Genomic DNA, 72,089 nt, shown 5'->3' with positions numbered 1-72,089 from the left:
TAGGATAGCTGCTCGGGCCGCTCCGTGAGCGTCTCTCTAGCGTGCGGGACCCACTACCAGTCGCTGTGCGTTCTGTTTCTCCATTCTGCCGTGAAATCCGGCTGCGCAGCCGCTTCGCCGTGAAGCTCGCGGCCGTGAGTTGACCTGGCCGCCATCCCGGGCTGGGTACAAATGAGCCGTGCACCTTTCCTTCCTCCTCTCTTCTCGTCCTCGCTCGCATATGCTCAGATTTCCCCGCATCGCCAGACGCCATGACCACCCGCGCGCGGGTCGGGTGTGTGGGGGCTGTCCTCCGCCGTAACCCAGCACCGCTCCTCTCTGGTTCATAGCCGTCCCACTGCCGCTTCCGCGGGGCTCTGCTGGCGGCCATCGTCACCTATACCCGACCGCTATGGGAGGAAGCTGTGTGTGAGATGTCCGCCGTGGGGTGACTCTGGCTCACCGATGGAGATCCCTCGAGGGCGGGCCAGGCGGATGACTATGGCCACTGGGACGTCAATCATGGCCTCGCCTGGTGGGATTGTGGACCCGAGGCTACGCAATTTCTCACCGGTGGGACTTCGATGCCAGCGTTCCGCCACACACCGTGTCCGGCCTCGTCCCCACCTTCACTCCCGGTGAGACCCTCTCCCCTAGCGTTGCCATGTTCCTCTGGTCGCCTAGTATCGTGCTTCGTAGGGAATAGAGCCCCAGGTAGCCACAGGTTACTCGCCGGAGTTGTCCATTGCCGTGGCACCGCCGGGCATACGCGTGCCACCGCGGTCGTCGGTGTCGGTGTTGGGGAGATATGGGGTGGCCGTGAATCTGGGTATGGGCGGTGGTGATTAGGCGTGTGATTAGAGATCATGTTGATCATTAGATCCGCGATGAGTGGACTGGATTTGAGGCTCGTACCGATTCGACTCAGCCTGATCTCGACCGTAGATCGATGTGTGAGCGGGCACGGTTGGTTGGGGCTATTTTAAATCCCAAGCGTCGATCTGTGATCGCAGGGCCAACGACGCGTACCGGTTCAAACCCTAGAGATTTAATCTGGCGCGTCCGGTGTTGATCGGACAGCCAGTATTTGTCCTTACCCTTTCGCAGTGGCGATTTGCACATGAGCCCTCCTGAAATTTAGGAATCAACCCGCCGTCCGTGACAGGGGCGCCCTGTGTCTTGGAATCTTTCACACCGAGACCCCTCATTTCTGTCTAATACACGCGCAGTTCAGAGACCATTTAAAGTGGATAAATGATTTAGAAAACGAATTTTTAATATAAAAACAATCCATAGAACTTGTTTAATTTATAGAAAATGCATACTTGATCCAAATTAGTCCATTCCAGTTTCTATAATTTTTTTTATATTATGGTTTATCATCTAATGCCTCTGTCTTGACATGAAAGCCACTTTAAAAAATCTATTTCCTAATTAATCTTATATCAAGTACATGAAACCTTAGGAAAATCGTAACTCCTTCGTTTTAACTTCGATTTGACTCGTTCTAGTTGCTTTAGTCTCGTAGCAACACGTAGATTATTATTATTCAGTTTGTTCTTATGTTTGGTGTGATGTTAATTTTATCTATACCATGTTTGTTTGTATTGCTACGACTAGCGCGAGGACGCGTGTCATCTGAAAAGCAAGTGGGTACCTGGAATCTCAAGTGCCAGGCAAGTTGTGCCCTTGACCACTTTTTACCCAATAATGTTCTTAAATATCACTTATCCATGCATAGGTTAATTTTGATGGGACCCAATAGGTCACCCTAGATTGTTTATCTCATTACCTTGTTTACCCCTAAATCACTTGGGTAGTTTGCTATTGCTTTATATGGTTTTGGGATAATCATTTATTACCTCTATGTTCCAATTCTTTTTGTTATTCTATTTATGTTCATGTTGAGATCATTAATGTTAATTGGAACATAGAGCTTAACTTGAGTAACACGTGCCACCACAAGGGTTTAATGGGACGCCCTTGGCTGACTAATTAGGAAAGCTAGTGGAAGACTACCTTACCCGAAAGGGGCAAGGGCAGTAGGGGAGTGGTCAGTGTAGGGAGGTCCTTGGTTGATTTTGCTGCGATGCCGGTCAGGCAAGAACCCTGCATTGGAGCTTCCTATAAACTGTAGCGGGTTTTCGGAAGCTAGTGGAACTTTGTAAAGGCCTCGTAGTGTTGCCCTGCCGCGCTTCCTAGGTAGAGGTGTATGGGATTCGCGACCCCTTGGCAGATGGGTAACATGACTTGTGGGTAAAGGGTACAACCTCTGCAGAGTGTAAAACTGGTATACTAGCCGAGCTCACGGTCATGAGCAGCTCAGGACTCTCTGATGATTAAATTATGGAACTTAAATTCAATTTTGTCATTTGCATATGCATGGGTTTATTATTAATTTGTTCTATTACTTTATTTAAGGTTTGGTATTTACTTACACTTAGTAATTGCTAATAAAATTTTGACCAACTAATTAAAAGCAATGCTCAGCTTTAACCATTCTCTTTGATAAGCCTTACAGTCCATGAGCTCCCACCTTTGGTGAGTTCATGTCACATTATTCCCCACAACTTGTTGAGCGATGAACGTATGTGAGCTCACTCTTGCTGTCTCACACCCCCCCCACAGGAGAAGAGCAGGTGGTTCAGGAGGAGCCACAAGGCGAGGAGTTTGATCAGATCTAGGTGGCGTTTCTCAGTTGACATTGGCGTCGACGATCCTTAGTTCGTTTTATGTTTATTCTTTTATTTTGTAATAAGTCTTCCGCTATGTAATAAGTACTCTGATGTTTTGTGACATTTATCTCTATACACTCTGTTATTATATATGTTGTCTTCTTGGCGCATGTATGAGATGCACCTGGCTTTGTTCCTTAAAGCCGGGTGTGACAGAAGTGGTATCAGAGGAAATGTTACCTACCTACCTTACTCTAATTCATTCTATACTTATCTTACCTTCATCCTGTCTCACCTTTTGTTGTCATACTCTGATTATTCTTACCTTTTCTACTCTGAGACAAGATGATTTCACACCTGGGAATCCTACATTTGTGATCTTTTTAAGAGATAGGAGACCTACGACAAAACTAAAACTATTTTCTCTATTTTTAAAAAAATGTTGGTTGATTGTTTTGATGATAAATGCTTGATTTGCTTCTTTGATTGATTGAAACATTATAGTTGGGCATCTTAGCATGTACCACTATAAGGTAATGAATTAGCTTTAGTAGGCAACACACTTAGCTAATGAATCCCCCAAAGTAACATAATTCGTAATCACCTGCGTTGTCTACAATCCTTTCTTTCGTACCCTACGTTTCTAACGCAGATGGGCTACCCCTATAGTGTTAGAAGAGAGCACTATAGATGTGATCCTTGGTATTTCATGGTTAAGAAAGGCAAAGGCAGTTTATACACTGTGCTAAAGGAACCATAGAACTCACTACCACTAAAGGAGAAAGATTTCAAGTTAATATTGCAGTAACCTCCTCATCCATGCGTGCAATGTTCTTTATACCTGAGGAGTTTGTTGGTGACAACATCCGGGTGGTTAGGGATTTTCCAGATGTCTTTCCAGAGGAGTTACCAGGGATGCCACCTGATAGAGAAGTTGAGTTTGTTATTGATCTCTTACCTGGAACCGCCCCTATTTCTAAACGGCCATATAGGATGTCCGTAGAAGAGTTGAAGGAACTTAAGAAGCAGTTAACTGAGTTACAAGAGGCTGGGTACATTCGACCGAGTTCCTCACCTTGGGGAGCACCGGTTTTGTTTGTACAGAAGAAGGATGGATCACAAAGAATGTGTGTGGATTATAGATCTCTTAATGATGTTACTGTGAAGAACAAGTATCTGTTACCCCGTATCAAGGATTTATTTGATCAGATGAGAGGTGCTAGAGTATTCTCGAAGATTGATCTCCGATCTGGTTACCATCAGATGAGGATTAGACCATCGGATATTCCCAAGACGGCTTTCTCGACTCGATATGGATTATATGAGTTTACTGTTATGTCATTTGGATTAACCAATGCACCAGCTTATTTTATGAATTTGATGAACAAGGTGTTTATGGAGTATTTGGACAGATTCGTCGTGGTATTCATCGACGATATTCTTATCTATTCCAAGAGTGATAGTGATCACGAGGAACATCTGAGGTTGGTGCTACAGAAGCTACAAGATAACCAGCTATATGCCAAGTTCAGCAAGTGCGAGTTTTGGATTGGCAAGGTGCCATTTCTTGGTCATATTATTTCTAATGGAGGAATTTCAGTGGATCCTGCTAAGGTCAAGGAGATAATGGAGTGGAGAGTACCCACTACAGTTACTGAGATTCGGAGTTTCTTGGGACTTGCTGGCTATTATCGGAGATTTATTGAAGGATTTTCTAAGATTGCTAAACCTATGACTTCGCTTTTGGAGAAAGGAAGAGAATTTAAGTGGGACGAGAAGTGCCAAGACAGCTTTGATCAATTAAAGAAGAGGTTGATGTCACCACCAGTGTTGGTTATGCCAGATCTACAGAAGAGATTTGACATTTATTGTGATGCATGTGGCTAAGGCTTTGGATGTGTGCTTATGCAAGAAGGACATATGATTGCCTACGCGTATTGTCAATTGCGGAAATATGAGTTGAACTACCCCACTCATGATTTAGAATTGGCAGCTGTTGTGCATGCGCTTAAGATTTGGAGACATTATATCATGGGGGCCAAATGCCAAGTGTATACGGATCATAAGAGTTTTAAGTATATATTCACTCAGAAGGATCTCAACCTTAGGCAACACCGTTGGTTGGAGCTTATTAAGGATTATGATTTGGAGACTCACTATCACCCGTGCAAGGCAAATTTGGTTGCAGATGCCTTGAGTCGAAAGGAGCACGTTCATTCAGCTGTTGTTGCCCAGCTACCCGATGAGATTGTTGAGGATTTCAGAAGACTTAACCTGGGGATAGTTGCTCACACTGAAGGAATTACTATTGATGTGGAATCTAACTTGGAACAAGAAATCCGCAAAGGCCAAATTGGTGATGCTAAAATGCAAGAGATTAAGGATCTGATTACTGAAGGTCGAGGTCCAGAATTCACGGAAGATGAGCAAGGCACCGTATGGTTCAAGGACATGATGTGTGTTCCTGATATTGAAAGCCTTCGAGAGACTATTTTAAAGGAGGCCCATGACTCGGACTATTCCATTCATCTAGGTAGTACTAAGATGTATCAGGATTTGAAGCGGAAATATTGGTGGTATGGATTGAAAAGAGATGTAGCTGCACATGTGGCTATGTGCGATGTATGTCAAAGAGTTAAGGCTGAACATCAGAGGCCAGCTGGACTATTGCACCCACTGAAGATACCCGAGTGGAAGTGGGAAGAGATTGGTATGGATTTCATTACTGGATTGCCTCGCACCCAGAAAGGATATGATGCTATATGGGTGATTGTGGATAGATTGACTAAAGTGGCTCACTTTATTCCTGTCAAGACTACTTATAAAGGTTCTCAGCTAGCAGAGTTATATATGACTCGGATTGTGTGTTTACATGGAGTACCGAAGAAGATCGTGTCTGATCGAGGTTCACAGTTTACCTCAAGATTTTGGAGAAGCTTTCATGAGAACATGAGTACGAAGTTGAATTTAAGTACAACTTATCACCCTTAGACTGATGGACAGACTGAAAGGACCAATTAAGTATTGGAAGATATGTTGAGAGCTTGTGCCCTTCAGCATGGAGGAAGTTGGGATAAAAGTCTACCATATGCTGAGTTCTCATATAACAATAGTTATCAGGCTAGTCTAAAGATGTCACCTTTTGAAGCTTTATATGGGAGGAAGTGCAGGACTCCTCTATATTGGGATCAGACTGGAGAAAGACAGTTCTTTGGGCCTGAATTGATTCAAGAAGCAGAAGAACAAGTCCGTATAATTCGAGAGAATTTGAGGGTGGCTCAAACCAGGCAAAAGAGCTATGCTGATAATAGAAGAAGACCACTGGAATTTGAGGAAGGAGATTATGTGTACCTCAAGGTGTCACCACTTCGTGGAATGAGGAGATTCAAAGTTAAGGGCAAATTGTCCCCTCGCTATATTGGACCATTCTTGATCTTTAGGCGAGTTGGGGAGATGGCATACCAACTCGAGCTACCTGATAGTCTATCGGATGTGCATAATGTGTTCCACGTATCTCAGTTGAAGAAGTGTCTCCGTGTCCCTGAGGAACAGTTACCAATGGAAGAGCTCAGTGTTCAAGGTGAGTTGACTTATACGGAGTACCCGATCAAGATTTTGGATACTTTAACTCGAGTTACAAGAAATAAGGTGATAAAAATGTGTAAAGTTTAATGGAGTCACCTCGGAGAAGTCGAAGCTACATGGGAAAGAGAAGAAGAGCTTCACATAGATTTTCCCCACTTTTTCCCTAGATCTTCTTAAATCTCGAGGACGAGATTATTTTTAAGGGGGGTAGGATTTGTAATACCCAATTTGTAATTTGTTAGGAATAATATAAATAGAGAAACAATTTCTCCTTATGTGAGTTTGACCTTTAGACATCATCACATGTGAACACCATATTCAAAAACAAATAATTAATAAAAGACATGCCACTAAATCGTGCATCAGGCTGGATTTTATTTTGTGTGCATTTTGTGTGATAGTACAAAAATAATGTAATGCTCAAATTAGAATTTAAGTTCCAAAGGAAACTCTAGAAATTAAGGAAAGAGAAAGAAAATATTATGAGGATAAAAAAAATAAGTATAAAACATATACATAAAAAATATATTATTTCTATACTAGGATTTGAATGTGTACATTTGACTCAAAGGTGAAACCTATTCAAATTCAAATTTGGATTCGAATAATTATGAATAAAGAAAAACAGAAAATAAAATCAAAAGAAAAGATAAAAGAAAAGAGAAAACGCGCCTGGGCCGCTTCTACCCAATTCGGCCCACTCTATCTTCTCTACTGGTCGGCCCATGTCTGTGCTCTACTCGCGGCGACAGCCGGGCAGGGCCCACTTGCCTGTTGCTGCTGCACCGCGCCTGCTCTTTACCGCGCGGGGGCACTGCCATGGAGAACCCACCTGTCAGCCGTGTAGGATAGCTGCTCGGGCCGCTCCGTGAGCGTCTCTCTAGCGTGCGGGACCCACTACCAGTCGCTGTGCGTTCTGTTTCTCCATTCTGCCGTGAAATCCGGCTGCGCAGCCGCTTCGCCGTGAAGCTCGCGGCCGTGAGTTGACCTGGCCGCCATCCCGGGCTGGGTACAAATGAGTCGTGCACCTTTCCTTCCTCCTCTCTTCTCGTCCTCGCTCGCATATGCTCAGATTTCCCCGCATCGCCAGACGCCATGACCACTCGCGCGCGGGTCGGGTGTGTGGGGACTGTCCTCCGCCGTAACCCAGCACCGCTCCTCTCTGGTTCATAGCCGTCCCACTGCCGTTGCCGCGGGGCTCTGCTGGCGGCCATCGTCACCTATACCCGACCGCTATGGGAGGAAGCTGTGTGTGAGATGTCCGCCGTGGGGTGACTCTGGCTCACCGATGGAGATCCCTCGAGGGCGGGCCAGGCGGATGACTATGGCCACCGGGACGTCAATCATGGCCTCGCCTGGTGGGATTGTGGACCCGAGGCTACGCAATTTCTCACCGGTGGGACTTCGATGCCAGCGTTCCGCCACACACCGTGTCCGGCCTCGTCCCCACCTTCACTCCCGGTGAGACCCTCTCCCCTAGCGTTGCCATGTTCCTCTGGTCGCCTAGTATCGTGCTTCGTAGGGAATAGAGCCCCAGGTAGCCACAGGTTACTCGCCGGAGTTGTCCATTGCCGTGGCGCCGCCGGGCATACGCGTGCCACCGCGGTCGTCGGTGTCAGTGTTGGGGAGATATGGGGTGGCCGTGAATCTGGGTATGGGCGGTGGTGATTAGGCGTGTGATTAGAGATCGTGTCGATCGTTAGATCCGCGATGAGTGGACAGGATTTGAGGCTCGTACTGATTCGACTCAGCCTGATCTCGACCGTAGATCGATGTGTGAGCGGGCACGGTTGGTTGGGGCTATTTTAAATCCCGAGCGTCGATCTGTGATCGCAGGGCCAACGACGCGTACCGGTTCAAACCCTAGAGATTTAATCTGGCGCGTCCGGTGTTGATCGGATGGCCAGTATTTGTCCTTACCCTTTCGCCGTGGCGATTTGCACATGAGCCCTCCTGAAATTTAGGAATCAACCCGCCGTCCGTGACAGGGGCGCCCTGTGTCTTGGAATCTTTCACACCGAGACCCCTCATTTCTGTCTAATACACGCGCAGTTCAGAGACCATTTAAAGTGGATAAATGATTTAGAAAACGAATTTTTAATATAAAAACAATCCATAGAACTTGTTTAATTTATAGAAAATGCATACTTGATCCAAATTAGTCCATTCTAGTTTCTATAATTTTTTTTATATTATGGTTTATCATCTAATGCCTCTGTCTTGACATGAAAGCCACTTTAAAAAATCTATTTCCTAATTAATCTTATATCAAGTACATGAAACCTTAGGAAAATCGTAACTCCTTCGTTTTAACTTCGATTTGACTCGTTCTAGTTGCTTTAGTCTCGTAGCAACACGTAGATTATTATTATTCAGTTTGTTCTTATGTTTGGTGTGATGTTAATTTTATCTATACCATGTTTGTTTGTATTGCTACGACTAGCGCGAGGACGCGTGTCATCTGAAAAGCAAGTGGGTACCTGGAATCTCAAGTGCCAGGCAAGTTGTGCCCTTGACCACTTTTTACCCAATAATGTTCTTAAATATCACTTATCCATGCATAGGTTAATTTTGATGGGACCCAATAGGTCACCCTAGATTGTTTATCTCATTACCTTGTTTACCCCTAAATCACTTGGGTAGTTTGCTATTGCTTTATATGGTTTTGGGATAATCATTTATTACCTCTATGTTCCAATTCTTTTTGTTATTCTATTTATGTTCATGTTGAGATCATTAATGTTAATTGGAACATAGAGCTTAACTTGAGTAACACGTGCCACCACAAGGGTTTAATGGGACGCCCTTGGCTGACTAATTAGGAAAGCTAGTGGAAGACTACCTTACCCGAAAGGGGCAAGGGCAGTAGGGGAGTGGTCAGTGTAGGGAGGTCCTTGGTTGATTTTGCTGCGATGCCGGTCAGGCAAGAACCCTGCATTGGAGCTTCCTATAAACTGTAGCGGGTTTTCGGAAGCTAGTGGAACTTTGTAAAGGCCTCGTAGTGTTGCCCTGCCGCGCTTCCTAGGTAGAGGTGTATGGGATTCGCGACCCCTTGGCAGATGGGTAACATGACTTGTGGGTAAAGGGTACAACCTCTGCAGAGTGTAAAACTGGTATACTAGCCGAGCTCACGGTCATGAGCAGCTCAGGACTCTCTGATGATTAAATTATGGAACTTAAATTCAATTTTGTCATTTGCATATGCATGGGTTTATTATTAATTTGTTCTATTACTTTATTTAAGGTTTGGTATTTACTTACACTTAGTAATTGCTAATAAAATTTTGACCAACTAATTAAAAGCAATGCTCAGCTTTAACCATTCTCTTTGATAAGCCTTACAGTCCATGAGCTCCCACCTTTGGTGAGTTCATGTCACATTATTCCCCACAACTTGTTGAGCGATGAACGTATGTGAGCTCACTCTTGCTGTCTCACACCCCCCCCCCACAGGAGAAGAGCAGGTGGTTCAGGAGGAGCCACAAGGCGAGGAGTTTGATCTGATCTAGGTGGCGTTTCTCAGTTGACATTGGCGCCGACGATCCTTAGTTCGTTTTATGTTTATTCTTTTATTTTGTAATAAGTCTTCTGCTATGTAATAAGTACTCTGATGTTTTGTGACATTTATCTCTATACACTCTGTTATTATATATGTTGTCTTCTTGGCGCATGTATGAGATGCACCTGGCTTTGTTCCTTAAAGCCGGGTGTGACAAACATTCATTTAGACATACATAGGATCATCATCATCATAACATAGACAGTTGCTTCGGCTCTAAATAGAAGGCTTCAGAAAAAAGAAAAAGAAGCAGTTTTATGCTTCGCTGTGTATGAAAAGAAGGGAAGGTGTTTTTCGCCTTCGGCTCAAAAATGCTAATTTCGTTCACACCAAAGCACTTTATACATTGATGGAAAGGTAAGAATATATTACAAGGTATGGACAAAGTCCACGAAGTAAAATTTAATTACATCATTCTTTACACAAGTTATTACAAGAGTTTTTTCTACAGACTATTCAAGCTTCGTCAGTATCCAGGGAGCTTCGTCTTTTTACTCCTCAGCTTCGGCCTCGGCTTCGTCATCCTGTATGTATTAAAGTATTATGAGCAAAATTCAAGTTCGAAGGAAAAGGTAAGCACAAGGTATGATTTTGTTACCGGCTTAAGATGACTCCGAGCTTCATCACTAGCTTTGCTTCGTCCACCCTTTGTCCATACCAGTTTTACAAATCTATTTGCTATGCTTCGGGCAAGGTTGGGGATATTATCCAAATCTGCTGGTGATAGGCGGAAGTTGGGTCTATTGACAACCTTTCCATGGTCACAGCCAGATTTCAGGAAGGCAACAGCTGTGCCCCGAGAAGCTACCAGGGCACAAAAGTCACCATGTCCAGCAATAACTTCATCAAGGTCATCAATTTCACCTTCGATATGTTCGAAGGCACCTGGCAGGTCTTCAGCCGAAGGAGTAAATTTTTCGCTGCTGGCTCCAACTGAATAGAAGATCTGCTTCAGTCGTTGAACGCATCGATTACTAAACTCCAGACATTTATCGTGAAGGCTTGTCAATGATTTTTTGAAATCTGAATTTTTTTGGACTTCGGCCTCAAATTTTGCATTAAGCTTCTGCTTTTCTTCTTCGAAGTTTTCTGATTGAGAGAGAAGCTTCGTATTTAATTCTGTTATTTTAGCTTCAGCTGCCGCCAGTAAGCCTTCGGTTGTCTGAAGCTCGAAGTCTTTCTTTTCAATAGCAGCTAATTGCTCTTTTATTTTGCTCTCTAAATTTTCAATTATAACCTCGTGTTTTTTATCTTCCAAGCCCTGCTGCATTTTCAAAGCTTTGCTCAGCAGCATACTCTGCACACAAACAACCTTCGTTAGAAAACATCTTCGTTATCAAAAACAATAAAAGTCAGAGAAAAGTTGTTTACCTTGAAATTGGAACAAAATAAACTACCAACGATGTGCTGTCATCGGTAGCGGCTGATATCTGTTTCGAGCTTCGGGAAACCGATACTCTTTGATAGAGTACCGATAACCTTCGCACCGGTCTGATCCCGGACGCAGCCCAACCTTTCGTCATCAATGCCACCGAAGAGAAGTGCTCCCGGCCGACATCCGCAAGATATAGCATATTCTTTTAGCTCTCCTTTTTCAGCCTTTGTCAGCTCTTGACCAACTAAGTTTTGAAAGTTAAAAGCTTCATCTTCCAAAGTATCTTCGGCCATTTCTTTATCCTTCTCGGGCTTTAGGGCTGTAGTCTCTTCGGTGGCTGTGACAGCTTCTTCTGCGGCAGCCTCTTCCGCAGCCATGTTTAGTAGTATTTTATCTATATCAGCAACCATACTTTCCAAATGAATATCTTTGGCTCTGGTAGCTTCGACATTTGTGGCTTCCAAAGGTGCAGCTTTAGTAGCCGTCGTGCTCTCAACAGCCGGCGCCTTCGGAGGTGAAGCTCCTGGTGGTGTTCCTTCGATGACTTCTATCACTGTAATGATCCTTTGCTTTTTCGGCTTAGCTGCCTTCTTCGTTTTCGCGGGCTCCTTTTCCTTCTGAAAAAGCTTCGTCGGATGTGGCCCCAGTGGACTTAGCTTGACAGGTAAAGATCCAGTCATTACCTTTAAGATTTCCTCTACTTCGGTAACAGAGGGTGTTGTAGAAATTCCTTCTCCTTCATCAATTGCTTTTTGCTTCGGAGACGAAGCTTTTCTCTTCTTCGAAATACCTGTTTTCGGCTCAGACTCTAGTTTTTTCTTCTTCGGTTGATCTTCATTGTCTTTATTCAAAGCACCAGCTACTCTTTTTTCTTTTGGCCTTCGGCATCCTTGTCTAGCCACTCGTAGTCGGGGTACTCAAAATCCAGAGCATCCATTACTCGATTTAACCTCCGCTTCGGACGGGTGCCGAAGGCCGCAGTCATCAATTGGTCTTCTTTTTTAGAATAATTTCCGAGTATTTCATTGCACATTACTTCAATTGTGTCCAGCCACTCTTGGCAAGGCACTTTGAAATGTTTCTTGAATTTGTAATAGTAAGGTAACCGAACAAATTCCCCCTTCTTCTTTTCCCTCTCCAGCTTCGTCATTTCGCACTCCTTCAAAGTTGGGAACACTCTGAAGGCCAAAAATTCTTGCACTAAGTCCCTAGTGCCAATATGATCTGCAATAACTCGAAATTCAGCCAGGGCAATTTCGCTCGGACTCCCTGGTGTCATATTGCACTAGGGTCTGGTCTCTCCGAAGGTCAATTCTAACGGACTCTGGACTAGCTTCTCCTTCTCTTCATCAATTTTGACATAGAACCACTCAGATTTCCAGCCAGCTGGCCACTTGCTTCGGTAGCTAATCACTGGAAATTTTGTAGTCTTGTGATAGGCAAAGTTGTAGCAGCCAAAATTTTCATGTAGCCCATCTCCTCTAGCTTTCGTCTGGTAATGGAGCTCGCACTCGGCAGAAGCCTTCACCAAATGGTTCTACCCCTTGGCTTCGGAGAGCCCGGATATAAACACTAAGCCTAACGATAGCGTTAGGAGTTAGCTGATGAAGGCAGATCCCAAACTTATTCAATACATCAACTATCATCTTGTTCAAAGGAAATCTCAAACCAGCCTTGAAAAAGCTTTTGAAGACCACTACTTCATCCTTTCCTGGCTTCGGAGTAGTCTCTTCCCCAACGGAACGAACCAGCTCTTTTTTCGCTTCACTGAAATAACCCAATTTCAACATCTTAGGCAGATCATCTTCGGAGATAGTGGATTTCCCAAAATCCAGGTGGCTGGGTTTACTTGGCGCTGTGCTATAATCATCTTCAGACTCAGTCTCCTCAACATCAGCTTGCTCTATTTCAGTGGCAGGTGCTTACTCCGATGCTACCAGCCCTGAGCGCTTCATTACTTCGGAGATTGGGGCAGTCTCTGTATCTTTGGCTTCCTCTCCGTCGCGTGTAACCCTAGCTGTGGAACGCACTCTGGCCATCTGATGATTGAATTTTTTGTTTTTTTGAATGAAGTTGAAAATTTTTCTTTACTTTGCCGAAGCTCTTTCTTGTTACGAAGCTTGAGCAAAGTAAATAGCTTCGGTTGAGGATGCAGCAAACGAGCTTCGGCTTTGGTCAATTTTTTGGCAGCAAAACAGTGCAATAGCAATGAATGCTGTGGTAACTTCACACCTACCCGTCTGTTTATATAGTGCCGCAGGTGGGAAGGTGGATCGTCAAGGTCTTCCGCACCGAACAAACAGTCACCCGCACTCACTGAACGGTGGGCCACAGGGTCCGAGAAGGTGAATTGCTAGGGCACGCGTAACTGCTGCAAGATGGGGCCACCTCGCGCGCGGATTATTTTAATCGTTTCTCGCCAACGAGCTCAGGGAAGGTGTTTTTCGGATCTTTGGCATCCCAAAGCCTAGAAGACTTTTTCATAGATCAAGCTCGTTACGAAAAATGATCTAGCACCGCGAAGGGGCTACTGTTGGGGGTATGCTTCGTAGCCAAAGATCCTAAAGAAAGAGAACACCTTCGGCAGATCCTATCAGGAGCAGCACCGAAGCTATCACCTATAAAGCTTCGGCATAGTGACAGATCTCAAGACGAAGGGGTGAACCGACTTAATGGTGAAATGACTTAAAGACCCCTGATGTTTTGTGTCATTATTGTAATCGTTTGTAAAGGGCATAAATGTAATTTTACACAGGCTGCGCTCTGTGCCTATAAATAGGTGAACAGTACCCCTGTACTGTTCACGCAATCTTGTAATCGCCAACGCATTACGCTGGAATTATTTCTTTCTGCCAAGGCGAAGGTATAAATGTACCTAAATATTAAAATATGTGAATAATGTTATTTATTCTTGGTATATCTTTCTCTAATGTTTTATATTTTATATTTCATTTCGCATTGTTTTATGTCTGATCACGAAGGTGTGACCTTCGTGATATTTTGCCCGTGACCTTCGTCCGAAGTTCATTAAATCCTTGGGGAGATAATGCTTCAGCGGACGAAGGCCATTAACATTTAACATTCTATGTTGCCTTGTTCTTAATTCATAGCATTTGAGAACAAGTCCCCAACACTATAAAATTGAGAAAATAAAGCAAATGCCATAAGCAGCGTACCAAATGTGGTTGGTGCGAGTTCTTATTTATACGCTCGGCACGCTCCAAATTGGGGGCCCCGTCCGTCATTGACTGTTGCTATTCTAGCAAAGGGACCTTCGGCTTAAGGCCTTCGTCCATGTTGCAGCCTGAATTCGTTATCTTAAACAAATTAATACTGCGAGGGGCTACTGTTGGGGGCCTTCGTCCTTCGAAGGTCCTCAAAAACGTGATTTAACAATATCTTCCAAGTGTAACATATGTACAGGTACCTTCGGACTCTGAATAAAACTGTACACAATATGAAAAGCATGGTCGAGACAAAGGATGATGCAGCTCCGAAGCTACGCGCAAGGGAGCTTTGGCTCAGTGGCAGGAAAAGGAACTGACTTTCAGGGGAAAAGGCTATTTAGTCCTTGCTGGATTGTCCTTAAGTCAATGATAAATGTAAAGGGCATGAATGTAATTTTACACAGGCTACGTCCTGTGCCTATAAATAGATGAACAGTACCCCCGTACTGTTCACGCTGACTGGTATTCACTCGCACGTCACGCTTGTACTTTTTACCTTCTATCAAGCCAAAGGTAATCTTTGTAATTCAATATTATTTCTGTCTCTCTAAAATAATATAATGAGAATGAATTAATAATGCTCTATGATTGTTTATGTTGTTCATATACTTCTACTTATATTAACATATATAGCATTGATGATGGTATGTCCTTCTTGACCTTCGTCTGAAGATCATTATATCTCAAGGGAAATCATGCTTCAAAGGACGAAGGGCAATAACATTTAACATTCTATGTTGCCTTGTTCTTAATTCATAGCATTTGAGAACAAGTCCCCAACACCGGGCATTTGCATGTAGTGCTTCAACGTCTGCGAGAGCACCACCTTTATGCCAAATTGTCAAAATGTGAATTTTGGCTAAAGGAGATCAAATTCTTGGGTCACACTATCTCTCAGGAAGGTATAGCTGTTGATCCTAATAAGGTGCAAGAGGTAATGAACTAGAAGCCACCAACGACTGTCCATCAGATTCGGAGTTTTCTGGGATTAGCTGGTTATTACCGAAGATTCATTCCAGATTTCTCTCGAATTGCGAAGCCCATAACTAAGCTGTTGAAGAAAGAAGCCAAGTTTGTTTGGGGTCAGAAGTGCGAAGATGCCTTTCATGTATTGAGGCAACATTTGACCACAGCACCGGTGTTAGCGCAACCCGACAGCAGCAAGCCATTTGATGTGTACTATGATGCCTCTGGCACTGGACTGGGTTGTGTCTTGATGCAAGACAACAGAGTCATTGCTTACGCATCAAGAGCACTCAGGCCTAATGAGCAAAACTATCCCACTCATGACTTGGAGTTAGCAGCCGTGGTCCATGCATTGAAAATGTGGAGACACTATTTGATGGGAACCCACTGCATCATCTTCACTGATCATAAGAGCCTTAAGTATATATTTACTCAGGCTGATCTCAACATGAGGCAGAGAAGATGGCTAGAGCTGATCAAGGACTATGACATGGAGGTACATTATCACCCAGGAAAAGCCAATGTTGTAGCAGATGCCTTGAGTCGGAAATTGCAATGCAACTGTATTATGATGGATTCTCGCATTGACACCTTGTGTGATGAGTTGAGCAAAATGAAGATTGAAGTGATTCCTTCTGGTGCTTTGTCTCACATTTCTGTTGAGCCAGCTTTGCAAGACCAGATCATCATAGCCCAACTCAGTGACAAGGGAGTGCAAATAATTAAGGATAACCTCCATCAGAAGACCGAGAAGTATAAATGTTTCTGCCAAGATGGAAAGGGTATATTGTGGTTTGAAAGCAGATTGGTGGTTCCTAAAAACAACGATCTCAAGAAGAAAATATTGGATGAGGCCCATCTCTCCAAATTCTCCATGCATCCAGGGAGCACCAAAATGTACCATGATCTGAAGCCCTTGTATTGGTGGACCAGATGAAGAGGGAGATAGCCCAATATATATCGGAATGTGACACCTGTTAGAGGATAAAGGCAAGCCACTTGAAATCAGCTGGAGCCTTGCAACCTTCGTGGAAATGGGATGACATCAACATGGATTTCATTGTGGGTCTGCCCAGCACCTCTCATCATCATGATTCGATTTGGGTTATTATGGACCGACTGACGAAAGTGGCACATTTTCTCCCAGTGCACACCACTGATAAGGCTCAAAAGTATGCAGAATTGTACATTGACCGAATCATGTGTTTGCACATATTTCCCCGGACCATTGTTTCTGACTGAGGAGCCCAATTTGTTGCCCGATTTTGGGAACAACTGCAAGAGTCTCTGGGAACCAAGCTAATTAGAAGTTTAGCTTACCACCCACAGACTGATGGTCAGACCGAGAGGGTAAATCAAATTCTTGAAGATATGCTGAGAGCTTGTGCGATCGATTGTGGCAAGAACTGGGATAAGCACCTCTCCTTGGCAGAGTTTGCTTATAACAACAGTTATCAATCCAGCCTAAAGATGGCACCCTTCGAAGCTCTCTATGGAAGAAGGTGTAGAACACCCCTCAATTGGTCTCAGCCTGGAGAAAGAGAAGTTTTCAGACCTGACTTAGTGACTGAAGCCGAAAGGAAAGTCAAACTAATCAGGAAGAATCTAGAAGCTGCTCAGGCCAGGCAGAAGAGTTACCATGATAAGAGGAGGAAACCTCTCTAGTTCGAGGTGGGAGACTTCGTATATCTGAAGGTATCACCCACCAAGGGAGTGCAGAGATTCGGCATCAAAGGCAAGTTAGCCCCTCGTTACATTGGACCTTATGTGATCATAGAAGCATGTGGACCTGTGGCATACAAATTGAAGTTACCTCCAAAAATGTCTGCCATCGACAATGTGTTCCATGTATCCCAGCTCTAGAAGTGTGTTCGATTGCCGACTGAGATCATAGCAGAACCAAAATTGGAGATAGAGCCAGATCTATCGTACCAAGAGTACCCTTCCAAGGTTCTGGATTGCAAAGAAAGATCAACTCGGGCTAAATCAATCAAAATGTATAAGATCCAATGGAGTAATCACTCAGAGGAAGAGGCTACTTGGGAGACTGAGGAATTCCTGCGTTCCAACTTCCCCGATTGCCTACCTAAGGAACTTGGTACGTAATCATGCCCAACCCCTCCTCCTGCCCTTCGAATCTATATTTAAAAAAAATGATCTTAAATTAGAATGAGTTAATTATAGAACAAAAGTTAAAAGGACTTCCTTCTGAAGTTGCAAAGAGAATGACATTCGAAGAGCAGTTTGCCCTAATAAATAGAGCACCCACTTCATGTAAGTCTCACCCTTCGCTTCACCCCGGGAGGACTTCGACCCGAATCTTGGGACGAGATTCCTTTAAGGGGGGAAGGCTGTGACACCCCAGTGTCACCTAGGGTTTATTCCCAGTACTAACTCAAGAATCATCATTTCATGTAAGCCAAAGTGAGCATGAAGCACCAATTCAATGTAAGAATAAAAGATCCACTAAGTTTATATCTAAAGAATCATGTCTAAAACAATTGAGGTTTTCAAAAAGGGGAGAATGTTGAAACCCTAATACCAACTCTAATTAAGCTATTTAAGTAGAAAAGAAGAAAAGGGATGAAAGACCATGAAAAACATGAAATCATGGCTTAGGCCAATTATAAAAGTTGAAATACACTAAATAAGCTACAACAAAGATTATGAAAGCTTGGCCAAAATAGTTTATTAAAAACTCCAAACAAGCCATTCAAGTGGAGGTTCAATGGGGAATTCTAAAATTCAGATTTCTGAATTTTCAGCCTTTGAACCAAAACCGAGCGCGTTCACCTTGATCCTTGGCTCTAATCCTAATGCTCCCATGGACAAAAATGTGCCTAACTAACCTCTCTACCTCATACCAGAAGATGGCATCAGGACGCATGCTCTGGACACGTCAAACCCGAGATCTTCTCTCTATGCTCGGCAGTGAGACAAACCCAACTTCACCCCTCTATATCTCTTGATCTAGTCAGCGAAACCTGCAAGCCTCCACACACAAACGACAAAGGAATGTCAGAGGAAGAGATCTCTCAACGGGATCATGGCCATAATCTAAAAGATTTGGAGCCAATCCGCGCTTGAACACGACCTCTCTCTGCGCTGCCTCGTGCTCGACGCTGTGCCAGACGCCAGAGCGCGCACATGTGCTCGCCCGCGCACGCCCCGAGCGCTTGTCAGAGCCTCCCCTCTGCCGCGCTCGCCAGCGCCTTTAAAGCCACCCCTGAGTGTGCCTCACTTCAGCCCGTGCTCACCCTCGCTAGCCAGACGCCCCTCCTTAGCTCCTGCGAGCTTTCCTCCGCCCGCCATCACCACCCGAGCCTCGGCCACCGCGGCTAGCTCACTCCAGCCACGTCCAAGTTGCGCCTGCCCCTCAGTTAGCTTCGCCAGTGGCCTGTGGAGCCGACAGAACCTCACCGAAGACCCGAGATCATCTTCGCCGGACTTTGGTCGCCCGCGGTCGCGCGTGGACCGAGCAATCCGGTGAGCCATTCTCAAATTCCTCGCGCACACATCTTCCTTGATCTCTGGTGAAGCTTCCTGACCCATTTAATTGAATTGTATCGTCCTGGTTAGGCCGGACTCCTCGCCGCCGATGACCTCCCCCGCTTGCTCACGTGGACCGGTCGACTCCGGCCATCCCCGACGGCGACCCGCACATCGCCGTGACTCTCAGGACCTCCCCTACATCCTCGACCACCTCACCGGAGCAGTCTCGCCGCCGGTAAGCCCCTCCGTCCCTTTCTTCCTCCGCGGCCATTGTTCCATTAGGCAAGGATCGTGGGTTTGATTTTGCAAAACCCTAGGGGGTTTTCTGCAGAGCCATAGACTCATGTGAATAGTGCACCGGGGACTTGTCTGTAATTCACCTAAAATCTTTCGCCAGGGACCCCAGCGCAAAACCATTTTTTCCTTTATCCATTTCTATTTAACCTTTTTAAATTCAGCAGAGAACTTAGAGAATTTATATCTTGAGTTATATTCAACCAAATTTGACCAAACCAATTTTGCTGGATTCAAAATATTATGGACTATCAATTAAAAATACTAAACCCTATGCTTTTTGTTTTAAATTTTAGAGTTTGAAATTGATTAAGGAAAATGACCAAACCTTATTAAATTAAAGAAAATTAGTTATGCTTCTGTGCTGAACTTAAGAAAATTTGTAGAAGTTCAAACCCCATTTAGACACTGTTTAAAAATATTGAACACCCCAGTATGATAAACACTAAGATACCACTACAAAAATGATAAACACCCCAGTCCATCATTTTAAGTAGGGTAAACAATTAGAACTTGATTTTAAGCCATATTTCAATTAAATCATAAGCAAGCCAAAAAAGTGTGCAACAGTGGGCAAATAAATTTTTACCAGGTTAATAAAGAAATACGCCACCAGAGAAAAATGCAAAACCCACTTGAAAGTTACAAGTAATACCCATTGCCAATACTTCACGAAAAAGGCTCTTTAGTTCAAGAAATTCCTACCACCTTTCCTTTAAGCAAAAAGTTTCCCAATTTCAGAATGATTGCTCTTGCACAAAGATGAAGATAGGAAAAAATTAGAAATCTATTGTTTGACATTTTTCAAGTATAGTGGTAGTAGAAAGCAGCCCTTTGGCTAGAAACTTTAGAAAATCATAGCAAAATAACTAATAAGTATTAGTGGCTAGAAATTTGTACAAAGTTATGTTATAACATCTAAATGCCAGAAAAAATATGTCTTAGAGAATAACCCACTGTTAAAAAGGAGTTGTAGTTCAAGACACCCCCTCTGCCATAATAATTGATAATTTTATACAGAGAGAACTATTCACTTTTTAAACCCCAAATTTTGAGATAGAGAATTATACACCAGTGAGAAGCCACTGTAATTTTTGTAGAATTTTTGGAAATTTATTAACGTGTCTTGTATTTCAAACCCACCTTAAAAGCATAAAAGAATTAGAAAGAAAGAGAGGGAAAATAAATCTCACTCCAATAAGTTCAGCTAGAAATCTTAATAAACTCTCACTAAGACATTAAAGGGAAATCAGTAGAACACCAAAATAAACTTACCAATTAGCTTAACCAAGCGTGACCCTAATTTGCTAAGTGTACCTCAAAAATCTTCAGTAGAGAGAATAAGCCCTACCTTATTGAATTGATCATTTTTCCCCATCAAATCTTAATTATAATTGCATATCATGACATGCACATATCTTACTCATTGCATTCATTAGATTGCAATCTCGCTGACGAAGAGTACGTGCTCATCCCTGAGCAAGGAGCTGTCCACGAGGAAGACCAGGAGCAAGCTCTCGAGACTGTCATCGAGGATCTCCCCGCAGCCCCAGCTATTGAAGGCAAGCTCCGGTTCTATGCATAACCATTTATATATGCTACTTTACTACACTTAATGTTTGTAGGTTTGAATGTGCACTTAAGTGTAGGAGTTGCTTAAAACCTTTAGTTGCATGAACTTAGGATTCCTTTTTGAGATGGATACTAGTATGCTAGGTCGAGTAGCTGCTTTGCTAATCAGGATCTCGGTAGAAGTCGAATGATTTTTCTAGCACTCGCGCGAGGTTAGGAATTGATTGTATTCATCTTGATAACGGGAACTATGATGGTCTATGGACTTGGATCCAGGGAGGATGCCTTGTCCATGAGACGAGAAAAAGGAATTAAGGATTAATGTATGGATACCTGAGTCAAGCGTTTGAACGTACTAAACACATGTCGGGAAATATGGTAACCGGTAAACCTAGTACCTGAGTGAAGCCGGGCGCGGACTTTACCCCTCACGCGACCTGAGATTGGGTCTCCCATGCTAGCTATGGTGGGTACAAGTGCGGCCACTGCACGGCGGCAGCCGGGGTCAGTGGAGCATTGTATGCCAAGGCGGTGAGGCCTGGCCGCGAACGGGGAATCGATGGGGACGGTTGATGTGTGTGGGGACGGAGTGCCCTGACATGTCATGTGTTTAGGTTTACCTTGCAAGGATAAAACTCAATTCGAATTGTTGGCTTCTCGCAGCTAATGAGACTGCTTGACCCCTTGTACTACATTGAGTAAGAAGTGAAATGAGGTTTACTTGAGATAACTTGTTAATTGTGCTAAATTTTTGCTACCATGTATGCTTAGAAGGAGCAAACTTAGCTAAGATAATGATGCTAGAAATTGGAAAGCTAAAAATTGATTTTAGACGCAGCTAATGCTTTTGGCAAACCAAACCCCTCAGCCAAACAGTTGCATGGTCTAGAGGTAGAGGAATAGACTCCTCACACCGGGTAAGTCTAGCTGAGTATTAGTATACTCAGCCTTACTTGTGGCATAATTTTTGCAGGTACGCTTCAGGATATGGTTGATGGTGTGACTTGGCCTACCACCCTGCCACCGGGTTGGATGGTCGAGTGGGATGTTGCTCCGGCAGGAGAGGAGCAGGAGGAGTAGTGGGCTAGGCCTTGCCCAATTCCTCGCTATCGACGATATCGATTATCCGCTCCATTTTATTTTGTGAACTTATATCAGCTACTTGAAAAACTCCGATTTATGTAATAATTCAGTACCTTAATTTGAGGTTTTCCTGTTTTATTGTATTTCTTCTGTGACTCACCTTCGAGTGAGTATGTGATATTTGATCCTAGTTAAGTGGCTTTATTAGGCTAGATCTGAGGGACTGACGGGTTATTCCGATTTAAGTGTGTTACGGCCCCTGAGGCGTGACTCAGACACTTAAACTGGAATAATTCGAACGGTTCTGCCACATTTATTGAGTTACATCGATTGGGAACTTTAAGATTCCTGGTTGAGGTATTCTCTAGAAGATATTGAGATTTAACAGTTAAGTCAACTTGTTCAAGATCTATCACATGTTGAGCAAGGTATCCTCTCAAAACATAGCTACCAAACAACAACCTTTAAGCTAAACAAGTTGGTGGGGAACTATAAACAGTGCAAGATGACTGAATCATGACAGTAAGAACTTTGGAATATTTGAAGTAAATAGATTTTCATTCCTCAAATTACTAACACATGTTTACATAAGTTATACAACAATGTAAAACACATTTGCTTTAATGATTTTGCTAATTTGTGACCTCTTCTTTTTGTTGAACCAACTCAGCTTCTCTTTTGGAGAGCTGAACCGTGAGGATCTCCACCTAGAAAACATTACACCCCAATCAAATATCAAAATAAAAAAGGAGCACTACCTCAGCACGTTGCTGGAAGTTTCTTGACAAAAAGGACAGACCCAGTGTTGGAGGCTCCACATGATTGGAGTATGTGGAAGGGATAAACCGAGGCAAGTCTTCTCCCGCAAATGTGGAGAGGCTACTTCGAACCCATGACCTAGTGACTCAGTGCGACAACTCTCACCACTGCATCAGCCACCAAGTGTGTGCGGGTGCGCGTGTGTGGGTGTCAAGGGTAAAGTCGGAAAGGTAAGCCCGATAAATTGGCAAAAGAATATGAAGAAACCAACCATAGATATAGACTCCTCGATTTCATCCTTAGTTTTTCCTGTCACTTGACCTCTCAGTGACTCTAATACACTCTTTAGATTCTTCAAAAGGATATCCCGCTCCATCAAAACTACTTGTCTCCATTTAACCTGCCAGTTTGTGAAAGTCAAACAAAATACTCAGTGTTGTATGTTTGGCCAGGCTTACAATTATTGGAAAAAATACATTAATCAGGGACACATAAGCCAACACGCTAGTAAAGTGCACTACATGTTTGTGTAATCATAGAAGTATAAAAATTGGTATTATGTTATTGAATCAATTTAAATACAACTGACAAAAAATACACTGAAATGAACGGGTCTGAACCTCATTCGACAACAGTGTGGCAGTGCTGAGACCCTTCTCAAACTTCATCGCAAGTTCACGGACAGAGAGACGCTGACGACGATCAAGTAGATATGCAGTCTCCTTTGCAACTATCTCCTTGAGAGGTGGTATTTCGGGACCATCAGCCAGCTTGATTACTATACCATTTGAACCATTCTTGTATGTGGGAAATTTATTTCTGAAAATATTTTCTGGACGCAATGGCCCTGGCCGCAAAGCATCGCTCTGTGTCTTGCTCCCATAAATAGTTGCTGCCTTCGTCATCTATAAAATACCCTTGAATTCTGGTCCACAAAATAAAGAAATGTCATTGTGAAATTCAGAATTAGCATTTCTATATGCTATTTAGATAAAAAATATTACCATTCGCATTTTTCTTTTGTTAAAAAGCATGGCATAAAGAAAAGAATATTGACCAAACGGCAGAACTTGCACAATGGAATCCAAGAATATAAAGGTGGATATAGGCTGGATAGGCACTAAAATCTGAAGTCACGTGGGGATATTAAAAGTTAAACATTGTGCACTGTGGCAGCTTCAGTTGTAAGGACCTTTTGGCTTCGAAAGATATAGCAATATGTTACACTAGCAGAGCATAAGTAACTGCACTTAAAGAAACCAGAGCTATTGAGTTGCTTAGCCCGTCGATGTCGCATCCATTTTTTTTATTATCCACCCAAAATTACAAGAACCTCCGTTAGCAAGCGAAGCCAGTTCAACTATTTTTCGTCTCTAGTACGCTAGAACAATTATTGGCGTAGACCCGAAGATAAAATCATATCTTCTTAGACCAAACAGTGCTTCGGAACGAAACATACGGGAAGTTAGCCTACTCCTACACTACAAGCCCCAGAGTGTGCAAGTAGCCGAGTAGTATTTGCAAGCTCTACAGGATGGGACCCCATCAATGAAGAGTATAAACAATCAGGGTCCAGCTGTAGCATAGAACTAATTTGGACTCCACACGGCATCCCATTCCCGTCCCTAAACCACCCAACCGATCGATGGAAATGCGAGACCCAGGCTAGGGGTAAAACAAAGCATCTCGATGATGAGTAAACGCAGAACGCGAAGAACCTTAACGTTACTAGAACGGAACAAAGCGGAGAGATCCAAGCTCTCCGCTCCCCGGGCGAGGAGTTCATAGACGCGACAAACAATTCATCAAGGCGAAGAAAAAAATTCGAGGGGATGATGATCGATACCGAGAGGTAGCAAAACCCTCGCAATGTGCGCACCTTGGCCTTGGCCGCCTCCACGGCAGCAGAGCTCGAGTCGAGTCGCGGGACTTAAGGCAGCTCCAGCAGCAGGGAGGAGGGGGACTGCTGGCCGCGGAATCGGCAGCTGGAAGAATCGGAGCGAGAAAGGAAAGTGAGGAGAAGATAAGGTTGATTCGCGGGTTAAGATAAAAAATTATAACTTTTTAGAGTAAAGTCGTAGGAAGTTACTTAATTTTTTAGAGTTTGTACATGTACTCCTAGAGTAGGCCGTAGAAAGTTAGCTTTTCGTTTGACTGGTCAAAAGCTAAAAGCTAACTTACTAGAGGAGGCCGCAGAAAGTTAGCTTCTGGTTTGACCGCTCAAAAGCTAAAAGCTAACTTCCTAAAAAAGGCTGTAGAAAGTTAGCATGTACAGCTAACTTCCTAGAGGCGGCCGTAGGAAGTTAGCGGCTCATTTGATCGCACCAGCGGATCAGCAACTGAAAGCCAACTTTCTAGAGGCGGCCGTAGGTAGTAAGCTGCCCATGCTTACTTCCTAGAGGCGGCCGTAGGAAGTTAGCGGCTCACTTGACCGCACACACGAGTCAGCATGTGAAAGCAAACTTCCTACAGCTTTTATAAAAATACCGTAGGAAGTTATGTTTATTTCCTAGAGCTACTGGTTGCCTCTCGGAAGTTATTTATTTCCTACGGTTTGTTATAAAAGCTGTAGGAAGTTAAAAAACCGAAGGAAGTGTATGTTTTTGGTGTAGTGATAAATAGATGAACAATGACACCGTACTGTTCACGTTGTCTTGTATTCACTCGCGCGTCACACTTGGACTTTTTCCTTCTGTCAAACCGAATGTACAAATATAATTCAATATTGTTCACGTTCATTCAGGAGGATACAACAAAGATATATTAATGATGTCATATGATTATTCATGTTATTTCTCATGTTTCATATGTTTCTATTTCCATTAATATACACTGTGATGATGAAGGTATATCCTTCATAACCTTCGTCTGAAGATCATTATATCCTAAGGGAGATAATGCTTTGTAGGACGAAGGACTTTTAACCACTAACGTTTTGTGTTGCCTTGTTTTTAACTCATAGCATTTGAGAACAAGTTCCCAACACATATGATCCTGCTTTTCATTGTATATTGAGATGATGAAGGTACGTCCTTCATGACCTTCGTCTGAAGATCATTATATCCTAAGGGAAATAATGCTTCGGAGGACGAAGGTCTTTAACCATTAACATTTGTGTTGCCTTTTTTTTAATTCATAGCATTTAAGAACAAGTCCCCAACAGGCAGCACTATTGTTTTTTCTAACTCTGGCTTCTTGGCCGCCCCATCTTCGGCTTTGACTGGCTCAACTATAGGCACCTTCGGCACTATAGTTGATTCCTCAGCGCTCCGAGCGGCGGGAGCAACTTGTTTCGCTTCGATAGCGGAAGATGTCTCTTCACCAAATTTTGGCACTATGGCCGTCTCAATGTACCTCGGCCGATGCGTCAGAACCTTGATCTTTTTGCCCTTCGGCACAATAGAGATGGCCGAAGCGACAGTCTTCATGTTTTTTCCCTGCCTTCGTGAGGGGTAGCAGTAATCAGGGTATATGAAGCCAATTGCATCGAAAACCCTGTTCAATCTTTTCTTGCCCCGACCACCAAAGGCTGAGGATAAAGCGTCATCTTTGGCTCTGGTATATGCCCCAAGTAACTTGTCGCTAGTAGCCTCAATATATTTTAGTCAGTCGTCATTTGGTTCGTCAAACCGGTCTCTGTATCTGAAGGTATATTTCAAACGAATTAATTCACCTTCACTGGACCCGGCAGCAGTCTTCTTCGGCATCTCCCAGTTATCCACAAGTGGCCATACCCTGTAGGCTATGTGCTCTTGGATCAGGTCTCTTGTGCCAATGAAAGCACAAACATTGTTGAAAGCCTTTTGGCACGCTTCGGCATCATTTTCAATCGCCACGGTCGGCCTTCGAAGGCCAAAGCGAGACCTGATGGGGCGTTGGATAATCCCCCTTATGTCTTCCCTTTTAACCAGATCATTTTTGACATAAAACCATTCCTCCGTCCAGGCCCTGGGCCACCTTTTCCGAAATGTTGGAACCGGGTAGCTTGCATTAGAGCGAGCAATGAATCCATAACAACCGAAGTTGTTGTGATACTGCTCTTTGTCAGTGGCCTTCGTCTCGTACAACAGTTCGTGCATATTGCAAAAGCACTTCACGCTCGGTTCTAGCCATTGGCTTCTCACAGCCCAAACAAACAACCCATTCTGATTATAGCTTCGGGAGTAAGTTGATGAAGAAAGATCTGAAATATCTTCAATACTTCAACCAAAAATCTGCTTATTGGGAACCGAAGACCCGCCTTCAAAAAGCTTCTATAGACAACAACCTCATTTTCTTCAGGAGCAGGGGCGGCGCTGTCTCCTCCAACCCTCACAATAGACATGTCACGAAAGTATCTTCCCTTCATGGAGTCAATATGACATTGCTTAATGGCGACTTTCCGAAGATGGTGTGGCTTAGCCGCCAGGGCCGGTCCTCAGAATCTTCATCCCCACTTTCCATGTCATAGTCATCGCTATCGTCAGAATCTTCAGACAGATCCGCCATTATTTCCTTTGTGATTTTCTCTATATTTGCTTTTGCCATAGATTCATAAAACCCAGCAATAAAAGGGTCCACAACTTTCTTCTCCTCAGATATCTTCTTCTCCTCAGACATCTTCTTCTCTTCGGACATGCAACAAGCACTTGTCTTTATCATGAAGCTCGAAAATCAAGCGAGAGTAGATACGCAATAGTTAAAAAATTGAGAAAATAACGCAAGCAACAGAAATGGCGTAGCAAATGATGCCGCTATGGGTTTCTATTTATATGCCTAGTGCATCGCAACTTGGCGGGGCCCATTTGTCATTGACTTTCGCTATTCTAGCGAAGGGAAGGTGTTTTTTCGGACCTTCGGCTAAAGGCCTTCGTTCACGTCACAGTCTGAATTTGTTAGATACAAGAACAAATTAATACTATGAGGGGCTACTGTTGGGGCCTTCGTCTTCTGAAGGTCCTCAAAAACATGACTAACATGTTTTCCAAGTGTAATATACTATTACAGGAACCTTCGGCTATGAGATGAAGGTGCGCACGGTATGAAAGGAGCGGTCTGGAAGAAGGATGAATCAGTTCCGAAGCTATGGATGATGAAGCTTCGGCTTAGCGCAAAGACAGTGATGGAGAATGAAACCAACCTAAAGGGGAAAAGACTGCTTAGTCCTTGACAGATTACTCCTTAGTCAATAAAAAATGTCAAGGATTTGGATGTAATCTTACCTAGGCTGCGTCCTGTGCCTATAAATAGATGAACAGTAACACCATACTGTTCATGTTGACTTGTATTCACTCACACATCATTCTTGGATTCTTAACTTCTGTCAAGTCGAAGGTATAAATGTAATTCGATATAGTTAATGTTTATTCATGATTATACAATGAGAATATAAATAATCTAATGATTTGATATGATTATTCATATTCTTTATATGGATCACATGTTCCTGCTTTTCATTACATATTGAGATGATGAAGGTATGCCCTTCATAACATTCGTCTGGAGATCATTATATCTTAAGGGAGATAATGCTTCGAAGGACGAAGGTCTTTAACCATTAACATTTGTGTTGCCTTGTTCTTAACTCGTAGCATTTGAGAACAAGTGACCAACACGATGCAGCTGTACGAGGAGCATCGGGTGCCACGTTGTCGAGTCTGGCTGACTCTAGAGGCACACCCCCTTCAGCCGGGTTGGCATTCCCTTGACTCCGAGACTATTGGATTCAGGACGTACGACACCATCGAGGCGGCAGCTATGAGGACCCTGATGACTTTCTGCAGCTACCATCCCTTGGAGATGGTGATGCACCCACTGGGACTCTTCCCCGCTGAGAAGAGGGATGACCCCATGTGGTGCAACCGTGTGAGCCATGTGAAGGACGTGTGGGCTATGTATCCCGACTTAGTTGGGAGGATCATTGTTTAGTGCATGGGCGCACTATACCGCCTACAGACCCTGTAGAGCGACGCTATGGCACACCTTGCTAACCTCGCTGAGACCACTAAGCTCACCCTCGACAGCTGAGAGGACTTCGTGGTCGACCTTTCTTCAGATTTGGTGGAGAAGGACCTATAGGTGGAACAGCTGAGCCAGTGCATCGCTACCCTGGAGCAGCAGGTGGAGATCCGGGATAACACTATTGATGTCCTAGAAAACCAACTCCACGATGTGCAGCAGGAGCTTGAGGAAGCTAACGACCACACGGACATGCACCACCTGGAGATGGAGGCAAAAGAGGCCGGAAGCGAGGGAGAGGAGGCTCCCAAGGAGTTAGGACCAACCCCTGGTACCAAAGCAACTCACTCCGCGATGCCCCTTCGCCCGTATCCAGTGTCGCTTCCACTACTTAGGGTTGATGGGTTAATTTGACGCATTAGGAGGATAGAAACCCACGCGAGCTTAGTTGGCATCAGATTTTGGACTAGGCTTATGGGTACTTTCCCCTAAATTGTTGTAACCTAGGAGAACTTTTGCGAGTAATGAAATGTAATCATGTTGTCCTTGTTCGAGTTGATGTTATGTTATGACATTTTCCTTCCGTATGATATAAAGCATATTGTTCGGAATTGTGAATTGGGATAACAATGGCAAAAATCTCTGTTTTTCAGATGGCAGCTAGGCAGCGTCACGGGTAGAACGAGCAAGTTCCCCCGCCACCTCCTCTAGCTAACACGGTGCAGGAGTTGATGGCTCAGCAGAATGAAATTCTGCGACAGCTTTTGCAGCGCCAGCCCCACCCTCAGCAATATGGTGGAGGCCAGCCAAAGGGACCTCCGGTTGCAGTGACCTATCAGGAGTTCCTAAGCACCGAGCCGCCCTTGTTCACCAAGGCTGAGGATCCGTTGGACGTCGACGTGTGACTACGCGTCGTGGAGTCCAAGTTTCCCCTCCTCACGGGAGATTGCCCTGATGACACCAAGGCTCGCTTCACCGCGCAGCAGCTTCGTGGACCTGCTCGGACATGGTGGGACCACTTCCGCGCCATGCTACCTGATGAACATGAAGTGACTTGGGAGGAGTTCAAGACTACCTTCAGGGGATATCACATTCCAGCAGGGATTCTGGACCACAAGCTGAATGAGTTCCTGGCACTAACTCAAGGGACCCGTACTGTGTTGCAGTATGCCCAGGCCTTCAATGACCTGTGCCAGTACGCGGGTTATCATGCTGACTCTGATGAAAAGAAGAGAGACCGCTTCCTCAGAGGTCTCAACACCAAGCTGCGTGAGCGTCTCAACACTGTTTGGGCTGATAGGTTCAATGAGTTTGTCAACCTGGCCATATCACAGAATGACTGTATGTAGCTCACCGGTCAGAGAAGAAGAGGAAGGCACCAACATCAGGACCCTCCGCTCCACCCTAGAGGTTCAGGATTGTTTCCAACATATAGAGCAGAGGATTTCAGCAGCAGACAGGCAGATGGGTGATCAGGCCACCTCAGCAGCAGCAAGCACCCAACCGCTTTCTAGCTCCCGCTTTAAGGAACAATCAACCCCAACAGCAGCAGCAGTTCCACCAGGGAAATGGGAACAAGTGCTTCACTTGTGGCAATGTGGGACATTATGCCAAGAATTGCCCAAGGAATCAGCAGAGGCAGATGCCAGCACCAAATCAAGATAAAAGAAGAAAGCAGAAGGTGCAAGTCAGGCAAGGAAAGCTCAACTTCACTACTCTGGAGGAGTTACCTAAAGGAGCCCCCATCATGACTGGTATCTTTTTAGATTTTAATCAACCTGCATTAATTCTATTTGATTCTGGTGCATCTCATAGCTTCATTAGCCAGAAGTTCAACGTTAAATGCCAACTACCTTTCGATCATACCAAAGGGTCTTTCATGATAGCAACACCTGGGGGCAAAATTGCAACGAACCAATTAAATCAAAATTGCCTATCTCGCTGGGAAGTAAAGTTTTCAAAACCACACTCCTGATTTTGGGATTAGAAGGTATGGATATCATTCTCAGAGCTGACTGGATGACTCAACAACGAGTGGTGTTGGATGTAGCTGCCAGAGCTCTGGAGATCCGTTCTCCTACCTTCGGAGACCTTACATTGTACCTACCCAACCAAGACTCTACCCGATCATACGCTTTTGCTATGATAGAGTTACCATTGAAGAAGATTCTAGTGGTCTGTGAGTACACAGATGTTTTCCTGATGAATTACCAGGAATGCCACCAGACCGGGATATTGAATTCACCATCGAGATGCAACCGGGAACGACACCTATTTCCAAGAGGCCTTACCGCATGCCACCCGCTGAATTGGCAGAATTGAAGGAACAATTGCAAGAATTGTTGGACAAGGGTTTCATCCGCCCAAGTACTTCGCCTTGGGGATGTCCAGCCTTGTTTGTGAAGAAGAAAGATGAAAGATTGAGGCTATGTGTAGATTACCGCCCACTCAATGCGGTGACTATCAAAAACAAGTATCCTTTGCCTCATATTGATGTTCTTTTCGACCAATTGGTCGAAGCTAAAGTGTTTTCCAAAATAGACCTTCGCTCCGGCTATCATCAAATCAAGATACAAGCAAGTGATATTCCGAAGACTGTCTTCTCAACTAGATATGGCATATATGAGTATTTGGTGATGTCATTTGGGCTGACTAATGCGCTAGCATACTTCATGTATCTGATGAATTCTGTCTTCATGCCTGAACTAGACAAGTTCGTGGTGGTTTTCATCGATGATATCTTGGTGTACTCAAAGAATGAAGAAGAGCATGTTGGTCACCTACATGTAGTGCTTCAACGTCTGCGAGAGCACCATCTTTATGCCAAACTGTCTAAATGTGATTTTTGGCTAAAAGAAATCAAATTCTTGGGTCACACTATCTCTCAGGATGGTATAGCTGTTGATCCAGATAAAGTGCAAGAAGTGATGAACTGGAAGTCGCCAACAACTGTATGTCAGATTCGAAGTTTTTTGGGATTGGCCGGTTATTATCGAAGATTCATTCTAGACTTCTCTCGAATTGCGAAGCCCATGACTGAATTGTTGAAGAAGGGAGCCAAGTTTTACTGGGGTTAGAAGTGCGAAGATGCTTTCCACACCTTGAGGCAGCATCTGACCACCGCACTAGTGTTAGCGCAACCCGACAACAGCAAGCCATTTGATGTGTATTGTGATGCCTCTGGCACTGGACTGGGTTGTGTTTTGATGCAAGACAACTGGGTCATTGCCTACGCATCAGGGGCACTCAGGCTTCATGAGCAGAATTATCCCACTCATGACTTGGAGTTAGCCGCTGTGGTTCATGCATTGAAGATGTGGAGACACTATTTAATGGGAACCCACTGCAATATCTTCACAGATCATAAGAGCCTCAAGTACATTTTTACTCAGGTTGATCTCAACATGAGGCGGAGAAGATGGCTAGAGCTGATCAAGGACTACGGCCTGGAGGTACACTACCACCCAGGAAAAGCCAATGTAGTGGCTGATGTCTTAAGTCGGAAGTCACAATGCAACTGTGTTATGATGGATTCTCGCATCAATACCCAGTGTGATGAGTTGAGCAATATGAAAATCGAAGTGATTCCTTGTGGTGCTTTGTCTCACCTTTCCATTGAGCCAACTTTGCAAGACCAGATAATCATGGCCCAACTCAGTGACAAGGGAGTGCAAATTATTAAGGAGAACCTCCATCAGAAGACAGAGAAGTATAAATGTTTTCGCCAAGACAGGAAGGGTATATTATGGTTTGAAGACAGACTGGTGGTTCCTAAAAGCAGGGATCTCAAGAAGAAAATCTTGGATGAGGCTCATCTCTACAAATTCTCCATGCATCCGGGAAGCACCAAGATGTACCATGATCTGAAACCTTTATATTGGTGGACCAGAATGAAGATGGAGATAGCCTAGTACGTGTTGGAATGTGCCACATGTCAGAGGATAAAGGCAAGCCACTTAAAATCAGCTGGTGCCTTGCAACCCCTATCAATACCTTCATGGAAATGGGATGACATCATCATCATGGATTTCATTGTGGGTCTGCCCGACACCTCTCGGCATCATGATTCGATTTGGGTCATTGTGGACCGATTGACAAAAGTGGCACATTTTCTTCCAGTGCACACCACCGATAAGGCTCACACTACATGAAACTGGTTAAAGAACGTGGGTGACAAACCGTCGAACTTAATGTAATAAGCCGTCAAACTTACCGTAAGAACGTGGGTTTACCGACGAATATAGCTGACATCGATTTTTGGACGAACTTAGAGAAGTAAGTTCGACGGCCCCGACGAACTTAATGTTAAGAACGTGGGTACCATCGAACTTAACATTAAGAACGTGAGTTTTTAAGTTCGACGGGGCCGTCGAAGTTGTTCCCATAAGTTCGACGGTACCCACGTTCTTAACGTTAAGTTCGACGGGGCCACGTGGCCGTCGAACTTATGTGGCCTGCGTCGGTCTGTGTGGGCTGCACATTAAGTTCGACGGTACCCACATTCTTAACATTAAGAATGTGGGTACCCACGTTCTTAACCCTTTTTCAGAAAAAGATAAAAATTATAGAAATGAAAAATTAGACAAACATAAAATCACATGCAACACAGAATATCACATACAATACAGATTTCAAACACATGGATATATATTCATATCACAAATTTACAGAAGTCCAAATACATAAGTTCACAAATTCACATAAGTCCAAATACATAAGTTCACAAATTCACATAAGTTCACATCCATAGTTCACATTTTAGTTCATAAGTTCAAACACACAAGTTCAAACATTAGCTCCATCGCTCTCGATCAGGACATCGGATTGTTGTTCGTAGCTCCACCACTAGAATTGAGACATCTGTCCGCAAAGTCATCGTGAGGGGGAGGAGTAACTTGATGAGAGTCGGAATCCTACAAAATAAACCAAAATTCTCATAAATATACAATTGGCATTAAATCACATGTACACAAATATATAGGAAACCATGATAAACACAAAATGTGGCTTCCAAGACGATCAAAAATGCTGGCATTAAATCACATGTACACGAAGATATAGGAAAGCATGACAAACACAAACTGTGGCTTCCAAGAAGATCACAAAATGACATGTACACCAAGATATAGGAAAGCATGATAAACATCTTTTATCTACTGTATCCATTGTTAATGTTAAACCGGCTATTTTTCCAGGTTCTTCGAATGGGTATTACCTAATTAGGTTGTTCACAGCATATCGTGTAAATAGGGGATTTGCACCGTAGATTACAGTATTACATTGTTTACAGAGTGAAGTTTAAAATAGGGATGAGATAGGGGATGTGATATAATAGCTGCTGGAGACATCCTTACCAAACTAGCAAGGTAGACCAAAATACTTGATTTTACGGGAAGGAAACAATTTGTTGATTAAGGTTTATAACTTCTCTACTTAATTTAAGAAGCATACTTACTTTATGTGGCTCTAGTTTTTTTTCAACTCGCAATTGCTTGGTTACCAACTTAACAATAGTACAACACAATGGTATACAAAAATAATTTCTTGAGTGAACAAAAGGATGCCTTTCTTTGCAACTATTCTGTTCTGTCCATAAAAACTGCTAGGGAGAAAATGTAGCAAGAAAAAATGGAATGTACCAGTTCTATGATATAAACTTTGATTACCTTCCAAAATAAGAAGCCCAATGAAGAGCAGTCCATCCATTTGAATCACGAAAATTTAGACCAACACCAACACTAAGAACTGAAGACAATGCCAACTCATAGCCTAGGGCAGAGATTAAGTGTATAATACCCTGGTCATGCTTGGATATAGAATCCGTTCCATTGAATCCTCTGAGCTTCACAGATAACCACTTTTGTAATTTACTTTTCAGCAGTTCCTCCAAAATCCAATCAACCGAGCTTAATGGACTTTCACACCCTACTTTGAGTTCTTCAATCAACCTATCCCAGAGCCCTTCATCCATCCTAAGTTTTGGACACTGTCTAGATTGGGGATCACCATCTGGAACTTCAAGGTTTCCATTCCCAGACAAAAGCATTCTAGCAAATTTTGCAAGAATTAGTAAATCTTCACTGGATTTCAGATGTCTAGAAGATGGTGCGATGTCTGTGAAACTAGAAGAGGATTTTGAGCGGAACTCAAAGTCTTTGAATTCACTGCAAACTTCTCTGTTTCCCGAAGTAATGTAGATTCTGAGATTTCCACTGTTGTGCAGTGGCGTGTGGCAGAGGAGAACACCTGGCTAGACTACTTTAGCAGGTACCTCACTATCACCAAACATCACAGCCCAACCCAAATTCGATGGATTACATAGAAAATCTCCAGTAATGATGACCTGAATAAATGAGATGGCGAGAAAAGCCTCGGTAAATTGGAACATTTGGTGTTATGGTGTAAAAAAAGCAAAAACTTCACGATTTACCTTGGTGATCTCATATGAAAATGCCCAGTCTGGAGAGATCTCACGAATGTTAAACTTGCTTGTCTGTCCTAAAGCAAATGTTGTATCTTCTCTGGAGTAGGGTTCAAAATGACCATGGTCAAACAACTCCGTTATTTCAGAGCCCTGAGAATTGCTTTGAAATGTTAATGCTGTTTTTGTTTGCCAATCTGGGTTCAGAGAGCTTCCAAATCTACTGTCATAAGCTGAGATGGTATGAGTTACACAGTTCACTCTATTTCTCAGCACAGAGTTCAAAGATGGTGAGTCAACGGTGGCTTCTGGTCCTAAAAGAAACTTTTTAGCAGCAGCAAGTTGTATGCGTAAATCACTGCTGTCCAGGCGTTCTGGTGGATGGTATTCTAAATTTTTCAGATACTCGACATCCGATTGCTGTGCAAAAACGCAAGTCATTGATACAGTTCAGTGAGAGTATAAGCATGCAAAGACATTTATGAAAAAATTGAACACAAGGGGTATAATCTAGATATGGAGAGAACAAGACATCTAAGTACATTTTGTTAAATGTACTTTAAAAGATTATCTTCAAACACCAAATGTTAAAAAAATACATATTGAATGAGGAACACTTCAAGACGTCCCACCTAAGAATCTTTGAAAAGACTATCATAGATTGTTTTCACTTTTCACAATTCCACATGCATCAGTTTTATGTGTTCTACAAGGAAGAAGAATCCCAAGTTACGATTTCCTCACCTGGTATATGGATGAAGTTGGTAAACCTGAACTGGACTGCAGTACATCTTCCCATGATGGCACTATATTCCTACGTACTTAAACCTTTCTGTGTTCCTTCTTGTCGAATTTGTTTTACTTGGTTGTCACCTGAATAAGGCCAGAAAACCAATTTGACTTTATTAACAAAAATTGAACTGTCAGCAAGTTCGACACCTAACGGGCTGATGCTTTGTATATAGGTGTGCTAGAAGGCCACAAGTAGGTGCATTACTTGTGCATCAAAAACGTTTTTCTTATAGTAGACGAATGCATTTAAATTTCTACCAAGGCATGTGTTCAAAACAAGAGCTCACACTGGTTTGATAAAAAAATGTATTGATGTAATCATAGAAATAATAGAAGCAAATTTGGCCCTACACATCATACTATCACAGGACAGGTTGCAATTGGCCTCACAGAGAAAAGAGGGAAAAAGGAAACTTTAACAAAAAAATTGACATCATCCTAATCCTGACAGATTTCACTCTAGTACAAAACACTAATCTTTTTTCCTTTCATCAAATTCAGCTATTATGAAGTTTTCCTAAGTTACACATATAACAAGCCTGTGAACTTGACAACCTTTTTTTTAAAAAAATCTCTTACATACAACTAGCATGCTCCTGCAAGAAAAATAAAACAACTAGCATCAAACACTATATTGCGTGCATAAAATATTTTTTTTAATTTTTCCTCCTATGGATCTAAAAAGAAATGCAGGAATAAACGATAACATTTTTTAGTTTTACCTCCCACGGAATGAGCTTGATTTGAGAAAATATAGTCATTATCATCTTCACCCAAACTTAACTGCTCAGCTATCTTCTTTAAAGCAATATTAAGCCCTGATTTATTTTTCGAGTTACCATTATCAGTCCGATTTTATTGCAGACAAGTGTGTCCAACCTCCGGTATGCTTAGAGGCCGTTTGGGAGGGCTCCCAAGCTGCTCCAGCACCGGCTCCTTGCTGAGTCTCTTCCAAACGCTACCTCGTAAAACAGCTCTTGAACAGGAGCAGAAGCCAGAATACGGCTGAGAGCCGGAGCCTAAATTTTTGGCTCTCCACGGCTTCGCATATGGGCGTTGCCTCTCTCCCCGAGCAGACACCTCTCTCCAAGCCACCCCTTGCTACCCCTTGCTAGTATACATGCCTGATGCAAGAAGGTTGCACGGTGAGCAAAGCACATGTCGTCCATGCGCTGATGCAGCTAGCAGCGAGATCGTTTTACTCCAAATCAAATAATACACGAGGAGCCGTGCCAAACGATTTGCAAAAAGCACATGCTCCTATAGAGGAGCTACTCTTTTGAAGGAGCCAGAGCCGAAGCCATTTTCAGAGATGCTGGAGCCCTCCCAAACAGGCCCTTAGTAAACCGCCATCATTTTTGGTGTACTCTTTGTTACCGGAATAGGAACTTACTTCAGTTACAGAACTCAAATTAGAATAGCTCTGATGGGACTCACTGCACTCTAGCGCCAGAAGAGGAGCTGTGGTATTGGTTTCCGCAGATGGCATTTGGATATCCTAAGGATTCAGACGTTCTGGGAGGCCATTCGACAGTTGTGATGAATAATTTCTGACCTGGGAGATGAAAGAAGCGATTGCACAAACATTAGTTACAGACTTATAGAAAGAGCTAATGTATTTTAAATAAATAATAAAACCAAAGAATCTCTTATTATAATAGAATGGGATTATATAATTCACTAAAAACTTAGTTTCATATTTTCACATTTTTTTTGGAATAGCAAGAAAATATTCTCTGTAACTGTCCAAGGATAAAACATGAAAGGCATGATCAGATTATAGCAAGTGGCATTCTGTGTATTGATAACTCAGTAGGTCATCTGAGTCAGTCCGGTCAGTATTTATTTGCAGAGCCGATGATCATGTCAAACAACAACAGAAAAAAATACATGAAAGTATAACAAGGCAATGTTAATATTACATACCACATCAACCTCTCTATATTGTACCAGCACAATGTGTTCGTATGCACTGCAAAAGTAGAGAATAAGACAAATCAATGAAGTTGAAAGTTGCAACCACTGTTTTTTGTTTATCAAGGACAGATGTTAGAAACAATTCAATGTATACCTAAAGTAACAAATTACACAGTAATTCAGCACAATTGTGACTTACAACTTAAATGTGCCATAGATCATAATTTCACAGATTTGAGCTAACTGAATGAAAAAATAATCTTACGGTTCCAGCATCCAGAAACACCGTCTCTGGAAACTTGGATTTTGCTCCCCGTGAGCGTAATAGCAGCTCAAAGCATCAACATTTCCAACCTGCAATAGTGAGAAGATATCAGATATGAGACAGAGGGCGCTGATCAATAACCGACTTCTAAAATTTATGATCTGTAACAACTAGTGAGATAAAGGAACCTCTTTCATTTGAATCCTATAAATTCCTACAAAATTCTTAATTCCTAATAAAATCTCATATCAATAGAGAGAGAAATCCTGCAACCATGATCTGGTGATACCTGATCTCGCACTCGCGCTACCACAAAAACGGTCGCGCTCCCGGCGGTGGCGGCACGGGCTCCCGGCGGTGGCGCGGCGACGGCTCGGCCTGGCGCTGGTGAGAGAGGAGCACATGTGGGCGCGCGGGATGAGACAGGGTGAGAGAGAGAGACGCACGCGCGTGGGATTTGTGGATTTAGGTTTTCAGGATTAAGTTCGACGGTGTCCACAAGCCCGACGAACTTAACTTAAGAACGTGGGTACCCACGTTCCTAACTCGTTAAGTTCGACGGTTTTATCCAGGGCGCACGAACTTAACTTAAGAACATGGGTACCCACGTTCTTAATTTTACCCATGAACATTTATCAGTTTCTTGTAGTGTCAGAAATATGCAGAGCTGTATATTGACCGAATCGTGTGTTTGCATGGGTTACCCCGAACCATTGTTTCTAACCGAGGAGCCCAATTCTTTGCCAAATTTTGGGAGCAATTGCAAGAGTCTTTGGGAACCAAGCTAATAAGGAGTTCAACATACCACCCCTAGACTGATGGTCAAACCGAGAGGGTAAATCAAATTCTCGAAGATATGCTAAGGGCTTGTGCGATCGATTGTGGCAAGAACTGGGATAAGTACCTCTCTTTGGCAGAGTTTGCTTATAACAACAATTATAATTCCAGGCTAAAAGATGGCACCTTTCGAAGGCCTATATGGAAGGTGTCGAACACCCCTCAACTAGTCTCATCCTGGAGAAAGAGAAATTTTTGGACCTGACTTAGTGACCGAAGCCGAAAGGAAAGTCAAACTAATCAGGAAAAATCTAGAAGCTGCTCAGGCCAGGCATAAGAGTTACCATGATAAGATAAGAAAACCCCTCTAGTTTGAAGTGAGAGATTTTGTATATCTGAAGGTATCCCCCACCAAAGGAGTGCAAAGGTTTGGGATCAAAGGCAAGTTAGCCCCTCGCTAAATTGGACCTTATGAGATCATGGAAGCATGTGGACCCGTGACATACAAATTGAAGCTACCTCCAAAAATGTCTGCCATCCACAACGTATTACATGTATCCCAACTGAAGAAATGTGTTCGACTCCCGACCGAGATCATAGCAGAACCAGAAGTGGAGATAGAGCCAGATCTATCATACCAAGAGTACCCTTCCAAGGTTCTGGATTGCAAAGAAAGATCAACTTGGATTAAATCGATCAAAATGTATAAGATCCAATGGAGCAATCACTCGGAGGAAGAGGCTACTTGGGAGACCAAGGAATTCCTACGTTCGAACTTCCCTGGTTGTCTACCTAAGGGAATCGGTACGTAACCATGCCCAACCCCTCCCCCTGCCCTTTGAATCTAAATATAAGAAGAATGACCTTAACACAACATAAGTTAGTTGTAAAATTAAATCAAGAAGGACTTCCTTCTGAAGTTACAAAGAGGATAACATTCGAAGAGCAGTTTTCTAGAGAACCTTAATAAACAAACCACTAAATTCAAGTAAGCCATAACCCTCACTTCACCCCGGAGGACCCCAACCCGAATCTCGGGACGAGATTCATTTAAGGGGGAAGGCTGTAACACCCCAGTGTTACCTAGGGTTCTTCTCAGTACTAACTCAAGATCATTATCACATGTAAATCCAAATGAGCAAAAGACACCAAAAATTAGAAACAAAGGTTTAATTAAGTCTTGTTCATCTTAAGGATCATGCCTTAATCATATCATGCACCTCAAAGTGAGAAAAGTTCACAAACCCTAAATAACCCTAAGTAGGCCATTTTCGCGCAAAAAGGGAAAACTTGTAAAAAGATTATGAAAAACATAAAATCATGAAGAGAACCAAATGGCAAAGTTAAAGTGCACTAAATAAACTACAAAATGTAGTAAGAAAGCTTGATCAGTGGAGCTTTGCAAAATTCCCAAAAAGACCCCTCAAGCTAGAATCTCAAAAGGAAATTCAGAAAAAATCAGAACTGAATTTTCACCTCTTCATGAAGTTCAACCGTGTTATCTCTTTTCCAAAACCCAAATATGAAAGTGGCGCCAAATTACCTTGAACATACTCTGGCAAAGTTTGAAATCAAACAAAAACCATTTGACACATTTTGACTTCACCTTAGTCTCGGTTTTCAGCCGAGCGACAAACCCAACTTCGCCCCCTCGTATCTCGCGAATCCGAGATCAAATCCACTCAAGTGCTGTAAGAGAAACAAAGAGTAAATGGCAAAGAAGAATCGTGTGCAGGTTTTTGGGAGAGTTACGAGAAGATCGCGAGCCAATTAGCGTTTAAAAATGACTAGACTAAGCAAGGCCACGTGTTCGATCGCTTGCCTGACCGACAGAGCACGGATTGGCCGCGGCAGCACGCGCCCCACGCGTGGTCGACCTGCCCCACGCGCCTGCACCTCGCCCTCGCCTATAATTGCCCCCAGAGGCCTTAGTCATATGCACTAGTGCACCCAAAGCCCCACCCAAGCCAGAGATCACCGGAGTTCACCGTTGAAAGCAACCGCCACCGCCCGCCATCACTATCGAAGCACGGTCGTCGTGGCCAGTCTTTTCTGTCGACCCCCAGCCTCGCCCTAGCCCTTGGACGGCTTCCTCGAGAGGTTGTGAAGCTTCTCCAAGCTTGATCCGAGGAATTGCCTCACCGGAGAAGCGGAATCACCCTTGCCGGACTTCGGTCGCCCGCCACCGCGCGTAGACCAAGCTATCAGGTGAACCATTCTTCAATTCTTCGCACCCATGGCTTCCCTGACCTCTAGTGAAGCTCACTGCCTGGTTTAATCGAACTCTATCGCCCTGGATAGGCCGGAGCCCTCACCACCGACGAGCTCCCCCGCCTGCGCACGTGGACCGGCCTACTTCGACCATCCCCGGAGATGATCCGCACATCAACGTGACCATCACGACCTCCCCTACGCCCTCGACCACCTCACCGGAGCAATCTCGCCGCCGGTAAGCCCCTCCGCCACATGCTCTCAACATGTCCTCGAGAATCTGATTTACTCTTTCTGTCTGACCATCAGTTTGAGGATGATATGCTGAGCTTCTAATCACTGTTGTTCCAAGTGACTTTTGTAGCTGCTCCTAGAAACGTGCTACAAACGGTGCTCCTCGATCTGACACGATAGTCCTTGGGATTCCATGCAAATGCACTATTTGGTCAATATAGATTTCTGCGTATTTTCCTGTCTTGTGGGTGGTATGCACAAGCAAGATTGAGCTGTCTTGGTTAGCTTATCCACAATGACCCAAATGGAATCGTGGTGCCGGGAGGTGTTGGGCAATCTCACAATAAAGTCCATGCAAATGTCCTCCCATTTCCAAGATGGTATGGGGAGAGGTTGTAAGGTACCTGCTACCTTTAAATGTCTAGCTTTGATTCTTTGGCAAGTGTCACACTTAGATATGTACTTAGCAATCTCTCTATTCATCCTGGTCCACCAATATAAGGATTTGAGATCATGATACATTTTGTTACTTCTGGAGTGCATGTTGGAAAATTTGGAGAGATGAGCTTCGTCCAAAATTTTCTTCCTGAGTTCTGTATTCTTGGGAACAACCAGTCGGTCTTCGAACCATAAAATACCCTTGCTATCTTGACAAAAGCATTTATACTTATCCACCTTTTGATTGAGCATTTCCTTTGATGAAGACATCCACACTACTGATGCATCTATACCAATACAAGTACCAGTCCCATTACTCGCGCTCGTGCTCGTCAACTCAACCATCAGGTGATTACACTCTTGAGTTCATGTCCATCATATTTAGACCATGGAGACCCGTGCACTCTTGTTTTGCTTAGGAATCAGGGAGAAGACCGAAAGGGAAAAGGATTTGAACATGCTGGATTCGGACTGCAGAAGAACACCAACTTGTGACGGTCACCACGGTCAGATGCGGGCTCGGATTGGAATGTTCAAGCACAACATGGAAAGCTTATCAAGTCTACTTTCATATGGATCCGGAATTATAGTCATATCTGTTCTGAGGCCGCCGTAATCATTGTTTTATTACCGAGACATTTCCTGCCTTTTCTGCCCATGGTGCTGCGTCACCCTATTTTGGCCCAATGGGTCGTGTATCAAGTTAGGTCCATTAGGGACGCATCCTAGGGTTGCAGCACGACCCCAATACCCTTGTGGTCGTCCTCCCATGTTTATAAACCCCCTAGCCGCCACCAAGAACAGCGGGTTTTGTTTAGATCAAGTTTAGCTCTCGCTACTTGCTTGCAAGCGCGCGTGCTAGTTCAGCCGCCCGTCTTCTTGTCTTCGGAACCCCACCATATTGGAGTTTGATCTTTAAACCTACATTTAGATCTGGTAATTTAGTACTTGTTCTACTTGTTCTTGCTAGTTCTTCGATTGCTTGCAGGACGAGTGCCCTAGTGGCCAGGGTGTCACGCTCCACAAGATCGTGACAGCCATAGGAGGTGGTGTATCGGTTGCTAAGGCGCAGCGTCTTTGGAAGGCTGTAGTCGGGCCGTGAACGTCGTCTCCTCCCCCAATCGAGTTATTCCACACCCTCTGATGTGCACCCGTTGGGTGATTGTCCGATCTTTCGATGAGAGGGTGTGGAATAACTCGATTGGGGGAGGAGACGACGTTCACGGCCCGACTACAGCCTTCCAAAGACGCTGATGTGCACCCGTTGGGTGATTGCCCGATCTTTCGATGAGAGGGTGTGGAATAACTCGATTGGGGAAGGAGACGACGTTCACGGCCCGACTACAGCCTTCCAAAGACGCTGCGCCTTAGCAACCGATACACCACCTCCTATGGCTGTCACGATCTTGTGGAGCGTGACACCCTGGCCACTAGGGCACTCGTCCTGCAAGCAATCGAAGAACTAGCAAGAACAAGTAGAACAAGTACTGAATTACCAGATCTAAATGTAGGTTTAAAGATCAAACTCCAATATGGTGGGGTTCCGAAGACAAGAAGACGGGCGGCTGAACTAGCACGCGCGCTTGCAAGCAAGTAGCGAGAGCTAAACTTGATCTAAAAAAAACCCGCTGTTCTTGGTGGCGGCTAGGGGGTTTATAAACATGGGAGGACGACCACAAGGGTATTGGGGTCGTGCTGCAACCCTAGGATGCGTCCCTAATGGACCTAACTTGATACACGACCCATTGGGCCAAAATAGGGTGACGCAGCACCATGGGCAGAAAAGGCAGGAAATGTCTCGGTAAGAAAACAATGATTACGGCGGCCTCAGAACAGATATGACTATAATTCCGGATCCATATGAAAGTAGACTTGATAAGCTTTCCATGTTGTGCTTGAACATTCCAATCCGAGCCCGCATCTGACCGTGGTGACCGTCACAAGTTGGTGTTCTTCTGCAGTCCGAATCCAGCATGTTCAAATCCTTTTCCCTTTCGGTCTTCTCCCTGATTCCTAAGCAAAACAAGAGTGCACGGGTCTCCATGGTCTAAATATGATGGACATGAACTCAAGAGTGTAATCACCTGATGGTTGAGTTGACGAGCACGAGCGCGAGTAATGGGACCAGAAATTGGTACTTGTATTGGTATAGATGCATCAGTAGTGTGGATGTCTTCATCATTCTCCCCTTCTTGCATTTGAGTCGTCCTCGACTCAAGCTCAACTTCCTCTCCCAAGTAGGGCTTTAAATCTGCAATGTTAAATGTGGGGCTAACCCCAAAGTCTGCAGGCAGATCTAGCCTATATGCATTGTCGTTAATTTTCTCTAGCACTTTAAACGGTCCATCGGCTCGAGGCAACAATTTAGATTTTCGTAATTCAGGAAACCTTTCCTTTCTCAAATGCAACCAAACTAAATCTCCAGGTTCAAAATTTATTTCCTTTCTACCTTTATCACTAGCAAACTTATATCTAGCATTCATACGCTCTATGTTTTCTTTAGTAGTTTCGTGCAGTTTTAACATCAATTCAGCACGCCTAGTAGCATCAAAATTTAGTTTTTCAGAAGATGGCAAAGGCATTAAATCAATAGGAGCACGAGGTAACAAACCATATACAATCTGAAATGGGCACATCTTTGTAGTAGAATGCAATGATCGATTATAAGCAAATTCAATATGAGGCAAACAGTCCTCCCACATCTTAATATTCTTCTTTAGAACTGCCCTTAACATAGTAGACAAAGTTCTATTCACAACTTCAGTTTGACCATCAGTTTGAGGATGACATGTAGTAGAAAATAAAAGCTTAGTCCCCAATTTTGCCCACAAAGTCCTCCAAAAATGACTAAGAAATTTAGCATCACGATCAGAAACGATTGTGTTGGGCACACCATGCAAGCGAACAATTTCACGAAAGAACAAATCAGCAATATGAGTAGCATCGTCAGTTTTATGACATGGTATGAAATGTGCCATCTTAGAAAATCTATCAACAACCACAAACACACTATCACGTCCCTTCCTAGTCCTAGGCAATCCCAGCACAAAATCCATAGAAATATCTTCCCAAGGAGCACTAGGAACGGGTAGAGGCAAATACAAACCGTGTGGATTTAACCGTGACTTCGCCTTTTGGCATGTCGTGCAACGAGCAACCAATCTCACCACATCTCTTCTCATCTTGGGCCAAAAGAAATGACCAGCAAGTATGTCCTCCGTTTTCTTTGCTCCAAAATGTCCCATTAAGCCACCTCCATGTGCTTCCTGTAACAACAACAAACGAACGGAGCTAGCTGGAATGCATAGCTTGTTAGCTCTAAACACAAACCCATCACTAACGATATATTTGTTCCATCCTTTCCCATCTTTACAATGCAGCAACACATCTTTAAAATCAGCATCATGAACATATTGGTCTTTAATCGTCTCTAATCCAAAGATTTTGTAGTCAAGTTGATTCAGCAAAGTATATCTCCTAGACAAAGCGTCAGCAATGATATTCTCTTTTCCTTTCTTGTGCTTAATAACATAAGGAAACGATTCGATAAATTCAACCCACTTAGCATGTCTACGGTTCAGTTTTCCTTGACTACGAATATGTTTCAAAGATTCATGATCAGAATGAATAACAAACTCTTTGGGCCACAAATAATGCTGCCATGTTTCTAATGTTCGCACAAGAGCATATAATTCCTTATCATAAGTAGAATAATTTAGAACAGACCCACTCAATTTTTCACTAAAATATGCAACAGGTTTGCCTTCTTGTAACAAAACACCACCCAATCCAATTCCACTAGCATCACATTCAAGCTCAAAAGTCTTATTAAAATCAGGAAGTTGGAGGAGAGGTGCATGTGTCAACTTATCTTTCAGCACGTTGAAAGCGTGCTCTTGTACTTTGCCCCAACTAAAATGCACTCCCTTCTTCGTAAGCTCATTCAAAGGTGCAGCAATGGTGCTAAAGTCCTTCACAAAACGGCGATAGAAGCCAGCAAGTCCTAGGAAACTCCGCACCTGTGTGATAGTCTTTGGCATAGGCCATCCATGTATCGCTTCTACCTTGGCTTGATCAACCTCAATTCCCTGTGGAGTCACAACATAACCAAGAAACGAAACTCGATCGGTGCAAAATGTGCACTTCTCAAGGTTACCAAATAAACGTGCATCTCGTAAAGCATTAAAAACAGCACGCATGTGATCAACATGTTCATCCATAGATTTGCTGTAGATTAATATGTCATCAAAGTATACTACCACAAATTTTCCAATGAAGGCACGCAAAACCTCGTTCATTAATCTCATGAAAGTGCTAGGTGCATTAGTTAACCCAAAAGGCATGACTAACCACTCATACAATCCGAACTTAGTTTTGAAAGCAGTTTTCCATTCATCTCCCAATTTCATACGAATCTGGTGGTACCCACTACGCAAATCAACTTTAGAAAAGACAATGGCACCACTCAATTCATCAAGCATATCATCTAAACGTGGAATAGGGTGTCGATAACGTATCGTGATATTATTAATAGCCCTACAATCAACACACATACGCCATGTTCCATCTTTTTTAGGCACTAAAATAACCGGAACAGCACACGGACTAAGAGACTCACGCACGTAACCTTTGTCGAGTAGTTCTTGCACTTGTCGCTGAATTTCTTTTGTTTCCTCTGGATTTGTCCTATATGGCGCACGATTCGGCAAAGATGCACCAGGAATAAGATCAATTTGGTGCTCAATCCCTCGTATAGGTGGCAGCCCCTCTGGTATCTCACTTGGAAATACATCAGAATACTCCTGCAAAATGTTAGTAATAACAGGAGGCAAAGAATGCTGCATATCTTGAATTGAAATCAAAGCATCCTTGCATACCAAGGCGTAGGCAACAGTAGTGGAAGCAAATAATTCATTAACATCAGTTTTTGTTGCAAGCAAGCAATGTCCTTTCAATTTTATCCCATCTTTGTTATTACCAACAGCTTTAATATTCTTGTTGTTCTCAGTTTTAGCTTTGGTAGCTTTAGCAACATCATCACGCACAATAGCCTCAGGGGACATGGGAAGCAAAATAATTTTCTTATCATGGTGTATGAGAGAATATTGATTTGATCTACCATGATGCATACAATCTGAATCAAATTGCCATGGTCTACCTAGCAGAATATTACAAGCATCCATAGGCACAACATCACAGTCAACAACATCACGATATGAACCAATAGCAAAATTAATTCGTACCAACTTGGTTACCTTGACCTTACCACTATTGTTGAGCCATTGAATGTGATATGGATGTGGGTGCGGTTTGGTCGTAAGTGCAAGCTTCTCCACCATGTCGCTGCTAGCCAAGTTGTTGCAGCTACCTCCATCAATGATCAAACGACATGAACGCTCCTTAATGACACACTTTGTTTGAAACAATGTATGTCGCTGATTCTGCTCTGCCTTCTCCATTTGTGCACTAAGCACACGCTGTACAATGAGGCTCTCATAATGCTCTGCATCATCTGCACCAATCTGTTCTTCGGGTGGTTCCTTAGTGCCTACATCATCAGCCGCAAGCAAAGCAAGTGTAGCTTCATCCAAATCACTAGCAGAGGAATACCCACCATCGTCTTTTACCACCAAAACACGCTGATTAGGACAATAACGCTGCACGTGTCCATAGCCCTTGCATCGATAACACAGAACATCTCTTGTTCTACCTGTGGAAGCTACTGAAGAGGCACTACCTGCGGGTTTCTGGGCAGATTTGGTTGCTGAATTTGTGGAAGATGCACGTGGTTTGTCGCTGGAGGAAGGCGGGGGTGCTGGTCGACTTGGCGAGGGAGTTGGTGCTAGTGTACGGCCGGTCATGGATGTAGTCGTGCGCTGTTGCCATGGTGTAGATTTTCCTGCAGAAACATTAGACCTTGCACTAGCACGTCGTCCCTGCACTTCCCTTTCAGCTTTGCAAGCAAGATGAAACAATCGGGTTACATTAGCATAATCTTTATAAGCAAGGATGTCCTGAATTTCCCTATTTAACCCGCCCAAAAATCTAGCCATAGCAGATTCCTCACCCTCCTCTATGTTACAACGCAGCATACCCATTTGTAATTCCTGATAATATTCTTCTACACTTTTAGTACCCTGTCTCAATTGTTGCAACTTGTTTAACATATCACGTGCATAATAAGAAGGAACAAATCTAGCCCGCATGACCCGTTTCAACGCATCCCAAGTTTGTGGCATGTTATTAGGATTCTTCTTACCATGTTCTATCCACCAAACAGAAGCAAATTCAGTAAACTCACTAGTAGCAGCTCTAACCCGCGCATTCTCAGGAAATTCATGGCATGCAAACTTTTGATCAACCGCAATCTCCCAAGTAATGTAAGCATCAGGGTCATATTTACCATCAAAAGGAGGTATTTTAAATTTAACCTTACTAAAAGCATCATCATTACCATGTACCTCACGTCGGTGAAAACCACCCATACCTCTACGGTTAGTACGTAGTCGCCGGCGATTAGGTGCTTCTTGGTCATCTTGTTCAGTATCAGCAACATAGTCATCCCAGTTACCTTCGGCGCCCTCATCACGCCCACCATTGATATTAGTATGCATCTCATCAAACCGCCTCAAGAGTGCGACAAGGCTCTTGTCAATATGAGCAACTGTCATTTCCACATTTGCAAGTTTGGTGTTCGTGTCGATCTGTGTGGCCTCCAATTGCCCCATCTTTTCATTCGTCACCTGCATGTCATTATCAAGACCTTCCGTGTGCGTCTTCACTAGCCTTACAAAGTGTTGTATGATACCCTTGGTGCGAGGAGAGTGTGGCATATTACGAGAAGCATCATCAACCTCCAATCCTGCCATGGTTAGACGAACAGAGGCAACAAGAAAAAAAAACGTGAAGGAATAAAAACTCTACAACTATTAGGATGTAGCTACTGCAAGGCGCTCACTCTCAACCTGCCACACAAGCTCTTACCAATTCTTACCTTGCACAACAGGAGGGGTCAGCAACCAACAAGTCTGCAACCGTGGAATAAGTGTATCGGTGCCGCAGCAACACGACCTGTCAAACTGTAGTCGAAATATGTAGAGTTGTAGGTGGGCTGAAGCAAGGAATACACTAGTACCACGTTAGTTACAAAAGCAAGCTGAATAATCGTTCAACGGTGGTACTGTGCTGGTCCTAGGCTAAACCAGGCTAGAGACGTGAGCCTAGGCACAAAGGTAGTCACTGAAAAAGAACAACTAGCACAGCACAAAGAGAAACAACAGATTTAGAGATTCAGCCCCCTTCTTCTTCTTTTCCTTTTTTTTTCTTTTCTATTCTTTTTTTTTTCTTCTTCTTCTGTTTTTTTTGCAGGGGCCTAAACCCTTTTTTTTCACTATGACAACCCAAACAATAAAGATATTGCTAACAACCCCTTTAAATCAGATTTAACAAATCTTGTTAATATAGGAAGTCCAGAAATCTCTACGATGATTGCGGAGCGCTCAGAACGAATTTTGAGATAAGGTCAGATCCGTTGGAAAGAAGATAAGATAAGCTTTCCAGATTGTATTTAAACTTCCAAATCGGATATGATATGTATCCGTGGTGGCAAAAACGAACCAGAGATGTTTTTGGTGATGGTGGATTTCGTGGTGACCAAAACGTGGTAGAACTCAAAACTCTAAAGGAATAAACTAAGACCAGCAACTCGACACAACCGATGCAACCAAAAACTCAACAAGCCCTAACTAAGTAGTACTAGTAAATGCTCAATGGTTTATAGGATTGCGGTAAAACTAATCTACTATTTTTTGGCTTTTTCTGGACTATAGGAGATAAGAAAACAGCGAAGAAAAGTAAATCTCTCACCGATAAACCTTGCTCTGATTACCAACTGATGTGCACCCGTTGGGTGATTGTCCGATCTTTCGATGAGAGGGTGTGGAATAACTCGATTGGGGAAGGAGACGACGTTCACGGCCCGACTACAGCCTTCCAAAGACGCTGCGCCTTAGCAACCGATACACCACCTCCTATGGCTGTCACGATCTTGTGGAGCGTGACACCCTGGCCACTAGGGCACTCGTCCTGCAAGCAATCGAAGAACTAGCAAGAACAAGTAGAACAAGTACTGAATTACCAGATCTAAATGTAGGTTTAAAGATCAAACTCCAATATGGTGGGGTTCCGAAGACAAGAAGACGGGCGGCTGAACTAGCACGCGCGCTTGCAAGCAAGTAGCGAGAGCTAAACTTGATCTAAAAAAAACCCGCTGTTCTTGGTGGCGGCTAGGGGGTTTATAAACATGGGAGGACGACCACAAGGGTATTGGGGTCGTGCTGCAACCCTAGGATGCGTCCCTAATGGACCTAACTTGATACACGACCCATTGGGCCAAAATAGGGTGACGCAGCACCATGGGCAGAAAAGGCAGGAAATGTCTCGGTAAGAAAACAATGATTACGGCGGCCTCAGAACAGATATGACTATAATTCCGGATCCATATGAAAGTAGACTTGATAAGCTTTCCATGTTGTGCTTGAACATTCCAATCCGAGCCCGCATCTGACCGTGGTGACCGTCACAAGTTGGTGTTCTTCTGCAGTCCGAATCCAGCATGTTCAAATCCTTTTCCCTTTCGGTCTTCTCCCTGATTCCTAAGCAAAACAAGAGTGCACGGGTCTCCATGGTCTAAATATGATGGACATGAACTCAAGAGTGTAATCACCTGATGGTTGAGTTGACGAGCACGAGCGCGAGTAATGGGACCAGAAATTGGTACTTGTATTGGTATAGATGCATCAGTAGTGTGGATGTCTTCATCACCCTCTCATCGAAAGATCGGGCAATCACCCAACGGGTGCACATCAGTTGGTATCAGAGCAAGGTTTATCGGTGAGAGATTTACTTTTCTTCGCTGTTTTCTTATCTCCTATAGTCCAGAAAAAGCCAAAAAATAGTAGATTAGTTTTACCACAATCCTATAAACCATTGAGCATTTACTAGTACTACTTAGTTAGGGCTTGTTGAGTTTTTGGTTGCATCGGTTGTGTCGAGTTGCTGGTCTTAGTTTATTCCTTTAGAGTTTTGAGTTCTACCACGTTTTGGTCACCACGAGATCCACCATCACCAAAAACATCTCTGGTTCGTTTTTGCCACCACGGATACATATCATATCCGATTTGGAAGTTTAAATACAATCTAGAAAGCTTATCTTATCTTCTTTCCAACGGATCTGACCTTATCTCAAAATTCGTTCTGAGCGCTCCGCAATCATCGTAGAGATTTCTGGACTTTCTATATTAACAAGATTTGTTAAATCTGATTTAAAGGGGCTGTTAGCAATATCTTTATTGTTTGGGTTGTCATAGTGAAAAAAGGGTTTAAGCCCCTGCAAAAAAAAACAGAAGAAGAAGAAGAAAAAAAAAGAATAGAAAAAAAAGGAAAAGAAGAAGAAGGGGGCTGAATCTCTAAATCTGTTGTTTCTCTTTGTGCTGTGCTAGTTGTTCTTTTTCAGTGACTACCTTTGTGCCTAGGCTCACGTCTCTAACCTGGTTTAGCCTAGGACCAGCACAGTACCACCGTTGAACGATTATTCAGCTTGCTTTTGTAACTAACGTGGTACTAGTGTATTCCTTGCTTCAGCCCACCTACAACTCTACATATTTCGACTACAGTTTGACAGGTCGTGTTGCTGCGGCACCGATACACTTATTCCACGGTTGCAGACTTGTTGGTTGCTGACCCCTCCTGTTGTGCAAGGTAAGAATTGGTAAGAGCTTGTGTGGCAGGTTGAGAGTGAGCGCCTTGCAGTAGCTACATCCTAATAGTTGTAGAGTTTTTATTCCTTCACGTTTTTTTTTTCTTGTTGCCTCTGTTCGTCTAACCATGGCAGGATTGGAGGTTGATGATGCTTCTCGTAATATGCCACACTCTCCTCGCACCAAGGGTATCATACAACACTTTGTAAGGCTGATGAAGACGCACACGGAAGGTCTTGATAATGACATGCAGGTGACGAATGAAAAGATGGGGCAATTGGAGGCCACACAGATCGACACAAACACCAAACTTGCAAATGTGGAAATGGCAGTTGCTCATATTGACAAGAGCCTTGTCGCACTCTTGAGGCGGTTTGATGAGATGCATGCTAATATCAATGGTGGGCGTGATGAGGGCGCCGAAGGTAACTGGGATGACTATGTTGCTGATACTGAACAAGATGACCAAGAAGCACCTAATCGCCGGCGACTACGTACTAACCGTAGAGGTATGGGTGGTTTTCGCCGACGTGAGGTACATGGTAATGATGATGCTTTTAGTAAGGTTAAATTTAAAATACCTCCTTTTGATGGTAAATATGACCCTGATGCTTACATTACTTGGGAGATTGCGGTTGATCAAAAGTTTGCATGCCATGAATTTCCTGAGAATGCGCGGGTTAGAGCTGCTACTAGTGAGTTTACTGATTTTGCTTCTGTTTGGTGGATAGAACATGGTAAGAAGAATCCTAATAACATGCCACAAACTTGGGATGCGTTGAAACGGGTCATGCGGGCTAGATTTGTTCCTTCTTATTATGCACGTGATATGTTAAACAAGTTGCAACAATTGAGACAGGGTACTAAAAGTGTAGAAGAATATTATCAGGAATTACAAATGGGTATGCTGCGTTGTAACATAGAGGAGTGTGAGGAATCTGCTATGGCTAGATTTTTGGGCGGGTTAAATAGGGAAATTCAGGACATCCTTGCTTATAAAGATTATGCTAATGTAACCCGATTGTTTCATCTTGCTTGCAAAGCTGAAAGGGAAGTGCAGGGACGACGTGCTAGTGCAAGGTCTAATGTTTCTGCAGGAAAATCTACACCATGGCAACAGCGCACGACTACATCCATGACCGGCCGTACACTAGCACCAACTCCCTCGCCAAGTCGACCAGCACCCCCGCCTTCCTCCAGCGACAAACCACGTGCATCTTCCACAAATTCAGCAACCAAATCTGCCCAGAAACCCGCAGGTAGTGCCTCTTCAGTAGCTTCCACAGGTAGAACAAGAGATGTTCTGTGTTATCGATGCAAGGGCTATGGACACGTGCAGCGTTATTGTCCTAATCAGCGTGTTTTGGTGGTAAAAGACGATGGTGGGTATTCCTCTGCTAGTGATTTGGATGAAGCTACACTTGCTTTGCTTGCGGCTGATGATGTAGGCACTAAGGAACCACCCGAAGAACAGATTGGTGCAGATGATGCAGAGCATTATGAGAGCCTCATTGTACAGCGTGTGCTTAGTGCACAAATGGAGAAGGCAGAGCAGAATCAGCGACATACGTTGTTTCAAACAAAGTGTGTCATTAAGGAGCGTTCATGTCGTTTGATCATTGATGGAGGTAGCTGCAACAACTTGGCTAGCAGCGACATGGTGGAGAAGCTTGCACTTACGACCAAACCGCACCCGCATCCATATCACATTCAATGGCTTAACAATAGTGGTAAGGTCAAGGTAACCAAGCTGGTACGAATTAATTTTGCTATTGGTTCATATCGTGATGTTGTTGACTGTGATGTTGTGCCTATGGATGCTTGTAATATTCTGCTAGGTAGACCATGGCAATTTGATTCAGATTGTATGCATCATGGTAGATCAAATCAATATTCTCTCATACACCATGATAAGAAAATTATTTTGCTTCCCATATCCCCTGAGGCTATTGTGTGTGATGATGTTGCTAAAGCTACCAAAGCTAAAACTGAGAACAACAAGAATATTAAAGCTGTTGGTAATAACAAAGATGGGATAAAATTGAAAGGACATTGCTTGCTTGCAACAAAAACTGATGTTAATGAATTATTTGCTTCCACTACTGTTGCCTACGCCTTGGTATGCAAGGATGTTTTGATTTCAATTCAAGATATGCAGCATTCTTTGCCTCCTGTTATTACTAACATTTTGCAGGAGTATTCTGATGTATTTCCAAGTGAGATACCAGAGGGGCTGCCACCTATACGAGGGATTGAGCACCAAATTGATCTTATTCCTGGTGCATCTTTGCCGAATCGTGCGCCATATAGGACAAATCCAGAGGAAACAAAAGAAATTCAGCGACAAGTGCAAGAACTACTCGACAAAGGTTACGTGCGTGAGTCTCTTAGTCCGTGTGCTGTTCCGGTTATTTTAGTGCCTAAGAAAGATGGAACATGGCGTATGTGTGTTGATTGTAGGGCTATTAATAATATCACCATACGTTATCGACACCCTATTCCACGTTTAGATGATATGCTTGATGAATTGAGTGGTGCCATTGTCTTTTCTAAAGTTGATTTGCGTAGTGGGTACCACCAGATTCGTATGAAATTGGGAGATGAATGGAAAACTGCTTTCAAAACTAAGTTCGGATTGTATGAGTGGTTAGTCATGCCTTTTGGGTTAACTAATGCACCTAGCACTTTCATGAGATTAATGAACGAGGTTTTGCGTGCCTTCATTGGAAAATTTGTGGTAGTATACTTTGATGATATATTGATCTACAGCAAATCTATGGATGAACATGTTGATCACATGCGTGCTGTTTTTAATGCTTTACGAGATGCACGTTTATTTGGTAACCTTGAGAAGTGCACATTTTGCACCGATCGAGTTTCGTTTCTTGGTTATGTTGTGACTCCACAGGGAATTGAGGTTGATCAAGCCAAGGTAGAAGCGATACATGGATGGCCTATGCCAAAGACTATCACACAGGTGCGGAGTTTCCTAGGACTTGCTGGCTTCTATCGCCGTTTTGTGAAGGACTTTAGCACCATTGCTGCACCTTTGAATGAGCTTACGAAGAAGGGAGTGCATTTTAGTTGGGGCAAAGTACAAGAGCACGCTTTCAACGTGCTGAAAGATAAGTTGACACATGCACCTCTCCTCCAACTTCCTGATTTTAATAAGACTTTTGAGCTTGAATGTGATGCTAGTGGAATTGGATTGGGTGGTGTTTTGTTACAAGAAGGCAAACCTGTTGCATATTTTAGTGAAAAATTGAGTGGGTCTGTTCTAAATTATTCTACTTATGATAAGGAATTATATGCTCTTGTGCGAACATTAGAAACATGGCAGCATTATTTGTGGCCCAAAGAGTTTGTTATTCATTCTGATCATGAATCTTTGAAACATATTCGTAGTCAAGGAAAACTGAACCGTAGACATGCTAAGTGGGTTGAATTTATCGAATCGTTTCCTTATGTTATTAAGCACAAGAAAGGAAAAGAGAATATCATTGCTGACGCTTTGTCTAGGAGATATACTTTGCTGAATCAACTTGACTACAAAATCTTTGGATTAGAGACGATTAAAGACCAATATGTTCATGATGCTGATTTTAAGGATGTGTTGCTGCATTGTAAAGATGGGAAAGGATGGAACAAATATATCGTTAGTGATGGGTTTGTGTTTAGAGCTAACAAGCTATGCATTCCAGCTAGCTCCGTTCGTTTGTTGTTGTTACAGGAAGCACATGGAGGTGGCTTAATGGGACATTTTGGAGCAAAGAAAACGGAGGACATACTGGCTGGTCATTTCTTTTGGCCCAAGATGAGAAGAGATGTGGTGAGATTGGTTGCTCGTTGCACGACATGTCAAAAGGCGAAGTCACGGTTAAATCCACACGGTTTGTATTTGCCTCTACCCGTTCCTAGTGCTCCTTGGGAAGATATTTCTATGGATTTTGTGCTGGGATTGCCTAGGACTAGGAAGGGACGTGATAGTGTGTTTGTGGTTGTTGATAGATTTTCTAAGATGGCACATTTCATACCATGTCATAAAACTGACGATGCTACTCATATTGCTGATTTGTTCTTTCGTGAAATTGTTCGCTTGCATGGTGTGCCCAACACAATCGTTTCTGATCGTGATGCTAAATTTCTTAGTCATTTTTGGAGGACTTTGTGGGCAAAATTGGGGACTAAGCTTTTATTTTCTACTACATGTCATCCTCAAACTGATGGTCAAACTGAAGTTGTGAATAGAACTTTGTCTACTATGTTAAGGGCAGTTCTAAAGAAGAATATTAAGATGTGGGAGGACTGTTTGCCTCATGTTGAATTTGCTTATAATCGATCATTGCATTCTACTACAAAGATGTGCCCATTTCAGATTGTATATGGTTTGTTGCCTCGTGCTCCTATTGATTTAATGCCTTTGCCATCTTCTGAAAAACTAAATTTTGATGCTACTAGGCGTGCTGAATTGATGTTAAAACTGCATGAAACTACTAAAGAAAACATAGAGCGTATGAATGCTAGATATAAGTTTGCTAGTGATAAAGGTAGAAAGGAAATAAATTTTGAACCTGGAGATTTAGTTTGGTTGCATTTGAGAAAGGAAAGGTTTCCTGAATTGCGAAAATCTAAGTTGTTGCCTCGAGCCGATGGACCGTTTAAAGTGCTAGAGAAAATTAACGACAATGCATATAGGCTAGATCTGCCTGCAGACTTTGGGGTTAGCCCCACATTTAACATTGCAGATTTAAAGCCCTACTTGGGAGAGGAAGTTAAGCTTGAGTCGAGGACGACTCAAATGCAAGAAGGGGAGAATGATGAAGACATCCACACTACTGATGCATCTATACCAATACAAGTACCAATTTCTGGTCCCATTACTCGCGCTCGTGCTCGTCAACTCAACCATCAGGTGATTACACTCTTGAGTTCATGTCCATCATATTTAGACCATGGAGACCCGTGCACTCTTGTTTTGCTTAGGAATCAGGGAGAAGACCGAAAGGGAAAAGGATTTGAACATGCTGGATTCGGACTGCAGAAGAACACCAACTTGTGACGGTCACCACGGTCAGATGCGGGCTCGGATTGGAATGTTCAAGCACAACATGGAAAGCTTATCAAGTCTACTTTCATATGGATCCGGAATTATAGTCATATCTGTTCTGAGGCCGCCGTAATCATTGTTTTATTACCGAGACATTTCCTGCCTTTTCTGCCCATGGTGCTGCGTCACCCTATTTTGGCCCAATGGGTCGTGTATCAAGTTAGGTCCATTAGGGACGCATCCTAGGGTTGCAGCACGACCCCAATACCCTTGTGGTCGTCCTCCCATGTTTATAAACCCCCTAGCCGCCACCAAGAACAGCGGGTTTTGTTTAGATCAAGTTTAGCTCTCGCTACTTGCTTGCAAGCGCGCGTGCTAGTTCAGCCGCCCGTCTTCTTGTCTTCGGAACCCCACCATATTGGAGTTTGATCTTTAAACCTACATTTAGATCTGGTAATTTAGTACTTGTTCTACTTGTTCTTGCTAGTTCTTCGATTGCTTGCAGGACGAGTGCCCTAGTGGCCAGGGTGTCACGCTCCACAAGATCGTGACAGCCATAGGAGGTGGTGTATCGGTTGCTAAGGCGCAGCGTCTTTGGAAGGCTGTAGTCGGGCCGTGAACGTCGTCTCCTCCCCCAATCGAGTTATTCCACACCCTCTCATCGAAAGATCGGGCAATCACCCAACGGGTGCACATCATCCTTAATGACTTGAACACCCTTGTCACCAACCTGTGCCATGATTATCTGCTCTTGTAAGGTTGGCTCAACTGAGATATAATCCAAGGTACCTAAGGAAACCACTTCCATGTTCAGCTTGCGCAACTCATCGCACAAAGCGGCGATCTTAGAGTCCATGGTTATACAGTTGCACTGGGCCTTTCAACTCAAGGCATCTACCACAACATTTGCCTTGCCAGGATGGTAACATACTTCTAGATCATAATCCTTGATCACTTCTAACCATCTCCTTTGCCTCATATTAAGATCCACCTGAGTGAAAATATACTTGAGGCTCTTGTGGTCAGTATAAATATTACAATGAGCTCCCATTCAATAATGTGTGGGATAATAATGTGTGCGATCGCCTCTTCAGAGCATGGACTACCGCTGCTAACTCCAAATCATGTGTGGGATAATTTTGCTCATGAGGCCTGAGTGCTCTGGATGCGTAGGCAATAACTCGGTTGTCTTGCATCAAAACACAACCTAGTCCAGTGCCCGAAGCATCACAATATACATCAAATGATTTGGTGTTGTCAGGCTATGCTAACACGGGTGCTGTCGTCAGATGCCGCCTCAAGGTGTGAAAGGCATCTTCACATTTCTGACTCCAATCAAACTTCACTCCTTTCTTCAACAACTCAGTCATTGGTTTAGTAATCCTAGAGAAATCCGGAATGAATCGCCGATAGTATCCTGCCAATCCCAGAAAACTCCAAATCTGTCGCACGATGGTAGGAGGCTTCCAATCCATCACTTCTTGTACATTCATAGGATCAACTGCTATCCCGTCCGGCGAAATGGTGTGACCTACGAACTTGATCTGTCTTAGCCAGAAGTCACACTTGGAGAATTTGGCATACAAGAGGCGATCGCTCAGTCGCTGAAGTACGGTGTGCAAGTGCTTTGTATGCTCGTTTTTACTTTTTGAATATACCAGGATATCATCAATGAAGACCACCACAAATTTGTCCAATTCTGGCATAAACACTGAATTCATCAAATACATGAAGTATGCCGGAGCATTCGTCAACCCGAATGACATCACCAAGTACTCATAAAGCCCATATCTGGTAGAGAAAGCCGTCTTCTGAATATCGCTGGCCCTGATCTTGATTTGGTGATAGCCCGAGCGAAGGTCTATTTTGGAAAACACCTTGGCTCCGACCAGTTGATCAAACAAAACATCAATGCGAGGTAAAGGATACTTGTTCTTAATAGTCACCGCATTGAGAGGGTGGTAATCATCACATAATCTCAAGCTCTCATCCTTCTTCTTTACGAACAAGGCCGGGCATCCCCATGGTGAAGTACTTGGGCGGATGAACCCCTTGTCTAGCAACTCTTGCAATTGTTTCTTCAGTTCTTCCAATTCTGCTAGGGGCATCCTATATGGCCTTTTAGAAATAGGTGCGGTCCCTGGTTGCAATTCTATGGCAAACTCTATATCCCTATCGGGTGGCATCCCTTGCAATTCGTCTGGGAAGAAATCTGGGTACTCACAAACTACTGGAATCCTTTCCACGGGTGACTCTACCATGGAGAGGGCACAGTTATGGGTACAACCCTGGTTGGGTAGGTACAAAGTGATTTCTCCACAAATGTGTGAGTGTATTTCAATGACCCTCGCTGCGACATCAATTAGGGCATGATGCTGCGATAACCAGTCAGTCCCTAAGATGATATCCACACTCTCCAATCCCATGATAAGGAGGGTGGTTCCAACTATGATACTACCCAATTTTATTAGTACCTGCCGGTTGAGTTGATAGGTCGCAACCCTGCCTCCTGGTGTTGCAATCATAATAGCCCCATTTGTGTGGTGAACAGGTAGCTGACATTTGGCACTAAATTTTGCGCCGATGATGCTGTGTGATGCACCAGAATCAAAAAGAATGAGTGCAGGGTAATTTAAAACAGAAAAGATACCGGTCATGACGGGTGCTCCCTTCGGAATGTCTGCCAATGTGGTGAAGTTCAACCTGCCCTACCTCACTTGCACCCTCTACCTCTTGCCTTGGTTCTAATTCGCATTCTGACCCTGCCTCTGCTAGTTTCTAGGACAATTCTTGGCATAGTGTCCAGTGTTTCCACAAGTGAAACACCTGTTATCATTGCCCTAGTGATACTGCTGTTGTTGCTGGTTGTTGTTCCTCTGAGCTGGGGGTTGAGAGCGGTTGGCTGCCCTGCTGCTGCTGCTGTGGCCTATCACCCATGACCCCTGCTGCTGCTGAGGTCCTCTGCTCTGAGTGTAGGACACAATCCTAAAGCATTGAGGCTATGTTGATGGCCCTACCATAGGGATCTTTCTCTTCTTCTTTACCTGGCGAGCTGTGATGCAATCCTCCTGAGAGATGGCCAAGTTGACCAACTCGTTGTAGCTGTGGGCCCTGACTGTGTTGAGACGGTCGCAGAGCTTAGTGTTGATGCCCCTCCTGAACCTGTCTCTCTTCTTCTCATCAGTGTTAGCATGGTAGCCTGCATACTGACACAGACCATTGAAAGCTTGGGCGTACTGCAACGCGGTATGACTCCCCTGAGTGAGTGCCAGAAACTCATTGAGCTTGCGATCCATGATGCCTGATGGTATGTGATGCCCTCTGAATGCAGCTTTGAACTCTCCCCACTTAACCACGTGGTCGGCGGGCTGCATGGCGAGGAAATGGTCCCACCATGTCCTAGCGGGCCCACGAAGCTGCTGGGCGGCGAAACGGACCTTGGCCGCATCTGAGCACTCTCCATTAAGTAGTGGGAACTTTGATTCCACCACCCTGAGCCAGACATCAACATCGAGCAGAGCTTCCGCCCGGGTGAACAACAGCGGCTGAGTACTGAGAAACTCCTGGTAGGTGGCCGCTGCCGGGGCACGCTGGTGGTGATCACCACCCCCATAGTGCTGAGGCGGTGGCTGACGCTGAGCAAGCTGCCGCAGAATCTTGTTCTACTGAGCCATCAGCTCCTGCATGGTAGGAGGCTACGGCGGCGGTGGAGGAATGCGCTCATTCTGTCCACGGCGTGCTCTTCTTGCCATCTGAAATTTAGGAGGTTCTATTGTAATACTTAAAATCCGTGATCGCATATGTTAAAATAACTCAACAGCGAGGTTTGCAAGGTCCCAAGTTTGACTCGCTTTTCACAACTGGTACCAACAGGATAAAATTTCCTTCATGAATTTAAAGAAACTTAAAACCATTCATCATTCATCTTGCCAAAAGAGTTTCCACTGTTTACAGTAGGCCCAAAAGACTCAAATTTCTAGCCTAGTACATCCAATGTGCAAAAGCTAAGCTAGTTTCGAGGAAAGCTACTGCTGAACACTTCTACCCTAATCCTGAAATCTAACGAGCAAACGAGGCAACGCTAGACTTGGGGGAAGGTGGTCTTCCTGAGCCAGCAGTGTCCGAGCTAGACGTGGGCTCGGGCTCCTCCCCTCCCTCGATATCTACATCCTCATCGGCCCCTTCTGCCTCCATGTCCTTGATCTCTTGATGGTGCAGGTCTAAGTGCTGGTTGGCTTCCTCAAGCTATTGTTGGGTGTTCTGGAGCTGGTCTTCCAGAACCTCAATAGTGTTCTCCCTGGCTTCAACCTGATCCTCGAGCTCTTGTATGTGGTTGGCCATCTGTTCCACTTGAAGATCCTTCTCCACTAGCTCAGTGGACAAGTCTACTACATGGTCATCCCTGTTATCAAGGGTGATCTTGGTAGACTCCACCAGGCCCATAAGCTGGGACATCGCCTCACCTCGTAAGGCCTGTAGACGATACAGGGCACTCATGCATCGAACCGTCAAGTGAGCGGTGTGTCCGGGGTAGAGAGCCCACACATCCTTGGCGTGCTCAACCCTTTCCTTCCACATCGGGTCGTCCTCCTTCTCAGCGAGGAACAAGCCAATGGGGTGGGTTGACACCTCCAAGGGATGAAATCCACAGAAGGTTGTCAGCACGTGCAGAGCCGTGGCCTCTATAGTGTCATCAGCTCTAAAACCAAAAGACTCCGAGTCCAGAGAATGCTAGACGGGCTGTAGGGGATGAGGTTCCAAGGTCATCCTCACCCTACAACGAGGTACTCAGTGTTCCCCGAACAGTTGTACAGCGTATTGGGGAGGTGTAGTGTAACCTGCTCCCTGCAGTACCTCCCACAAGATGAGGGGAAAACCCTCTCGTGCGAGACCGTCTGTGTGGGCATGTGTATTCCCTCCATCATTGGGTACGTGGGAAGTCATCTTTGCAAGGGCAAGTGTAAGCAAAAAAGAAAAATAACAAAAAATAAAAGGAGCTAGTGCAAAAGACTAGAAAAATTTCTGAGGACTTGGCTTTTCTAGGGTTAAGTTGAGATCTTCGATATAGATTTTAAATCTTTTTATGGGTGACTCTTTATTTATGTAGCCTATTGTTAATAATGACATTTTACTAAGATGGTAAAAATAATGAAAAATGATGCATGCATGCTCGTCCTAAGCATCCTCACATCAAGCATAGGGCTACAGAAATCCCCCATTTATATCGTAGTAGCCTGTAGCCATATTCAATTAGCCACCTAGCTACCCATCTAGTATCCTAGGGCTTCACGTCCTAAGTCTATCCTTATCGTCCTGACAGCTATCCAACTTGGTTTCTAAGCAAGTTTTACTTTCGAAAAGGTTGGTAATTATGATTTATTGATTTCTCTGAGGTGGTACAAGCTCCGATACCAGCTGTGGCGAAACCGTCCGGATTATTCCAACTTAAGTGCCTAAGACCACACTTAAATAGGAATAAAGTGTCAGTCCCTCGGATCAAGTCCGACAAGGCCACTAACAGGATCAAGTACCACATACTCACTCGAAGGTGACGCACAAAGATAATACAATAAAGCATAAAACCATAAATTAAAGAAGTACTTAATGTTATTACATCATCATCGGAGTTTTGCAAAAGTAGTAACCATGGTTCTCGATGCAGCGGAAATTAACTAATGGTAAAGAAAGGGAGGATGGGGAAGCCTGGCCCATCACTCCTCATGCTCCTCTCCTGCTGAGGTAGGGTCCCACTCGACTGTCCAACCCGGTGGCAAGGTGGACGGCCAAGTCACTCCAGCAACCATATCATCTAGAGAACCTGTAAAAATTTATGCCACAAGCAAGGCTGAGTATACTAATACTCAGCTAGACTTACCCGGTATGAGGAGTCTATTCCTCTACCTCTAGACATGCAGCTATTTGGCTGAGAGGTTTGGTTTGCCAAAAGCACTAGCTGAGTCTAAAATCAAGTTTTATCTTTTCAAGTTCTAGAGTAATACTTTAAACTAAATGAGTACCTAGCTATCCATAAATGGTATCAAGCATTATGACAATCAACATCTTGTGCGAGTCATCTCATTTCCGCTTATTACTCAATGCAGTACAAGGGATCAAGCAGTCTCATTAGCTGCGAGAAGCAGACAATTCGAATCGAGTTTTTAACCTTGCAAGGTAAACCTAAACACACGACGTGGCGAGGGACTCCATCCCCAAACACATCAACTATCCCCATCGATTCGTTGGCAACAGAAAGAGGCCCACCGCCTTGGCGTACAATGCCTCACTGACCCCGACTGCCGTCGTGCAGTGACCGCACTTGTACCCACCATAACCGGAATGGGAGACCACGTCTCAGGTCGCGTGAGGAGATTAATCCGCGGGCAGGTTCACTCAGGTACTAGGCTTGCCAATTTACCAAATTTCTTGGCATGTGTTTCATACGTTCAAACGCTTAACGCAGGTACTACACTTTAATCCTTATTCAAATTTCGCCTCGTAGACAACGCATCCCCATGGATCCGTGTCCACAGACCATCATCATTCCGTTATCAAAATGGATACAACCAATTCCTGACCTCGCGCGAGTGCTAGAAAAATCACTCGACTTCTACCGGGATCCTGAATTAGCAAAGCAGCTACTCGACCTAGCATACTAGTATCCATCTCAAAAGGAATCCTGAGTTCATGCAACTAGGGTTTCAGACAACTCCTACACTTAAGTGCACAGTACAAACCTACAATCATTAAGTGCAGTAAAATAGCATATATAACGGTTATGCATAAAACCGGGGCTTAGCTTCAAAAGTTGGGGCAGTGAGATCCTCGATAGCAGGCTCTGGTGCTGGCTCCTGGACTCCTTCCTGAGCAACTCCTTGCTCCGGAATGAGGACGTACTCTCCGTCAGCGAGGTTACAATCTATCGAATGCAATGAATAAGATATATGTATGTTAATGATATGCAAATCTCGTAAACACGATGTATGGTGAAGCAAAATTAAGGCAGTGGGTAAACTAGGGTTCCTTTATCGTACGATGTTCTTAGTGTTTTATATTTCCCTAACTTAGTTTTGAGTGGAATCAAGAATTTAATCATGTCATTAAAGTTTTAGTGGGAACTTGGGGAGGTCTGGTTGTAGGGTGTGTGTAACATTAATTCCTTCCACAATTCCCTTTTTTATTTTCTATTTATGCTTTTAAGGTGAACTACCATAATGATTTAGAAATTTCTAAAAAATGTTGCAAAAATTACAGTGGGTTAACATTGGTCACTGTAGTTTATTCAACAAATTTGAGGTTAAGAATAATTAGGATAAACTCTAGGCAAAAATAACAAAAGTGAGGGTAAGTGGTCACTTTGTACTACAACTCTCATTTGGGTGGGGTTTCTGCACTAAAGGTTATTTTTGATGGCATCTATGGGTAATAACCTACCTGTGTGCCATAAATCACAAAAGGTGACTTAATGGTTATTTAGTTGTGATTTTCTAAAGTTTGATGCCCAAAAGGCACTTATAACTAACTTCCATTTGAAAAATATCAAACAACAGAACTTGTATTTTTCCTAGATTCATACTAGCATAATAGTAGTTATTCCTAAGGTTGGGGTGGTTCCTCCTTAGGGTTATTTTTCTAGGATTTTTCTAAGTTCTCCTTGTTTTTATGAAATAACAAGTGGTGCATTTTCTTTGTACTAAATAAGGGTTCAATAAAAAAATTTTATGAACTACATTACCTAAGGAAGCTAGGAAAATTATGGTTACCCTCTGGTTCTCATTTTAAATTCCCTTTATCATTTTCTTAAGGTTTGGGCCAATACAAGTTTTAATGGGTAATCTTTCCTTAACCTAGTATACTGGGAAGTTTAATATTTTTAAACAGTGTAGTTACCAGTTAAGTATGTCTCCAAATTTTCCCAGCCCTAGTCTAAAAGTATTTTTATTTTTCCTCTGGTTATCAAGGTTTGGGCAATTTACTTAAATAATTCCAAACTATAAAAAGGGTTACATGAACCAGGGTGTTTATCATTTTTGCTGGATAAATCATAACATTTAGAACCTAGCAAAATTGGTTTGACCGAATTTGGTTAGGTAAAACTCAGTGTATGAATTTTTCTAGTTCTCTGTTCATTTAAAAATAATAAATCTTAAAGTTTAAAGGAAATAGGCTTTGCACCGAGGTCCCTAGGTTCTTCCTTAACTAAACCGTTCAAATCGTGCCCTTGGGGAAATGTTTAACCGAGTCACTGACTTCGTGAATATCCCGGGCTTTTCCCTCTCTTAACCCGAGCTCCCTCCTCGCCGGAACAGTAGCCGCAGAGAGAAAAAGTGGTGGCGCGGCTTACCGGCGGTAGGAGAGGTACGGTGGAGGGTCGGGTGAGGTCCGAGGCCTTCTGGCGATCATGTCGAGGGGCGGACCGCCAGCGGTGATGTACGGAGTAGGGCTGACCGCGTGCGCAAGCGGTCGGGCTCGTCGGCGACGCGTGCTCCAGTCTGCTCACGGTGGTAGAGCTCAATCAAACCGCACGGGGAGCTTCACGGGAGGTCACTAGTGTTGTATGCACAAGGAATCGAAGAGCGGCTCACCGTGTAGCTCGGTCTATGTGCGCCGGCGGTCTGGTGAAGTCCGGCGACGTCAATCCGGCACCTCCAGTGAGGTGGTGTTCGGTCCAAGGGCTCGGGGAGCTTCACGGAGTTTCGGGGAGGCTAGCCGAGGAATTGGTTGGGGTGGAGGAGGGCTGGAGTGGCCGGTCCATGGTAGTCGGGGCTCGGGCGACCGCTGGCACGCCGTGCGCAGAGCGATCGCCGACGAACTTGCGCTCGGGCGGGGTTGACAGCGGGGGTGTACCCATAGCGGCATCATTTGATACACTATTTTTTCTATTTGCGCTATTTTCTCAAATTTCTAGCTCTTGCTTACTAGCTTTTGTCTAGTTTTCGAGCTTCGGTTTAAGACGTTTGCTCCATGTCTGAGGAGAAGAAGATGGCTGAGGAGAAGAAGTCGTATGAAGAAAAGAAAGTTGCGGACCCTTTCATTGCTGGATTTTATGAATCTATGGCAAAGACAAACACAGAGAAAATTACTAAGGAGATCATGGAGGGTTTGTCCGAAGATTCTGGTGACAGTGATAGTTATGACGTGGAAAGTGGGGATGAAGACTCTGAGGATCGGTCGTGGCGCCCAAGCCATACTATCTTCAGAAAATCGACTATCAAGCAAAGTCATGTTGATGCTATGAGAGGAAGATACTTCTGCGACATGACTATTTTGAGGGTTGGAGGAGACAGCGCTGCTCCTACTCCTAAAGTAAATGAGGTGGTTATATACCGACGCTTTTGGAATGCAGGGCTTCGGTTCCCGTTGAGCAGATTCTTGGTTGAAGTACTGAAGACATTTTAGATCTTTCTTCATCAACTTACCCCTGAAGGTATAATCAATATGGGTTTGTTTATTTGGGCTGTGAGAAGCCAAGGATTGGGACCAAGCGCAAGGTGTTTTTGCAGCATGCATGAACTTTTGTATGAGACGAAGGCTACCGGCAAGGAGCAGTATCACAACAACTTCGGTTGTTACAGATTCATTGCTCGATCCAATGCAAGCCATCCAGTTCCTGCATTCCGAAAAGATGGCCTGGGGCCTGGATGGAAGAATGGTTTTATGTCAAGAATGATCTGATTGAAAGAGAGGACATTAAGGGAATCATCCAACGCCCCATTTGGTCTCGCTTCTACCTTCGGAGGCTGAAGGTGATAATCGATCAGAATGACAAAGCATGCCAAAAGGCTTATAGCAACGTCTGTGCCTTCATTGGCACAAGGGATATAGTTCAAGAGCACAAAGTGTACAAAATATGGCCACTTGTAGAAAACTGGGATATGCCGAAGGATACTACTGCCGAGTCAACTGAAGGTGGGTTGGTCCGATTGATGTATACCTTCAGATCAGAGACCGGTTTGATGAGCCAAATGACGATTGGCTAAAAAGTGTTGAGGCTATCAGCGACGAGCTACTTGGAGCATATAGCAGAGCCGAAGATGATGCCTTGTTCGCAGCCTTCGGGGGCCGGGGGAAGAAAAGATTAAACAGAGTATTTGATGCCATCGGCTTCGTATACCCTGATTATTAGTACCCACTGCGAAGGCAAAGGAAGAAAAGAAAAGCTATCGCTTTGGCCATCACTGCTGTGCCGAAGGGCAACAAGATGAAGGTCCTGACACACCGGCCGCGATACATTGAACCGGCTGTTGTGCCTGAATTTGGCGAAGGAACCTCTTCAACTGCTGAAGTAAAACAAGCTGCTCCTATTGCGCAGAGCGCCGAAGAGCCGATTGTAGCGCTAAAGGTGCCTACAGTCGGGCCTACCGAAGCCAAAGATGGTGCGGCCGAAGAGCCGATAGTAGAAAAGGTTTTGAAACTGCCAGAAATTATGAGCCCGTCAGCAGGAGCAGAATTACCAAAGGTACAAAAAACTGCTGCCGCAACTCCCAAAAGGAGGAGGATGGCCAGCGTACTTGACGCTTTCATAGAGACCACGAAGGCCTTAACTCTTGCTTCTACCAAGAAAGCTACCGAAGCTGCCAAAAACCAAGTCGAAGCCGAAGCTGGGCCTTCAGCGCCTACTGAGACGAAGGTGGGTCAACAAATTTCAGATACCGACAAGACGACAGAGCAAGACATGGCAAAAAAGCAAAATCTCCTGTCCCCGAAGCCTTAGCTGAAGATATTGATTACATTGTTCAACATGCTTCGGGGAAGAAATTATCTGAAGAACAAATCTTGGAGGCCAAACACTACGCCCAAAGACTGAAATATCCGAAGGGGGCCTTAGTGTTCAATGGTACTAACAAAGATGATTTCCTGTACTGTTTCACAGATAACAAAGAAATATCCGTTTACCGGGAGATATCTAAGAGTATGGGATTTCCTAAGCTTGAAGAAGGCCTTTCGGTCTTGTCGAAGGATGATCTTGTTGATAGCCTCGCGTATAACAGTATAAAGGTATAGAGGTTAACTTTGAAGCTAGAAAATGAAGTATTTTATTTCCATGCTCAACTCTTTCTTCTTCTTTGCAGGGCTTAATTCTTAGTAATGCCTTGAGGGCTCAAAAGAGCGCTGAAGACGAAGGTTGTACCACGAGATTATAAAAAGAGTGAAAAAGACACCCATGACGACCGGGCAGAAGCAAAGCGAGCTGAAGAAGCTGCTAAACACGAAAGGCGTATAGGTATTGTTTCTTGATTATTTAGCTTCGGTACTTGCTTTATGGCTTCGAACTAAATTGTTTACCTACTTCAGCTGAACTATCCCCGCCTCCGGAGCTGTACGATCCCCTAGCTGATCTAGAAATGAAGGAAGCACTGGAAATTATAAGACTGGCGAACTCCATTATCGACGAAGTCGTCGATAAGCTTTTGAACGAAGTTGCAGAAGAAGTTCTTAAAGAAGAATAGATTTTATTGTAATAATATTTGAAACGCTTGATGTATGGAACAATGGAAGGAAGATTAAACTTCTACTGTAACAAAACTATGTAACATTTGATGTATGTGACATTGAATCGAATATGTAAATTGTTGTAATTTATTTCTTTGCGATGCATGAAACGTACACACATACCGCTTTTTGAGCCTTTGGCAAAAAAATACCTTCCCTTTTCATGCTTCGTAAAGAAGGAAACCCCTTTTAGGGTAGATCTGATAGAATTGTCACCCGAATCTTGATTCGTGCCTTAGCACATTTTCACTCAATCGAAGTATTTCCAAGGGTTTGCTTCGTATTCAGTTTTTCTGTTGATGCGGTATGATGTATGATGTGATGCTATGCTAGATGATGCGATGATATGATGCAATATGATGATGCTTTAACATCCACACACATGCCCACACTGGTACATGGAAGACTGCATCCCCTTAGGAACATCTGTTGAGTCTAAGCTCTGCATCCCCTTAGGAATGACTTTTGAGCTTCTTCACCTTCTATTTCGGTGGTATAAGTTTTGCATCCCCTTAGGAACGACTTTTGAACTTCTTCGCCTTATATTTTGGTGGTATAAGTTCTACATCCCCTTAGGAACGACTTTTGAACTTCTTCGCCTTATATTTCGGCAGTATTTGGCTCTGCATTCCCTTTGGAACGACTTTTGAGCAGAAAACATACGCTGCACTCCCTTAGGAACGACTTTTTGTAGCTTCGTCAATTTAGGGTCTGCATTCCCTTAGGAATGACTTTTGAGCTTCGGAATCTGCTTCGTTTCTTTAAGAGTCGTCTTTCGAGCTTCGTAAATCTATGAAGAAGATATAGTTCATTCTGGTGTTTGCAGAATTATTACAAGAAGTTGAAACTGAATTTTTTATTACTTGTTTCTCATACAAAAAGGTAAAATGGTATAAAAGATAAAAGTACTTCAAACAGTAGGATATTCCTCAATATATGTGCTTTGATTCTACATAATGTTGTTGACTGTACGAGCTTCGGACTCCTCCCTGAAATCTCGTTGCTGCTGGGGGTGCTGGCGCCCTTCTGGCTGCTGGCTTTGGGTATGAGCAAGGTGGCAATGGTGGTGGTAGTGGAAGCTGGGGCCAGGAAGCTTGTGAATGGCTTGACGAAGCAACGGAAGTTGCAAGTTGATTGCCCACATATTCTGGTATGTAGGGAGAATAGCACGAAGTAGTATGTAAAACTTGCTTCAGCTGATTCTGCCGGGCTTCTTCTTCAGTAATCTCTTTTTGCTTCTGAATGGTAATCTGGCACGTTCTTGTAGTGTGGCCCTTGTCTTCACCACAGAATAAGCAATAGATTTTCCTAGGCTGATCCCCATATCTTCCTCCAAAGCCCCTGCCGCCTCTGCCCCTTGGAGCTGGTGGCCTGAAGGAGCTTTGTTGCTATCCTGAAGACTATGAGTTATGTTGTGGCCTCTGGAACTGGCTTCCTTTGTCATCACTCTGACTGGAGCTGTGGATTGATCTGACATGCCTAGGGTGGATTCTTCCTCCAAAGCCCCTAGTCATCTCAGAAAACCTATAAGCTTCTTCCCTTCTTTGGCGGAAATCATTGTTAGCCCGGATGTACTCATCCATTTTCTAAAACAGCTTCTCCAGAGTTTGAGGGGGTTTCCTGGCGAAGTATTGAGCCGTGGGCCCTGGCCGACGATTTCATTAGGCACTGTAGGCGCTTGTGCTCTCAGACGCAAGAACCTTCGGACATACGCCTGAAGGTACTGACATGGTCTTGTGTGCACTGGAACAAGGCCTGAGCAGTGACTGGATTCGTCTGAAACCCTTGAAAACTGGTGACCAACATGTCCTTAAGCTTCTGCCACGACGTGATTGTCCCTGGCCGGGGAGAAGAGTACCATGTATGGGCTACACTTCGGATTGCCATGACGAAGGACTTTGCCATGACAGCAGCATTGCCTCCGTATGAGGATATTTTTGCCTCATAGCTCATCAAGAATTGCTTTGGGTCCGAGTGCCCATCGTACATGGGCAATTGGGGGGGCTTGTAGGATTGTGGCCATGGAATAGCCTGCAATTCTACTACTAGGGGAGAAGCATCATCAAAAGTAAAGTTACCATGATGAAAGTCATCGTACCACTCATCTTCGTTGAATGAGCCATCTTGACGAAGCTCCCTGTGCTGAGGCCTTGGGTCCTGGTCATCTTAAGTGAGATGACGCATTTCTTCAGCGGCCTCATCGATCTTCTTCTGAAGATCGGCGAGACGAAGCATCTTCTCCCTTTTCCTCTGGACCTGTTGATGAATAGCTTTGAGATCCCTGATCTCTTGGTCCAACTCTTCCTCCTGTGGTGTCGGACTAGTAGCCTTCCTTTTCTGAGTTTTGGCTTCACGCAGAGTGTCCTGGTTGACGTCTAGTGGCTGCAGTGCAGCCCCTAGTCTTGACGAAGCTTTCTTCAGCGGCATGACGTAGCTCACAGATTGCCGAAGGTGGTCGAATGAGTTCACCGGAGGTGGGCGCCATTGTTGGGGACTTGTTCTCAAATGCTATGAGTTAAGAACAAGGCAACACAAAATATTAATGGTTAAAGTCCTTCGTCCTTGGAAACATTATCTCCCTTAGGATATAATGATCTTCAGACGAAGGTTATGAAGGTCGTACCTTCATCATCACAGCTTATATTAATGAAAGTAGAAGCATATATGACATGAGAAATAGCATAAATAATCATATGACATCATTGATATGTTTTTATTATATCATCACGAATGAGCATAAACAATATTGAATTACATTTATACCTTCGGCTTGACAGAAGGCGAAAGTTCAAGTGTGACGCGCGAGTGAATACAAGTCAGCGTGAACAATATTGTGTCACAGTTCATCTATTTATAGCCACAGGACGCAGCCTGTGTGGAATTACATTCATGCCCTTGACATTTACTATTGACTTAGGGATAACCTATCGAGGACTAGACAACCTTTTCCCCTTTAAGTCGGTTTCATTTTCCACTGCTGAGCCGAAGCTTTTCCACGAGTAGCTTCGGCATCGGTTCATCCTTCTCCTGAACTGCGCTCTTCATATCATGTACAACTTCATCCCATGTCCGAAGGTTCCTGTACATATATGATACTCGGGATACATGTTAGTCCTATTTTTGAGGACCTTCGGAAGACGAAGGCCCCCAACAAAACCTATGTTTATCAACATAACTATTATTTTCTTTATTAAGAAAAGTATGAGTGCCTAGTTAAGTCATTTTAACATTATTATAAATTCTACTATTTCGGTTTTCTCCCTTCTTTTCTAAATAGAATTTATACATATAACTAATAATTGTTTATTTATAATTTTTCTGATATTAATATACTAAGAATTAATTGTCGATTACTAAATGGGACTTTTAATAACATATTCATGGTTATTACTACATACATAAATCTTTTACTCATTCTACGTAATTTAAGTGATATACTTATGAATACATTTATCATGAATAGTAAAATCTATATCTTCATTTGACCGGAAATACACGGCTTAATTCCTATTTCAATTTCTTATATCACTAAAATTATACTTATATCAATACTAACCAATTATCGCTCCACACACTAAAGCGAAATCAAATCTGTAAATGTTTTCTAGTATGAAAATCACCGAGGTGGTGAATATTGATCGTATTCATTTTTAAAATTATAAAATCATACACATATTCAAAGCATTGTCGCGGGGTTCGATTTTGGTTACATGTATATATCGAATCTCTAAAATCATACACGTATACACATATCCCGAAATCAATTGAATTCGCAAACCAGGGGCTAAATCACAAATTTGCCTTCTTCTACCTTGGAGTTTTTGTTCATGCGCAGGAATGGTGGTTGACGAGCAGGAAGGGCTCAACGGGCATGGGAACGAGCGCGATCGTTGTGCTGCGCGGAGGGAGCTCCGGCGGGGCTCCACGGACAACGGGACGGACGACGACGACGTGGATGAACTTCGACGACGGCGTGGGAGAGCAAGGAGTGTGTGAGAGAGAGAGGGAGCTAGGGGAGGAAGAGAGGAAAGGGACTCGACCGGATTTTATTGGGAGAGGGCGCTGGGGAAGGGAAGAGAAACGGTGACCGACCATTATGCCATTGATGGCGTTCATGGAGCTTCAATGAGGGAGAGCAAATGGGGGAGAAGGTAACAGCTCCATTGAAGCGATGGTGAAAGGTCGCAGGACGTTGGGGGTCGCGGTCAAGCAAGGCGTCACGGGTCGCGGTCGGTT

General features: G+C 43.8%; 1 protein-coding gene and 1 pseudogene across 2 annotated transcripts; both read right to left on the bottom strand.

The window, feature by feature from the left end:
* Positions 1 to 22,342: 22,342 nt before the first annotated feature.
* On the bottom strand, positions 22,343 to 24,602 carry LOC109941530 (stomatal closure-related actin-binding protein 1). Of its 2 annotated transcripts, none has more exons than XM_020542588.3 (4): positions 24,413 to 24,569; positions 23,187 to 23,491; positions 22,838 to 22,966; positions 22,343 to 22,514 (listed from the first exon to the last, which is right to left on the bottom strand). In XM_020542588.3, exons 2-4 carry the CDS (start codon positions 23,469 to 23,471, stop codon positions 22,440 to 22,442), a joined length of 489 nt encoding a protein of 162 aa, XP_020398177.1. In that variant the 5' UTR covers positions 23,472 to 23,491; positions 24,413 to 24,569; the 3' UTR covers positions 22,343 to 22,439. The 2 variants fall into 2 exon arrangements, with proteins under 2 accessions (XP_020398177.1, XP_035817557.1); XM_035961664.1 differs by having other exon boundaries at positions 22,349 to 22,514; positions 24,446 to 24,602.
* Positions 24,603 to 34,165: 9,563 nt separating this feature from the next.
* LOC118471921 (calmodulin-binding transcription activator 3-like) lies at positions 34,166 to 61,285 on the bottom strand (annotated as a pseudogene).
* Positions 61,286 to 72,089: the final 10,804 nt, after the last annotated feature.

This window comes from Zea mays, chromosome 8 (assembly GCF_902167145.1).
Source record: "Zea mays cultivar B73 chromosome 8, Zm-B73-REFERENCE-NAM-5.0, whole genome shotgun sequence".
In the NCBI taxonomy this organism is placed as follows: Eukaryota; Viridiplantae; Streptophyta; class Magnoliopsida; order Poales; family Poaceae; genus Zea; species Zea mays.
The sequence above is the reverse complement of the archived record's forward strand: the minus strand, read 5'-3'. Positions and strand labels throughout refer to the sequence as shown.

Excerpts from the sequence above, each read along its gene's own strand:
- LOC109941530 (XM_035961664.1), bottom strand. The coding sequence starts at position 23,471 with ATGACGAAGGCAGCAACTATTTATGGGAGCAAGACACAGAGCGATGCT. Across the intron at positions 22,967-23,186 it reads CCACACTGTTGTCGAATGAG|GTTAAATGGAGACAAGTAGT; the intron begins GTTCAGACCCGT and ends ACAAACTGGCAG. Across the intron at positions 22,515-22,837 it reads TCGAGGAGTCTATATCTATG|GTGGAGATCCTCACGGTTCA; the intron begins GTTGGTTTCTTC and ends AATGTTTTCTAG.